Genomic DNA, 70,601 nt, shown 5'->3' with positions numbered 1-70,601 from the left:
TTTTCACAAGGCCTGTGTTCAAATGCAGTGCGTAAGCCCACCGGAGGTGCTTATTCTCACTTTCAGAAACCCCTTTCATTTACCTTTTTGCTGATCAACATGAGAAAGAACAAAACGAAGCAGTTCAAGTTAGCCTTCCACCAAATGCCCAAGAACATACCAAAGAGTTCAGAAGGTTCAATTAACAACAATCATGTACCGTGAGACTGAAAAACATGCAAAAATCAAGGCCAAGTTCCATTGTCCCCATGGAAAGAATGCAGCTGTGCACTTCACACGCACACTGTGTTCCTGGGTTATTTAAATTTTCTTTTGCACTGATAAGAAACCTCATAAAACCCTCACTTATAGCTGTCTTGGAACCTGTGGCATTCCTCCACTGCTTACGTTACATCAGAGATGGAGAAGTGATTTGGTATCATGGCTGATTCTCTGTTTACTCAGAGGTATTTTACTTTGTTGGCAGGCACCCAACTGATTGCACCTTTCAGAATTCCCTTCATTTTTAATTCACACTGTGATAACTTTCCTGAGCCAATCTGGACTGTTAATCCATATCTTGCTCTGCATTTCTTTCATGAATCTACAGTGCCTGTGTTCCAAACTCTCCAGCAATTTCAATCAAATTAATTACTCTAATTAGCATAAAAAATTCCCAGGTGCGACTAATTTGGGTTGCAAATTCACTCACAGGGCATTGATCTTCTAACAGTTTCTAAAAGTTCATCTTAGGTATCCATATAAATTAATCCAAATCTTTGAGGGAAAAAATGGTAATGCAGTTTCATTTCTGACAGCAAAAACATTAAAACTATGCTGCCAAAACTCCCACTGTTGCATACTGGTAATACATTGAGGGAGGTATAATCCAGCTGCATACTATGTTGACCAATTCACATCAAAGTGCTCTTCTAGCAGTCTAGCCTCATGGTTACAATGGAACTTTCACTCATTTCACAGTTTCCAGTGCGTACATTTACCAACCCCGCCTCGTTGTTACAGAAGTACTGAATCTAAGTCAACACTGCAGTTAGACTACAGCTATTATTCAGTGAAAAGGATGAAATGATTAACCCTCACAAGCAGACTTCGAACACTGCTGAATGCAACGCTGGATGCAGACATGCAATGGCAGTTACTAGTTGGTGTGCTGGAGCATCTCTGCTCTAACAGAGCTCGAAGCATTTTGACAGGTTGTTTTGTGATTTGATATCAGAAGAAAACTTTTTTTTTTGGTACTACAGCTATTTAGGAATGTATTTGTAATATAAATATTAATCCAAATATCATAAAAGATCTCTTTATAATGAACTCTCACAGTAAAACAAAATCCAAGACCACCACCTTCTGTTTCACAACTTACCGTGCAGCTTTTAAACCAGCTGCTTTAGAAGCAGTTATGCATTCAGTTATTTACAGCTGAAGGCAGCATCTACAGAGGATTCTGTAACCTCCAGCTGTTCACTTTTCTTGTTTACAGCTCAGTGCTTGTTTCCATGCATTTCCCTGCCCCATTCTCAGCATCATAACATTACCATTGGCAAATGGTAATTATCACTGGTTCACACACTTCCTTATTCAAACAAACCTACATGAAGGTTTTAACTCCTGGAGAGTGATTAAAAAAAAAACAAAATATGACCATTGAATTATGCTCTTACCTGGAATCATTACTAAGTATGAAAACTTATAATAGCTTTAAAAAGTAGTTTTTTTTTTTTTTTAAAGGCTGTTGTATACTCGTGTCTATAAACCCAGAATCCAAACTACACCCTGCTGCTTGAAGGACTCAAACACAGCAGGCTGTCTTCTTAATAGCATAAAGCAGGTTGCAAACATTCCTGTTTAGATTAACGTAGGTATGTTCTGCACAAACCTGCACAGCACACTTCACAGCTGGCTTTAGGGTTTCTCTATACAATTCTGTGGATTTTAATGAAGAGCACTATATGTGAAGGTATCTGTCCGGGGATACAGTAGCAAAGAGAGGCCCAGATATGCCTCAGCTTATTTGCTCTCAATAACTTGGTAACAAGGGCCATGGAGGCTTCAGGAGAAACATCAGGGCAAGCAGTATCGCCTGCCATCAACTCCCTTGCTGAACAGATCACCACTGTAGGTATCTGAGCAATGCACTGAATCAAAACCATCTGCATAGATCTGCATTTGTACCGGGCAAAGATCAAAGAAATGATGAATTACTCTCTACCACCACCGACATAATGGCAAATCTGAAATTTGCTGATTATTTGAAATCTCCTGAGTAAGAAAGTTCTGTCACTTCTGCCTTTAAGTGCTCCAGCAAATGAGATGGAGCAGGATGCAGGGCCTCCTGAGAAACTGAGCTGCAACAACCAGAGTGTCCTACTGCAGCCACTCAGCTGGCTACCACAGTGCACGCGCACTGCAAAAGCTGCATCGTTCAACATTCTGAAGCGTTATAATCAACTAAAGAAACTAGAAATCTACTATTTGCAACAAGATGAAATAATATTTCTACAGACTAAATCCAGTGCCAGATAGAAACAAAGGCTGTGACTTTCCAGTCTGAAGCACAAAGCGCATGAATCAGGAGATGGAAAGGAGATGAAAATTCTTTACAAATTCTGAGAAGATTTAAGCAAACGCTGAGGGAGCGGAAATTCTTTTTTTTTTAAAGATAGATGCAAGTAAAACCTTGAGTTCTGAAAGAATCCTATTCTTGCTATTTAGCTACAACAGACACCTGCTGCCTGCTTCCTAGGAAGCTTTGCCACTGTCCAGATAAGATGAAAGAACCAACACAACCATCCCAAGGCCACATCTCCAAAATGTAACTGTTTGCTACATCCCTGAAGCTCCTGCCTCCCTGAAAAATAAAACAAACTCTAAGGCGGCAGCTGAGAACTGCACCATTACTTCAGTACTGCCAGCACTCCCGTCTAAATCGTCTTTTTTGTGGGGCTGCTCTGAAGCCATCAAAAATAAAGCAGATAACTCTTTCAAAATCCTGGGCTACACAGGAGTCTGCAGAAGCTGAGATATTTAAGTAATCAATTCAGTAATAAATAAAAAAGCTGAATGTTTCTGTCTTCACAGCCTAGATTTTTCACAAGAAGAACTGACAAATATATATTTAAACAACAGGCCAAGACCTATGCTAACAAACACTAATGGTATCTTCCAATTTAAAGGGAATCAATCACCACGCTATTGGGATACAACATAAATAACTGTGAAGAAGCTTAGAAATGCCTCCTAAAACTGCAATTTCTCCATGAATTAGAGGAACCACAGTGTCAGAGTGATGAGGATGCAGCTCCCACAGTTATCATGTGAGCAGAGAGGGGCTCCTCCACTGCACTCCCCTCTTCTGTCCCATTCTCGCACCAATCCTATTGCTAGGCCAACACTTACCTGCTTCAATTCAGTGAATCCTGTTGAGAAATAAATAAAGAAAAAAGCCTAGGATCCCTGAAAACAACAAAACACTTTGGTGGCTTGTTTTGTTTTCATTTTTATGTGTTGTTTTTAAGATATTCCACAGCAAAATATTCTACATGTGAAGTACACTTCAGCATGAACACACTTCATATGCTACGCCCTTCACAGCTCACCTTTCCATGCATCAGAGGCAAAACAAAAAGCTTTTTGTCCCAATTGGGTTACAATGCCACATAATCACCTTTTTACCCAACAAAGCATTCTTCCAGATTCAAACCCCAGTCATCTGAGGAGGTGTGACTTCAATTTTAAGACACTCTGTATTTGCATCATAATGCACAAAGCTGATCTTACTGCTTTTATTTACAAGGCACGAACTAGCAAAAATATAAAATACCAAGTACAGAATTTGCTACTTTAAAAATCTGAAAAGAAATTCCAAAAAGAAAATAAATTCCTACTGTGGACAACTGGATCTGTATCCCAATAGATCCCACCCCTATTGTTAGTGCCTGCAGTCTCCCTGCCCTCCCAGCTCCTGCACTGTTTCCTTCTGTGGGTACCTTCCACACTCAGCATTACAGTTATTAGAGACTGCAGCCTCTAATAACACCAGCAAAACAGTCATGTTTTTATTCAGACGTTCATATCCCAGACAGAAAGGAAGATGAGATTTTCCTCACACATCATCCTTTGCATTAATAACTCCCGAATTGTCACTAATGCCATAGAAGCCTTGTAGTTCTGAGGGTCTCCTGGAGGGCGAGGGAGAATGCACCAACACGCTACACACATCCCACAGGACTCTATTTCAAACCTTTACACTTTGGAGAATGCCCAAATAAACCACCAGCAATATCAACAGGTCTCCACAGAGCCAATGCACGCGTCCAATCCAGATGTCAGAACAGGGGTTAAATAAATACTCTGATTCAACGGGTGCACAAAGAGAGGAACAAAGAGAAAACCTCCGTCTTGTGACAGCTTATTCATTGACGTGAGCCAGATCTGGTTCAGGCAAATGTTTAACAAGTGCAGCACTTCTATGGAAATTGCTCACTGTAATATACAGTGCATGCTGCACTTGCAAAAGACAAATATTTGCACTTATTTCACACAGATAAGTATTGTATTATTTCACAGTATTCCATAGGCAACCTTTACATTGTTATACAAACCTCACCTCATTGTGTGAACACTTAAGTAGCATTCAAAACCAATATTTTAATGCCTTTCTGGTAAACTCAATTTAACAAGCAGAAAGTCAAGTATGCCAAGTAATGCCCGCTGATTATAAGACTTCCTCTACAACCTCAGGTGATGGACACTTTAAGTTGGAGTTAGAAACGTCACACATCGCCATTAATCTCTAATTAAGACAGTGTGAAAAACTGAAAACACGTGGCAGCAATTTGGGTCGGACAGCTACAGAAACTTTTGTTCAGTGTTGGACGAGGTAGTCCAGTTTTTTTTTCCTAAACCTTTGGCATTTCCCTCATCACTCCTGTTCCCTTCCGACAGCTGGAACAAGAAGCGTCTTTGAAGACATCATGCCTGACAGCACACATGCTTCACCAACCACGGCACGTTTAGAAAAGAAACAGCCTTGCTGTCCTGAGACAACACACAAGTGAATGCCACGCTAACTTGCTATCTTCAATTTTCTTTTTCTTTTCCGCACTCCTTCACACAGCAAAGTTACTTTGCCTTCCTCATCCAGGAGCCGTCACCTTAACAGCCAAGGGAAGAAGCTCAACTTCAGGTAAAATCAGTGAAAATAAGCAAGTCACCACTTTCATGTAAGCTGGTGGTTGGGTTAAAGACCAAACTAAATATGTTATTGCCTTATGAACATTTTGTAATATATTAATCATTAATTTTTAATCCAGACTCTGAAATGATACAGTCACAGTAGCAGGAAATACAGCTACGTGCACACCTGAGAGAGCAAGCCATGGCATCACAGAATGGCCTGGGTTGAAAAGGACCACAATAATCATCTGGTTTCAACCCCTCACTGTGTGCAGGGTCACCAACCACCAGGCCAGGCTGCCCAGAGAAAGAGAAGAGTTCTATAGAGGTCCATAGGAAGAGAATTTCATCAGTGACACAACGGTAATTACTTCAGGCCCTGACAAGTAAGAAAACATGAAAACGGAGGAATCCTCACAAAGAACTCACTCCATCTAGCTGTGCTGCAAATAAATCAAGAGAAGAATTCATGGCACTGGCAGAGCAAAAATTACAGCATCAGAAAAGTACAAATGACCCACTTGGAGCAATAGATCTCAATCCAACCAAAGGGATTTAAAGGGAGCCTACAAACAGGAGGGGAATCAACTCTTGGAAAGGGTTGATAACTGCAGGACAAGGGGAAATGGTTTGAAGTTGAGGGAGGGAAGATTGAGGTTGGATATCAGGGAGAAATTCTTTACAGAGTGGTGAGGTGCTGGAACAGCTGCCCAGAGAGGCTGTGATGCCCCGTCCATCCCTGGAGGTGTCCAAGGCCAGGTTGGATGGGGCCCTGGGCAGCCTGGGCTGGTATGAAATGGGGAGGTTGGTGGCCCTGAGTGTGGCAGCGGGGTTGGAGATTCGTGATCCTTGAGGTCCCCTCCAATGCTGGCCGTTCTGTGATTCTGTGATATAAACGGGCATGAGACCTGCAGTGGAGAAATCACCATTTGGAGATCTGACTGCTCTGTCGAGCAAGAATAATGAGTATTAATATATAATTAAAAGATGGCAAGCGTTTGGGGATAGGAGCAGGTACCAGGGATGGATGCTGACCAAAAGCATGTTAAAAATTAACAATCCACTGTTTGTGTTTTCAGCTCTGCTCAGTCTTCCTTCACATCTTCCACTGTAGTGGAAGGAGCAAAGCTGCAGAAGGCAGCAAATGCTTCACGTCATTCTGAGGTAATCCTGCAGAGTGCACGAAGGGCCTCACGGACAGGAGGCCCATCACAACCACGTCAAACTTGATTCAGAGAAATCAAACAGCCTGTCTTATTTAAGTGAACGAACACGCTCCCTGTTACAAACTTACACTCCTCATGAATATTTCACTGCAAATCGCTTTCCATTTCATGATGTAATGAATAAATCAGAGTCGGAGTGTCAATTATGTCTTTATGCTGTCTTCCTTTATTCAGGGTCTCTTAAACCTGATCTGATTTTTCTTTCTCTTTGTATTAAAGGTCAAAGATTACCAGCTATCTTGCTAATGCTAGGAGAGAAAAAAATACACTCCCTGACAAAAACCTGCATCTACAAATCCAGGTAAGCAGAGAGGATAAAGATTTTACAGAGGTCAATATCAAAAACCTCCTCGAGAGTCCCAATAACCCGTCCAGCCTAACGCCTGAGATCTGCACAGTCCCAGAAAAGATGTCACTTAACATTCTCTGTGCTCAGTAAGAAACAGGGTTTCACACAGCAACACTTCAATGACCCACCTGAAGGAAACAGGCCTCTTCTGCTCAGCGACACCACCACTTAAACCCAGGCTCTGAACTTGAAAATCAGCAATCTACATGCATACATGTAAGCACTGCTGCTCATGACTGAAACAATAGGCATCTTCCAGGAGCAGTTTAGAATAGCTCAGGAAGGTGGGCGGAAGGCAGGCATTATCAGTTCCTAAACGGGAGGACTGTGATAAAATGTTTTTTAAAAGGGAATAGCATACTAACGTTCTGCCAGACCGTATTTTTTTTAAAGGAAAAAAGATTTGAATAACCAGTGTAACAACAGCTAGGATCATGTTACCTCAGAGGGGGGAAAAAACCCTTGATGTTTATCAGGAAGTTTGTTCAATGTCCCACTGTAGTAGAAGCAGAAATTCCAGGCATAACTTAAAAGGCGGTCGTAAGAAACAGGGCCTTGGTTACTTCAAAATGCTCTCTCCCAGTCTGTCGCATTATTTTCATTTCTATAAAGTGTAATTTGCAATTCTGATGAAGAAAGAGATCAATCCCTCAGCTGCAGCAACTCTGCCCGAAGAAGTAAAAGCTGAAAACCAACCACTTCCAGAACGCTCAGGTCCTTACTGCTTCATTTCTCATACAAAAGGGATGAAGAAAAACTACCACTCCCTCCTCAAAACAGAGGCACAGAATTAGCTCTGCTACCAGCCATACCACAGCCCAAGAATGCAAACCAGCTGACTGCCTAAAACCATTAAAAATGCTCAATTTGTGAGACAGTAAAAAGTAACCATCTAGCCAAACAATCCTCCCAAGCAAGGCTGTAATCCCAGCTTGTCTGCTTCCTCTTCTGAGGTGAGCGCTCACCTCAAAGCACACAAAGTACAGTTGCTGAAATCAACCCAGGCAAGTGCTCTCCTCCTAGTCATGCATGCACGTTCATGCTCTCCTTAGCTATGAGGGCACAAAGGAGTTCCTCCAGTTACACACAGAGCAGAACGACAGAAGTTATCACACTGAATGAACACAACTGGACAGCCAAACAGAAAGGCTGAACAACAAGCAGCATCAGTGGCAGCACACCCAGAACCTTCAGCGCTGCGCTCCACAAGGTTTCCCTCCTGCTTTAACCCCAGAGACATCTTTTCCCTGAACTTTAAGGAGAAACTGCATTGTTTTTGCTGCAACACAGAAAGCATTCTACCAGGAGTTAGCACGTTTACTGCTTTGTTTCGCTCACATTTACAAAAGATATTTGTTTAGATGCTGCCACTGATAATGATGATGCCATTAAGTTACCAAACTCCTGCACATGCTACAAAACAGATCAAGCATTTTTTTCAGTCTCAATTAACACCGTTTTCAAGCAGTCTTAATGCAAGTTTTTTTAGAAACAATGACAAAGGTCAGCTCTCCAAGAGAAGCACCAGGCTGCTCTAATACCTGCCTTCCTATCTGCTTATCAGCTCTGCAGTTCACTCTCACAAGCTATTTTGAAACATACAACCAAAGAAACAAAACAACTTTGTGCTTCAGGAAATGGCTCATCACACAAAAAAAACCCAACAAAAACACCTTTAACTCTACAACAGGAACAAAAACAGAGTGAAGAAAATGAGTGTATGTCCGTTAACTAATAAATTCATATGAATAATCTCTCAATCTCTCTTAAGACCCAAAATAACTGTTTAATCTGTAAGAAGCTTTCAAAGTTAGCACTCAGAAGTCTCAGTTATTTTCCACTGCAACATCACCTCTTATACATATGGCAACAGTTCTTTCTTAAATACATTCTTAAATACAAGAAAATTCACTTCAGATTAGAATGTTGCATATTGCTCTGATGATCACATGGAGGTGAAAATATTCAAAATAGTGATTAAAGCCGTCAGTCAAACCACAACTAAGAACGTATAGTAGACCAAGTTCAGATTCAAATGGTGCAGCTAAGAGTAATATAACTGTAATTAAATTAGAACTGCTTTGGACTTTCACTGTAAGAAGAAAGAAAAGAATTAAAATTTGTTCTTCAAACAAGATGTTTTAAAGGCAATAAAGCCCTGGGAGCTAATGTCAGATTGCAGCTGATGTTTCACTCTTATTATCCACGACTTGTTTCGGGTCAATTCAAGCAAGCAATAGCTGGACCTACTGCCAGCCAGTAGTCTCTCAATACTAACTGTCTTCTCAGGAATACCAGTTCACATTTCTCCTCCTTCTCTGCAAAAAGGATAAGGGAGCAGAGATTAACATAAAAAAAAAAAAAAAAAAAAAAATAAAAAGACACAGAAAAAAAATGTTTCAAAAAGAGAACTCTGCTTCTGATTTTTTCTATCCTACCCGAGCTATAAAGGTTAGCTTTTCTGGGGATGTTTTCTGAAGCTTCAAGGGTAAAGAATGCCACGCAAATGACAACAGATGGCCTGACTGCTACACTTGGTTTTCTCTCCCCACATAACACTTCGATACTAAGCTTGTTTATCAATTTAACATCACAAATGACACCTACCACAACAAGTTGAGCTCCTGGATGCCAGAGCTGATCTAATAAAGGCGTTCACACCCGTATTTACTACTGCCACACAAGGTCACAGACCCCTACCAGGAAGCAGGAGACTTAACAGCCAAAACTCGCCCGTGTTTCCAAAATAAAGCGGCGGCACCAGCAAGAGGGCACGCACACGTCCAAGCACACTCGTGCTGGGAAACGCCGCTTCACGGCACGGCTGTACCTGCGCGAAACAAAGCGGCGAACCCCGGCCGAGAGACGGGACGGAGCCGAACGCGATGGGAAGGGACCGCCGGCGGAACGGCCGCCGGGAAGCGGCGCCCGGGCCGGGAGCGATCCGGGGCCCCAAAAGGCGGAGCGGCCGGTCCCGGCTGCAGGGAGCGTGGGAAGGACGGCGGGGCCGAGCGGGAGGGAAGCGCGCAGCGCCGGAGGACGCGGGCGGGAGCCGGGCGGCCCCGCAGACGGGCCGGAGGTCCCGGGACCACCGCCGCGGGGCGCGGAGCGACGCCAACAGCCGTGCCCAGCCCCGGCTCGGCCCGGCGGGGCAGGGCTGCTCGGCGGAGCCGAAGCCCCCCGGGCGGCCTGGCCTACGCCCGCGGGGTCCCCGCGCCCCTCGCCTGTGCCGCCGCGCCCAGCCGGAGCCGAGGAGAACGGCGAAGCCGCCGCGCCGCCCCGCGGGGTCCGATCCCTGCCCATTCCCGAAGCCTCCGCCCCTCCCGCCGAGCCCGCTCCCCTCACCGGGCGCGGCGGCGTAGCAGCTCCTCCGTCCCTCGGCCAAGATGGCAGCCGGTCCGAGCCCAACCTGAGGCAGCGACTTTCCAAAGTCGGGCGCGATCTGCGCGCGCGCGGAGTCGCCGGAGCCACCGCGGCCGAGCGGCCACTACAAGTCCCGGCGTGCCCCGCGCGGGGAGCTGCGCGTGCGCACTGCGGCCGGGGGGGGGGGGTAGTCGCCGGGCAGGGCGGGTCGTGCCGCGCGCGGCCGCAAGAAGAGCTGCTGTCGGTGAGGCCGTGCTGGCGGCTCGCTGGTTGTGGCTTTGAGACGGGATTAAAGGGGTTTTTTTGTTCGTTTTTAATGCATCCACGACAAACACTTAAGATTTTGATATTAATCTTAATAAAGCCTTTTTTGTTGTTGTTTGAAGTGACTTCTTTTTCATTACCAAGGTGCCCATAACACAACCAAACATGTAGAAATAACAGCGCTTGGCCTCATTTGACAGTGGGGTATGAAGGTGCAGTTTCCAGGCTATGAAATCGGAGAAAAGACTCCTTAATTCTCAAAGTGTAGAAAGGCCCTGCTAATATTTTAGTGAAATGACTTCTTTAGAGGAGCGGATTTTAGTTTTCTTACAACTGTTGGGCTCTGAAGCCATCCCCAGGTCACACACATGTGCCCACAGGGCAGCTCGTGCACAGGAGCCACGTCAGCATTCCTGTAGGTGAGGTCAAGGCCAGCAGGCGGCTGGCCTTCAGCAGGATGGCACCCATATCAGCACCCACCATCCTGTTAGCATAAAATTCTGCCTTGTGCACCCCACCCAAAAGCAGTCATCTCTTCTCCATCATCACAGTACAGAAAGCTGCCCCGGGACAGTAAGGCTCAGGCTGCCTTTATCTGGAGTTCCACATCTGCTTAGCTGGGTTTCCTTTGTGGTGTGCTTCTTCTATCTCACAGCTGTTTATGACATTGTTTTTGCAGACTGCCTGTGGTATCCCAAAAGTGTAGGTGCCTTGTGACCCTTTACCCTGGCCATGGGAGCTAAGTTTGTAGTGTTAGGATGGCGTTTTCAGGAAGGAGTGCTGCCCCAAGCACACACAGTGTGACTCCTATCCAATGCAACAGACGTGCATGTATCACTGGGGGAGCGTGGCTATTTGCAATCTCTGTTTTTATCTTTTAGGCTTTCAAGGTAAAGGTTGCTAAAGCAGATTAATGACACTCAATATTGCTTTTCAGAGACACCCTCTAATTACTCCTGTTAAAATTTTTTTCCTCCATTTGTAACTTGCATTGGGAATAAAAATGTTATTCAGCATCAGCAACCCCAATCTTTTTTTTTTTCCAGCTTTTGATGCTTCAAGTCAAGTTCCACTGGTGTTACCTGTGAAATTCATAAGCAGAATGCATTCCAGGTGCACAGATTACTGATTATTTTATGCTTCCAGGACAAGATGAATGTCATGAAATCTTCCCATTCAAACTCTTTCATAATTTTCCCTGTTAAAAATCATAGCCTTTCTGTGAACTGCTATACCAACACTGAATAATGATTTAACACCAGAATGACGCAGCAAATGCAGATTAATTTAATTCAGTGTTAGAAGTGACCCCAGCACCTCTTCCAGCAAATTGTGTTCCAAGTACTTGCCCCCTGTGTCCTGCTGAATTGGAGTTACTCCCTTCCAGAGGCAGGACTGTCTTGGACCAGTTGCATTTATCTTTGTTGAGTTTCTTGAGATTTTATCCACCTTCATTTAGGACTTCACTAACACTGTACAATTCAACAACAAAAAGCCAGTTCTGGTACTGAAGGGTGACCATGGAAGCAATTCTGATGGTGTGAATACTTACCTGTTCTGGGCTAGACACAGCCCCAAGCAAATATCACACAATGACTGTTCGGTAGTCATCAGATGTCATCAACTTCCATTAGCTGCTAAGCTATTTTAAATCTTTAATAACGGCTTAACACTTCTGCCTGACTTAAGGTTTTGTGAAGCTGATGACTTGTAAGTGTACGAATATTTCATTTTCACAACATTTTTTTTACGACTGGATTTCAAAGTACTTTGTAAACAACTGTAAAGCAAGTCATCTTATAAACAAGTCTTCTAGAATTTGTGTTAGCTGGATAATTGCTGCAGAAAGTGATTTATAATTTAAGATCAAACTTATTTTGAAATTATCATCCTTAAAAAGATATTATTTTTGTGCTGTTTTATAATCAGTTGTTTTCACTCATGAACATAGAAGTATGGTGATAGAGCATGTATAATTCTAACTACCTTTAAAATCCGTATTGATTACTTTGACTGGGATTTAGAAAAATATCAGTAGGAAAATATCAATTAGTTCCTGCTAACTGGAGAAAGAATGAACAAAACCTTCAAGGTTGGCAAAGCACTGTTATTACTTCCAAGTAATCTAATTAAAAACAAAGACATGTGGCTATTTAATTAGTTTATCATTCAATTGCTCTCCAGTGCATAATCAGAGAACCAGGAGGAAGTGATTAGCTGTCTTGGGAAAGGAAATGACACAGTCAAGATATATGAACGTTTTAAAGGAAGGACGAGATACTGGGAAGATTGTTACTGTCTTCCCACACAGAAGGATGAATGTGAATTTTTCCTGGGACTGAAGAACATTATACCATAAATTTGCTGGGAATTTTTCGGGAAAAGATAGGGCATGGTGGTGCTGGGATGTGTGAAACTTAGAATCATTGAATGAATCATAGAATCATAGTTTCTATGATTCATAGTTTCATAGGTTTGGGTTGGAAGGGACTCTTAAGATCACCTCGTTCCAACCCACTGCTATAGGCAGGGACACCTCCCCATAGGCCAGGCTGCTCACAGCCCATCCAGCCTGACCTTGAACACCTCTGGGGGGGGGGCATCCACAACCTTGCTGGGCAACCTGTTCCAGTGTCTCATCACCTTCACAGTAAAGAATTTCTTCCTGATATCTAGTCTAAATCTGCCCTCTTTCAGTTTAGAGCCATTTCCCCTTGTCCTATTACAACATACCCTTATAAGAAGGTCCTCCCCAGCTTTCCTGCAGGCCCCTTCAGGTACTGGAAGGCTGCTATAAGGTCTCCCGAAGAAGAGCCTTCTCTTCTCCAGGCTAAAGAGGAGAGGTGCTCCAGCCCTCTGATCAGCTCCATGGCCCTCCTCTGGATCTGCTCGCACAGCTCCACGTCCTTCTTGTGTTGGGGGCCCCAGAACTGGACAGTGCTCCAGATGGTGTTTCATGAGAGCAGAGCAGAGAGGCAGAATCACCACAGCTTACTGTGTGTTCTTCGATTGGAAGCTTTGCCCTGCTCTTGTCCTCACAGAGGTCTTGCAAGCAGCCTGAAGTTCAGCTGGATCAGTGGTGAAATGGCACTGCAGGTTTACAGGATCCAGAGGCACCCCTTGGGTCCTTGCTACGGCCTTGTTTTCCAGACCCTATGTCTAGGAACACATGCTTTTACTCCGTTTCAGGAGTAGGATACCTGCTTCTGCCAGGCTCTTTAAGAAGAGTTTTTTAAACTTCGGGCCCAAAGTTTACTCCTGTCCCACCCTGATACCCGCCCTCATTTGTACAGTTGCTTATTATTTACAACAGAAAGACTGAATCATTCCCTGACTGTTTACCTCCTTGCAAATTGTTCTGGTATAAATTAGCTTGTGTTTCAGAGCAGAACAGATGCTGATAGAAAGCTATGTAATATCAAAGCTAACACAAAGGAAGAAGCTACAATTTAAATAACTGGGGTTTGAGCCAAAGCCAAATAAAGCCAATAAACTTTTTTTCCACTGTTCTATTCTCCATTTTTTAAATTTTTTTCACTTTCAGGACTGTATATCTTCTTTATATAGCCCCTTTTACCAGGACACCCGAATGCTCTCTACTAAAAATTACAAAACATCCCAAGCTATAAATTCCCTTGAGGAAGGCATCATGTGATGTGTCTCACTAAGTCTGTTTGTCCCTTGGAGCTGCGGCATTACACTTCTAAATAAGAAAATGTGAACAAAAGCTCTGGTCTTGGACTACAGGGAAACTAACAGGAAAAGATTTTAGCTATCTCCTGCTAGTAATAGTCTCACTCTTTCACTCTATTTATTTTACCCAGCCTTTTTTATATGCTCAGTAAGCATGAAGTAACTGGGCAGCTGAATTACAGACTTCAGGTGAGGAACAGGAAGGGCAGGAGGCTTGCTGTACCAGTCCCATCGCATGCCATTAACATACCACATGCAGTGTTTGGAATTTCCCAGACTGGTTTAAGGGGGAATTTACTTGGTTAAACTTGCTCTACGAGGCTTAGGGCTTAGTCCTCAGTTCTTGTTGTGCTCATGCTCGCTATGACTTGGAGGCAGGAGATGACGTTGCATTGTCTTACCACCAACCCAGAGTCCCAGGATCCTAGGGACTGAACCAGACTCTTATTTATCAGATTCCCCAGAGAAACAAAACCTGATATTTTTTCCCTTGTTGGGGGAATAGTGAAAATAATAGTTAAGAGGTAAAATTAGTTCAAATGTCTCTTCATACTAGTTCACTTTTGCTCCAGTTCATGCTTGCACTGGCTGTACAGATAGCATGTTCTCAAGTAAATAATTTCTAGGATCCTTGCAACATAGACATAGCCTTCTTTTAACCCTTGGACTACCCTTACTCCTCCAAACGGAACCAGCTTGATCATACCAATCTCTTATGCAAATGTTGGCAGTCCTCGTCTAAAGGGAAGTTGAAATGAAGGCTCCCTCTGCCCTCTGTTGGGCAGTTAATGACAGAAAGTGGTAGCACAAACACATTCAGAACCTGGTAAAGTGTGGTATGTCTCTACCAAGGAGCAGGGAAGAGAAAGTTAGCTGCAGTGAATCTGGAATTTCATGAATTTAACGCCACTGGGACAACTGGTATAGTCATTTACATTACAGTAATAGAAATGTTGCTGTAGTACAAGTCAAAGTTGAACTATATCCCGAGTTTTGTTATTCTGTATTGCTGCAAAGAGCAATAGTGTGAAACAGCATTGTGAAGGACTTTGTAAAAACGTATGAGGTCATACATGAGCTTCTGCTAGAGACAGACAGGCAGAGGTCACTTGCAGCCTGAGCTGTAACACGTTTGTGAGTACTATGGTATGTATCTATGCTGCCTGTAATGACACTGTACTAAAAGCCAACATTAGGCATCAACAAGAGCTCAAGACCACATGTAATCCACACTAAGCTAAATTAGCAGTGTGAGTCACATATGTAAGAAAGCTGCTGCAAACTCCAGCTGCTGGCTGGGGCCTTTGCAGCCCTTCTGTGGGCTCTGGCTAAGAGCAGAGTCTGCAGAGCCAAGCACTTTACTTGGAAGATGCCAGTGATGACATCACTATTACAACCTTCATTAGGCACCTTCTGATATTTACCACGATGGATCCAACACCTCCTTCTGCATCACTCAGTATGGGGATTCTTCGGTCCCTCATATCAAGCCCCATGCAGAGTAAAACATTAGTCTCCTAATTCAGGGTGCTCCCGAGTGCTGCCACAACAGAATCATTGCGCTTCACAGAAACAGATTTGTTTTTGCAGGGGTTGTGTAAGTTTGTGGGAAAGTATTTCCTGGTAAGGGAAATACATTTCTGCATTTCCTGGGTAGGAGTGAACCGAGTTACAGAATACAACACCAGGTGTTTTCACTGCCTGAGGGTACCACTTTGAGACAGCCAGGGTTTGATTTGTCACAGTATTTGGCACTGTTCCACGTTTTCCAAGGTCAGTGATGTACCCTGGACTTCAGCCCACATCGCCTGGCAGAACACTGGTCAAGGAATACGAAAGAGCATAGCCTGCTCATCATGTTCTCCACGGTGGCAGCTGCTTGGGTGCAGTGTACCCTGAAGGACACCCTCAGCCTCTGTGGTGTGCAGCACTGAGGTACCGTGTGACTTGCTGGCAGACACCCGGCACCCTGCAGAGGAGTGATGTGCTGCCTGGCCGCTGCTCTGGGTGAGGTGCTGTGGGCTGACCTGCAGGTTCCCCTGAATGGAAACCAAGCTTTCTCTTAGTTAACCATCAGACCATTCTTGTCACTGATCCCCATCTTCTGCCTGCTGTGACAAATGAGGTACAGCCCCACAGAAAAAAGCACCATTTTCTGTGCACTTCTAATTCACACTCTGAACAGTCTGAACACACTCTCCCAGTCCAATACAGGAGAATACTGTTGAGCAAATCATGGGCATTTTTAAAAAATAAAATATCCTACCTGATTACATCTTATAATGTAATACATCTTATAATGTAATGAGATTAAATCTTAAAATTACATCTCATAATATAATGAGATATAAATTGCCCTAAACTAGCAACTAACTCCTTTAGTACAGAGTATCTGTGTGAAGCTGTGTTACACAGAAGTTTAGACAGATGTTTTCTCCTAGTCTTAAAATCCACAATGTTTCCTAACCAAGCCAGTAAGTCCAATCTTTTTTTTTTTTTTAAATAGTTCTTCAAAATTGCATATGCTCTTTAAAAAAAGCGTGAGGCTTCTTTTTCTCTTTCTTTTTTTTTTTTCTTTCTTTTTTTTCCCTGAGTTTCACAGCTCTCAGTGACTTAGAGATAGCTAAATTCACAACCCACAACTTCCTTATCTGAAATATTACAGTAAGTGAAATGGTAACAGGATATATGGCATTTACAACATCCTGTCACTGTTTTGTGTACTCCACTTGAGTGGTTTTTTGCGCTATCTGTTCTCCCTACTTCATCCCGTTCCCTGTGATTTAGTGCCTATCCTGTGCCACCTGGTGGTCCAAAACCACCAGTGAGAGCAACACAAAAAAGAGCAGGGCGTACATGAATCGTCAAGGCTCTGACTACTTCTAAATTGATGTGGCATAATACACTGTTATGAGGTCTTTATCTCCTAAATCAGAGGGTTGGGGATAACAGGGCTGCTAGCTTATCTTTAAGCGCTCTCTGTGCACTTACAAAAATTCAGAGTACATTCACTGTCACTGCAGCACCTTCACGCTAGATGGAGCTCACCTGGCCACACGTCATACCATCAGCTCCTGCCGCCCACTTCTGGCTCTCATGTAAGCAGGTGGTGGTGTTGGTCCTTGCAGGGAAGTAAGACTTGAGCTGAATGGGAGCAAACGAAGTGATGTTTACGTTCTGGCCTTGCTGACGAATTTCAGAAGGCGTTTTCTGCATGGGGGTTGCTGCGGATTACAGCAGGTTACACTATAACTGGCAAACTGATGATCAGGTTTGCTGGGGGCTGACCATGCAATGCACCACAGGGCTGTTGGGAAGTTTCTCCATGTCAGCAGGGCGAGGTGTGCAGCAATGTGCAGCTGCTGCAGTGTGCTGACAGTGAAGTGCTTGGATGCGGCATTGGAGGGGGAGATGAGAACAGCCAGAGCATGAGCTGCTGTCCTGCTGATGTGAGCCAGTGTTTGAGTTGTGATGAAAAAACTGTTAGTGATGTAAATCCACGAAAGCACAACTGAATTAGGAGAAGCTGTCCCAGAGCTGTGGGCACACTTGTCCTTTGGGCACCTGCTGATGTACGGAACTGCTCGACACGGTGCCACGTGTACTGGTGCAGTCACAGAATCACCAAGCTTGGAAGAAACCTACAAGATCATCCAGTCCAACCATCCACCCATCACCAATAGCTCTCACTAAACCACATCCCTTAACACAACATTCAAATGTTCCTTGAACACCTCCAGGGTTGGTGACTCCATCGCCTCCCTGGGCAGCCCATTCCAGTGCCTGACCACTCTTTCAGAGAAGTAGTATTTCCTAACGTCCAGCCTAAATCTCCCCTGGTGCAGTTTGAAGCCATTCCCTCTAGTCTTATCACTGTTACACAAGCAGCACTGCAGATATCAAACACAGATAGCACTGCTTGCACATCCACTGGCTGCAGGACTACAGCCTTCTCTGTGGGCTGTTTGCTGTAGAACTGAAGTACAACCGCTTTTCAGACAGCAAATACTGAATCTCATTTACATGGAGCACTCTGAGTCGGGGTAAACTCTGCACTGATTCACATGGAGAATTCAAACTTTGCAAAATAATTCAGCGAGAATTCCTGGTGTGGGAATGGAATGCTGTTTCTGCACTTGATATCAGAAAGAGCAATTGGTTTGAAGAAGTAGAACATAATGCATTGTATTCTGTAACTTATCCTTAGAAATAGCTGATCTAAGAAGTAAAAATACTGTATATGTTAGCGGCATGTCTTAGAAACATTATTCCTGAATTATGTGATTAATTCTTTCTTGCAAAACTGCAATAGTTGTTAAATGTTCCAAACAATGCGGGGGTAGCGTTAGGGATTAGAAAACATGTTGTAGAGTTGTTCTGTTAGGATAAGAAACTCCCAGCAAAAGAAAAACAGATTTAGCAAACGTCAAAGAGGACAGGGCCTCTGCACAAGGCCGGACTGTCTCACCCCGTGAGAAGGTTGAGATGTGACAGGCACCAAGATCCTCCCCTCTGTCTTTCTCCCGAGCTTTCCAACACCGGGTAAACATGAGGAAGCCCTCACTGTGAAATATATCATCGATAAATGACGTACAACACGCCGGTTGCACAGTTTGCTCCAGATCACAACTGAAATTTCTGAAAAACGCTTTAGAACAGTACAGAGAGCAAAGCCAACGCGTGTTTGACCCTCGGGCAAGGCCGGGGCCGGGAACCCGCATTGGTCGCCGCCGGGGCAGGCATTTGGCACGGCTGCCACAGGCTTCCAGCAGGATCAGGCCGCAGCCGAGTCCAAGGTCCGGGCAGCTCACGTGCCGCTGAGCTCGCCGCATCGCCTTGTTGCGCTCCGCGAGGGGAGGCGAGGGCGCGCAGCTCCACAGCCGCGCCTCCAGGCCCGGCCCCGCCGTACGGCTCCACCGGGCTCCGCAGCGCTCCCACGCCAGCGCGGGGCCGGTCCGGGCTCTCCTCGTTCCCGGGCTGCACGCGCAGCCCCGCCTCGCGCACACGGCGGCTCCGCCTCCGCTTAAAGCGCTCCCGCGGCCGCCGCCGCCTCCTCTTCCCGCTCGATCTGCCGCCAGCATGTCGGACAGGCTGCCCTACAAAGTGGGTGAGTGCGCGCGGCCCGCCCGGCCCGGCCCCGCGGGGCTCCCGCCGCCCCTCGGCGAGCGGTGCAGACGCGGGGTGGTGAAGCCGGGCCGCTGCGTCGGGGTCCGCGCTGAGGCCGGGCCGCTGCGGGAGGCGGCCGCGTAGGGGTGGCCGGGGCTGCGGGCGCGCAGCGGGGATCCGCTGGATGCGTCCGGCCGGGAGGATCGGCTGAGGATCGGGACCGGGATGCGAGTGTGGAGTCACCTCCGAGCGGCGGGAGGGGCTGCACGAGTGCCGCGGGGAGCGCCGGAGCCGGGGCTGCAGCCGGCCGGAGGTGCGATGGGGAAAGATCGGAACGATCGCCTCTAAAGAGCCGTAGGGCTTTGGAGGATTAATAAACATAATAAGAAAATAGTGCACTCGTTTAAAAAATAAAAATAAAAAATTTGACAGGGATGTGAACCTAAAATACTAGGGGTTATTTTAAAGCACGCACTGGGAAGTCTGCGCGGCTTTTAAGAAGGGTGAGATTGAAGAGCATCCCCGCCCCCACTTCCCCCTTGTCAGCGGTGCTCCGGTGTTTGTCCGCCTCCTCGGCCTCTTCAGCCCCTGCTTGCTGTGACGCCCAGGCACGTGGGCTTAATGGGCATCGCTTGGAAATAAAGTGCAGTTAGCCTGTCTGCGTGAAACCGGGAGCTCTGACTTGGTGCATTCACCAGCTAGCTGAAAGCAAGCTATCTGACCGTGCTGTTAGTGAAATGATAATGTCCTGAGGCCTCTGAAAGAGCTCACCGGGTGCTGGGGCATTGGCACTGGCTGGTGCTGCGGAGCAGCATGCCTGGATGCTGGCTGTCCGCCTGCTGTAGGTGCAGCTGGGGTCAGACCTGCTGCAGGTGCAGCGTTCTCTTTCTTGCTCTATATGCTGTTGGAAATCTCCTGTTCAGCTTTTGGTGAACATTCTTAGTGAAAGATCCTTCTTGAAGAAATAAAGCAGATTGTGAGTAACGGTGCTTCAGAAGCTGTCTTTATGGAGACACAGTGGGAGCCTTGCAGCTGAGTCCTCATTGATGTCAGGGCTGGGCTCAGTGCCTGGAGACCTTGCAGGGAGTGTGCCGTGTGTGTTCCCACTTGCAGAAGCTGTGACTGTACAGGCACTCCCCCCAGGCATGCTACTCTTTCTGCTATGGAAGGAAACCTCTGGAACTGTCAGAGCCTTGGGCAGCGTTTGCAGAAATGGATTGGAACTTGGAACTTAATAAATTGGCTGCAGGGCTCCTGAGCAATAGATTAATGTGCCTGTACAGGAGCTTTGTTGTTTTGGGGCTGTTTGGTCTGAGCTTGCTTAAAAGCCTGTGCACCATAGTGCAAAAGCAGGGGGGTGAGAGGGATGGGGCCCATTTTTCCCCTGCTCTGCCTCCCAGCTGTTGCTTGGTGTTCAGTTCAGCTGTTGCAGCTGATGGCTATCCACAAGTGTGAGAAGGGCTACCAAGGTCTCAGCTATTTAAACTCTGACACCTGTCCTCCTTCTCTTGCAGCTGACATCAGTCTTGCTGACTGGGGTCGCAAGGCCATTGAGATTGCAGAGAATGAGATGCCAGGGCTGATGAAGATGCGGGAGATGTATGGTGCCTCGAAGCCCCTGAAAGGTGCGCGGATCGCCGGCTGCCTCCATATGACTGTGCAGACAGCAGTTCTCATAGAGACCCTTATAAAGCTGGGAGCTGAGGTAAAGTGACTCTAGGTTTCTCCTTCAGCATGCTCTTAGGTAATGCTCTGCCTGGGGCACTGCTTCAGTTTATGTAACTATCACAGGGGATCCTGGCAAATTTGTCTGCATTTTTAGAAGAGTCTGTGTTCCGGATGGATTATTTCTTCTTCCCTTAAGCAAAAACTTCATCAGCTGTAACGCACACCCCCTAGGATGTGGTATGTGTCCTTTCTCTGGACAAGCTGCAGCTTCAGAAGTGCCAGTTCTAGACTGGGTTGCTGGCTTCAGCAGCTCCGTCGACTTCATGCAGCTCCCTGAGCAGTGATGATAGGAGCTGCTCCCATGCATTGTGTTGTGCTTGCTTGGGCATGCAGTGTTGTTGCTGTTAATGCTGAGGCTCTAGTGACTGCCTGCAGCATGGATTAGCTTGTATTAAGAACTGCTCTGTGCCTTCAAATTCAGCGAAAAGTTATGAGACTTCTGAGAGCTGCTGGCCCTTCAGCTGTGCAGAAAACATTGCAGAAGCAGTGTGGCTCAATGATGGCAGGTGGGGACTCCACTGATTTCAAGCACACTGTGTGATTCTGGACCAATTACCACAGTCCATGTTAAAGACTCAGACACCTGTAAGCCCTTTACTGCATTGTGCCGTGTGCCTGACTTGCAGAATGGAGTCCAAACATCATGGCTGAGTGATCACTGCACAGGACATCTCAGCACAATCCAAATAGCTTGTGTACTGAGCGGGGAGCTCAGTGGATTATGTTAAGCATGATTGGTGATCTGAAATTCCTTTGTCCTGAAGTTTAGCTGTATGCACCCTGGCTGCCCAGAGATAGTCCTGTATGGGATCTGTTCCTGAGAGTATGTGCCTGGGAAGGATTACAAGTATTGAGCACTGTCATGCTTACCCGGAGGCAGTGGAAAAAGGGGAAGCTCTCTCCAACAGATAAAGCATTTCTTAAAAAAGTGAAAGCTGGGGGAATAGATCTAGTCAGGATGCAGGGGCAGCGTGTGCTGTTGCGTATGGAGATTGTCCTGGTCAGAACTGTTGTGCTAGTGCAGTGCTGAAGGAGAACTTTGATGTGGATTTAGCCCTGGCTTTGTTCCTACTATTATGTATGTAACTGTGTCCCTTCTCAGGATTTAAAAGCAAGCAGTTCTTGCTGAGTTTTATGAAGTTCTTTGCTGTTCCTGTTGGTTGCTGTATCCTAGCATAGCTGGCTTAGGCAGCAGTTGTGTGCTATCTTAAATATAGCTAAACTCCTTCAGTCTGAAAACAGCCCAAATTCAGTGTCGTATGGGACATATCCAAGTCATTCAGGGAGGTCCCTGCAGTGATTTGGTTCCTCTAAGGATAAGCTAGGGTTGTGCCTTGAAGATGTGTGCTGCATGCTTGGTGCTTGTTACCTTGGTGCTTGATTGTGAGCTCCTTTCTTGTTCTTATGCCTGCATGTTCAGACTGCTTTGAGTTTGGATTCAACCCTGATTCATCTGTTCTACCACAGTCTGGGTGCTTGGAAGGAAGGAAAGTAACTGCAATGAAACTGTACCCTCTGTATACTCTCCTGTCTCTTTGGGGGTGTGGATTGGGGGGTTGGAACCAGGTGATCTTTGAGATCCCTTCCAACCCAAGCTATACTATAATAGTGAGGACATAGCTCACTAGAAATCGTGGGATTCCTTCTGCCATGTTTCCATGATAGCAAATAGGTCATACTTTCTCAATTGCACCGTGGTTTCTAACAAAGCACTTCAGCTTGGCTATTGGCCTCATTGCCTTCTTGGAGAAGTCCTTCCTAATACCTCCAGGACAAGTCTGAGGTTTTCCCCTACCGCTTCCCAAGGTGACAACATTCCCAAGCTCTTCTCTGTAACCTAGTACAACTCCTTCCCCCATCATATCTAGTTTAAAACCCTGCTAACCAGCCCAGCCAGCTTGCTCCCTAGAATATTTGGTCAGCTCCTTAAGGTCTGTTGCAAATCAGCATGCAGATACCCACCTGCTGGTCAGCTCTGTAAGGAACAGAGTGAGAGCTCCAGTGCATGGTTCCTGGTCACAGAGCGGACCTGGGAGCCACTACTGTGAAGCTGCAGTGGGTGTGCAGGTCCCTATTAATGCAGCTCAGTGGTGTGCTGTTGCTTTTCTAGGAGCCCGAGCCTAGTTATGAAATCTGTGGGAAGTGCTTAGCTCAGCTGGAAAAGTTTCCATGACTGGAGAACAGAGTGGGAGCTGTTTGAGCATAATCTCATGAGAATGCCTATTGATAGCATGCAGCATTTCAGATGTGTTTCTGACATTCTTGAATGCCACTTGGTACTGCTGCAAGGCCATATCCTTTACTGGACACTCGTTATGTGGCTGTTCGGAAAATCTGAACTTCAATGATGCAGACTTTCTGAACCCATCACACTGTGCTTTTCCTGAAGATCTGTAGCTGGACGTACTCTTTGGGTGCCTGGCACAAGCTCTCATAAATAAAGAGGTGGCTGAATACGTGGCACAGCTGAAGCTCTGCTATCCTTTGAGGTGCCGTTATTCTCTCTGTTCTAGTCAAATACTTAGTTTCCCTACTAACTTTTACAGAGCTATTTAGAAAGGCGGGAATTTGCACTAATACACTTCTCTGCTCTTGTTCCCTTTTGTATCTAAATAGAGTTCCTGATATCTCAGAACTTTGTTCAGCAAATAAAACTTGAGTTGTTTTCCAGGTACAATGGTCAAGCTGCAACATTTTCTCCACTCAGGACCATGCTGCGGCCGCTATTGCAAAAGCTGGCATCCCTGGTAAGTTTTCTGTGTTCTAATTGGGCTTTGAATTGGGATATAGAGCCTATTCTAGCTAAATCAAACTGTACAAATCAAGCTTTTCTGAATAAACTTCAGGACAGAAGTAGCCTCTGAAAGCCAGTGTTTGTTACAAAACAGGATGTTTGGTCCAAACTGCATTGCATCGGACAGTTTAGCATGCCTGGCAATGGCTGATCTGGTGTTAGACTACAGAAGAGCTGGGTTGTATGTTACCAACCTTAAGCCTGTTTACTAAGATGATTAAATGGGCTGAGTAATTAGAGATTGGTGTGTAGGTGTGTACGGAAGGTATTTGGTGCTTTCCAGCAAGCTTGCTGCTAATAGTGTTTGGGGAAGGGAGCCCTGATGTTAGCAGAGGCAAAATCTGTTTTCTGACAGCCTGGTTCTTTCCTTTGGAGGTGTCTTTAGCTACTGATATAATTAGCTGTTGCAACAAGTCTTTCCCCAACTGTAGTCCATTTTAAAGTAACAGAAGAAGAATTCCTTCCCTAGCTCTTGTGGTATTACTGTCTGTGGGCATCACCTCCTGCCTGCCCCTAGCGTGCAATGTGAAAGAACCAGCAGCAACTGCCTGGATCTACGTGTTAGAGTATTGCATCCCTCACTGCTTTTAACACTCAAAACTAAACTGAAGAGCAGTCTGTGGGTGGAGCATCCATCTGACCTTTTGGCTTCCACCCTTGTTGTCTTTGCTTGGTGGAACTTGCACTTTTTGTTAATATTACACTTCATACAGAGAATCTAGAGACGTGGGAGGAATGCTGATCCTTTGTAGACAATGAGGGACACTGATACACACTTCTGAGGAAGGGGCAGCTGCAAGGATGGCTTCAGAGCTGAAGTTTTCTGTATAAACAGCAGAAACGTGGCAATTTATCAGGTGTCCAGTGTTAGAGTATGTAAGTTGTGTGCTCAGTATGTTTGAATAGCTGAGTATCGACAGGGCTTGAGCATAGCATGAAGCAGCTACAAATGCCTGGAAAGACAAAGGCACTGATAGATGTGTTAGTTGCTGAAGCATGCTGTTGGTAGTAGATGTGCTGATCTTGAGTTATGCCCTTATAAGAGCAGAGGGTGCACAGCAGCATGGATTTTAGCACTGTGCTGGAAACTAGAATATAAAGCTGCTGGAGAGTTTCTCGTCTGGGGCTTTGTTCGTGCCAAAGGCTGGTGCATTTTTCCTGCTGTACTGGAAATGCTGTAGTTGTGTTTTCATTTGTTTGTATCAATATGTCCTGCGGCTATATGTAATTCCTGGTACTGTGGTGAATTAAGGGAGTAAGTGGGGCGTTGTGGATGTGAGTCTGCTTTAGCTTGCTTTGATTTTTCTTTCTTAATGTGGAATAGTGAGGAGGGCAATGAAGTCTTAATTTTAATCAAATTCATGGCCTGGAACAGAAGGCAAAATGTTTTAACTTCTGCTCATTTTGAGATCTTGATATTCTTTCCAGTGAAAATGTCTCTTCTGGCTTGCAGGCACAAATAATCATCTACCTGTCAGCTCTGCTGCCGAGTGCTGCCAATGAAATCTTCATTTTGCTGCTTTGCTATTTGCTCAGTAAGAAACTGTTTGTTTGTTCCTATTTAGTATTTGCCTGGAAAGGAGAAACGGACGAGGAATATTTGTGGTGCATTGAGCAGACCCTGTACTTCAAGGACGGGCAGCCCCTCAACATGATTTTGGATGACGGTGGAGATCTTACCAACCTAGTTCATACCAAATATCCACAGCTCTTGAAAGGTAACTTGCAGTTTTTGTCAGGTACAGTTCTACCTGGGAGGCCTGTTTGGCACTTTTTCAGTGGGAATTCCCTGCTTTGGTAAAAGGGGTGCGGGAAGGTTGGGAAGGCATGTGCAAGCAGGCAATGGGCTGTGTCTGCAAAAACTGCTGACAGTGCAAGAGCAGCATCTCTTTTCTGCAGGAGCTGTTGTTTCTATCCTTCCTTTGTAGTACTTATACTACACTGACTGTTCTTCTGGCCTTCATTCACATTATCTGTTACCTGAATGACAAGTTGGGCTGCTGTCTGGCCAAGGCATTTCTGGAAATGGCTGGGTTTTAGAATTGCTTAATGTCTGCTTGCAATTAATATTTTCTAATGTTGTTGCTTCTTTGTTCCCTGTACTCTCAATGCACCTTTAGATCAACTCATGACGACCTGTAGTTTTTCTTGGAAAGGAATGGTTTTTCACAGTACATGAACTGCAAGTCATTACTCTTCCCATTTATCAGTAAAGATGCTGATAGTCAGGGTTGTGACTCTTGCTTTGATGTCTTACCTTTAGTATAAGCTAGTAAAACAGCATGGTGTGTCTAGCACGTGTTATTTGTACAAAGACTTATCTGAGGGCACTTTGGCATGACTTGCAGTAGCAGGCTGATCTGAGCTGGGCAACTGTAGCAGCTTCTTTGCTCTGCTGGATTTCATTATATGTGCTGCTGCAAGCCACAGAGGCCTATTGTTGCTGAAGGACATTTTTGATCTAGGATTTGGAGATAATTGAATAGGCATATGGGGGGGAAACTAAACTGATCACTGTTTGCTGTTCTGCTGTTCATTTTTGGCCCTTACAGGGGTTGCTTAGAAACCTGCTGGATCAGCTTTCCTGAGCTGCACTGCCTTAACAGGTTAGAATCAGAAGTAGTCAGCACACAGGGCTGTGTGAAGGAAGGAGGCTGGGCCGTACAGCCCATCTGTGTGCTTGTATGGGTAGGGTGGCAAGGAAAAGAAGAAATTGCAACTGTGTGACATGCTCTGCTTTCTCTTTGACCCTCATCCTCATGTCATTAGATCTCCAGCAGTGAACTGCAATGCAGTGGAAATTGGTGTCTTCTTACCAGAGGTCTCTTTCTTCTGGGCTGCCTCTGTGTGAAGTTCATGACCAATGAAGCCACAGTTAATTGTGTCTCCTTGGAATTGTGACAGGCCCCAAAATGCATTTTTTCATACTTGAGTTCTGTTTAACGGGGTTGTTCCCCTGTCAAGCACATGCAGTTAACAGCTCAATTTGTGTCTATTTGTGTTTGTTCTTGAGGGTGCTTGTGCTGAACTTTTCACACCTGCAGCCTTGTTATCTGCTCTTCAAAGTCCTCTCACTTGTCTTGCACTCCTGTTGTGCAAGCAATTAGTATGATATGTTTCAGCAGGACAGTGTCTGTCTCCTGTATTGGCATCCGTCTCTGGTCTGCCATCCCATTTCACAGGAGTGGCCCTTCACCTGGGTTTTTGAAGGACCTAGATGGAATGTCATACCTGTCAACATTTCCCTTGCTAAAATGTGTGCTATCTGCACTGACTGGAGTTGAGAAGCCTTCTTGCAGCATTCCACCACCTGTGGAAGGTGACAGAACTCGCTATGGTTTATCAGCCAGTCTCGTGCTTCTTAGAAGAAGAAAAACTTCCAGAATGGGACTCTGTGAGGAGAGCTTTGATTGCATTGATCTGCACTTAGCTGTTTGTTGCAAAGGCTGATTCAAAGAGAATGTGCAGCATCCTTTTTTTTTGTGCCTTGAGGATAATAGTGGCCAATAAATTTTAAAGTCAGGTGGTGATATTTGAAAGTCACTGAAAATGAATGAATGTCACAGTCCAACGATCCCTTTGTGGGTAAAGACAGGACAACAGCAGTGTTAGAGCATGCACAGCATTTAGAAGGGCTGAATTGTGAGTGCAGGAGATGTGGCAGCATACTGTTGTTCTCCCCCAGAAATGTGGGGAAAGCTGAGAAGTGAGCAGAACATTAGTGCATGGAGCTGAGCTGTGCATGGCTATGAACAGCAGTGTGCGCCATTTGCTATTTGAAGGTTGGGCAAGTTTCCTGACCTGATTTCACAGGGAGCTGTTTTCCATGCTGCATCCCTATCTAATCTATATGGAAGTTGGTTCAGTCCTAGTGTGCAATGAATAATTGTAAGTAGGGCTCTGTAGTTCATTCAAGTCTACTTGAAATAGGAGATGCATTAAACTGCTGCAAGTTTCCCCTCATCCCTAAGCACCACTGCTGTTAGAGGGCAGAATGGCCTTAGTACTACTGCCATGATTTGCTAGGCAAAATGCCCTTAAAACCAACGTAAATGAAAGAAGGGAAGGGAAAGACTTCAGAACCAAACAAAGTCACCTGAACTCATGCAAAGATAATTTCTGGCATCTCTGCTGAAGCCTGCTGTTCAGAGAGGGCTTGGAAGGCTGTATTGTTGGTGATCCGTTGGGGCAGACTTGCTCATTGATCAGGTAGGTAAAGCAGGTTCAGCAAGAATTCTTCATGTTGCTTCAGCTTTTTTCCACGCTTTAGGCCTTTCTCTGTTCTCGACTCACTTATTGCTCAGAGAATTGCACTGGAAAAACGCTTTGGGAAAGGTGCTGTATTTCACCACGCACCAGATCATGTTCTTTAGCTTGTCCTGCCCCCTACCAGCGAGCTCTCAGCGTGCCAGACCTCAACTTAACCGTCTCAGCAGGTGACCGAGCGAGCAGCGTGGCACTCGAGTGCAGTCCGTGCTGGCAGCTCGCTGCAGGCGGTGCGGCCGCATCGCGGGACGCGTCTCCCCGCCGATTCGCCGCGCGGCAGCCGGAGGTGGCGGTAATGTCCGTGGCGCGCCGCAGGGGGGCGCCAGAGCTCCGCAGCGGCCGCGCTGCCCGGGCCGGGCCGCGTGCCCCAGGTGCGCCGCCCTTCCTGAGGCGCGTTTCAATCCCCAGAGCCAAAAGCCCGTGTAAGTGATGGTGGGTTGCTGGTGCTGTGCCCTTCCCTCGGCTGCTGGTCAGGGTGCTGTGCTGGGAGCCCGGCTGCTGCTCTGTGCTGTGGGACAGGTCCATGTCGTATGGATCTCTACGCAGAGATGTTGCTCGTGGTGGTGGTTTCAGCTTGGGTGAGCAGATTTGCTCTATTTTCCCCTGGTGCTTCATACAGTGACAGATTAGCTGACTTGTAGCATGCCTGCAGATGGAAGAACAGACTTAGTCACTTTAACCTGTGCAGGATATGCAGCTCAACTGCGTAGGTGATTTTCAGATTTATTGATTGTCACAAATTGCCTCCGCTTTTTTTGTGCAGGTAAGCTTTGAGCATCACCCTGAATGCTTACAGTATAGCAATTAGAGAATTTGCATGCAGTGAGATATTGTTGAGATGGTAGGGGAAAGAAATATCCGGAATTCATACTGTATTTAGTAAGAAGGGTAAGCAGGGACACGTTTACAAATTTGGCTTTTGGGTGTTATTTGAAGTGAGGTTACTTTGTGACAGTTATTGTCATATCAAGGTCTGGTTCCCTTATGCGATGTTTGTATTTTTAAGCAGTCCTTTGTTACTGGCTTCCACCTCTGGGACTGTTTTCAAACAAGGACCTATTTGAAATGAGACTTTGTGAATGTGCTCATAATATACCCTTGAAATGGAATTTTCATGCAGTTAATGACTAGATTTGGAGCATGTGGAGCATGTTTAATGGGAGCTGCAGCTGATTATTGACAGCAGGATTGAGAAGAACAATCCAAAACCAAATTTGAATTTTTCTTAGTTGTTTCAAATGCTTTAGACTTGAGTGCGGTCATCTCTCGTCTCCTTTCCTGTGTAGAACAGACTTTAGAAAGTGTGAACATCCAACTCTTTTTGCAGTTGGCTCAGTTGGTGAGAAAATAGATTAGAGCTGTCTTTCCTGACTGTCTGGTCTAGAATTGGTCCCTTCTATATTTCCAAAGATTTCTTTGTCCGGCTGCTTTGACAGCTGCGTGGGGGAAAACTTGCTTGAAGCTTCAGTGCCATTTGAGGATCCAAATGAGGGTTCTCACTTCATCCCTGCTTCCTGCAAAGATTTTTGTAACTTAAACCTCTGGAAGATGCTATTGCACGTCGGACGTGTTGGTTTGCAGTGACATTAAATCCAACCAAACATAAATCATTCTGCTTTGCCCGTAGGAATTAGAGGTATTTCAGAAGAGACAACCACTGGAGTTCACAACCTGTACAAAATGAAAGCCAATGGGACTCTGAAGGTGCCCGCTATCAATGTTAACGACTCTGTCACCAAGGTACTGCTGTTAAAGCACTTATGCTATGCTGTGCTAACAGGTTTGGTGCTAGGATGTTGTTATTCCCCTGCAAGTATTCTTTCCCTTGCTGAGCTACTCTAGATGTGGAACTGAACGGTTTTTCAGCATATCCCTGAAGTGAGTCCACGATGTCTCTGGTGTGATGTGTCATAAATATCCCATTTTTAGAATGTTCAAGGCTTAATTGTCTGCAAGGATGTGTGTTATATTATTAAAATGCAAAAGAAGTGAAGACGTCTCTGGAATTATAGCTGTGTTAGCAGACAGGTAGTTCCTCTGTCAAGAAACAGATCGTCACTGTGTGACTTAAAGCCACAGGCAGATAACAGCTGGAAAAGAAAGTGAATGAATTGCACGAGCTTTTGGCAGGGCAAAGTATTTCTGCAAGCAACAGTTGCTAAGGATAGAGCAGAAAGCGTTTATATCCCTTGTTTAGTTGTATTTCTGCTTCCCATGACAAGTCCTGATGAATTGAGGGAAGAATGGTATTGAGAGAGTGTTGATGATTTTGAATGCAGATGAATTATAGAGGGGTTTTCAGGTGTGCATGAAGCTTATTGTATCCAGGTGTTTTGAAAACTAGTCAGTAAGTATACATTTGAGTTCCTGTATTCAGTTCTAAACAGTTTTCATAGTGAAGCCTTGTGATAATAATTCCTGCCTGTAGTGTGGCTGTGAAAAGTAGCACTTTAAGGCACAACTGTTCCAGTACTTCTTGGCTTACTCTGAGACTAACCTCAGTCTCCTATGTTTTTCTGTCAGGAATGGCATTTCTCAATGGTTTGGTCTGCTTTCTTTGCAGCTTGTTGTTTGAAGACTATCTTGTTTCTGTTCACAAAGATGTCTGACATCTTTATTCCATAGCTAATGGGCTGGAAACCAGTTGATTTTGGACGTCCTCTACATCCTTTTCACCCATGTCTTTGCCTCTTGCATAATAACTACTAATACTGTTCAGTACGTTTAGAAATTCAGATGTTTCTAAAAAAAGCCTCTGAAATGAGCTTTTGAATTGAACTAACTTTATTCTAGTGCCAAACAAGTGCTTATTTTCAAGTACTGTTGAGGATTTGTGCAATGAAAGATTTGTATGAACTGCAGTCACAGACGTCCAGGAAGACATGCAACTGAACGACAGGTTTTTGCTCCTTCAGTTTGATATTTTGACTCTATGCCAACTTCCTATGGTATTGGTAGGAGCAAGAGACTGCCTTTATTTTCATTTATTTCATTTATGAAATGTTTCTCACCAGGGACATGCTGAAGCCTGTATGTGGCATAACTATGTAGATTGAAAAAGGATAAATGGAAAACATCAAGCCAAATTATCATCTTCTCATCCCTCAGTGTAGTTAATGCTTAGCTGACTGTCTGCCTCCTGATTATGTATGCACACACAAATCCATTTTGCTTCTCTAAGGAGTTTTTGCTCGAGTGAATTTTCTTCTGTTTCTCCTTCAGAGCAAATTTGATAACCTTTATGGCTGCCGAGAGTCCCTCATTGATGGTATCAAGCGTGCTACAGATGTCATGATTGCTGGGAAAGTAGCAGTGGTGGCAGGTTATGGTGATGTGGGCAAAGGCTGTGCTCAGGCCCTGCGGAACTTTGGAGCAAGAGTCATCATCACTGAAATTGATCCCATCAATGCACTGCAGGCAGCTATGGAAGGTGAGAACAGAAGGTATAGAAATGACTGTGTCTGATGGGAGCCTTTCTGTGTTGATGGAGAGCAATAAATGATAGTTGAGAAAGTTTCAGTGGGTTTCAGCCTCTGTGTTGTAGAAGTGACACTCCTCTTGTTTAACTGAGCACACAATGAACTCTTTCCTTACAACTTCTATTGTTGTAGGCCTTGAAGATATGTTTGGAGGCACAGATAAAAAGACTCTAGTGGGAAAGCACTATTTCATAATGCTGTAAGTCTGGTTGTGAGGGGTTAATTATCTTCAAGTTGGGCAAGTCTACGAGGTTAAGACTCACTAGAATATTTCCACAGTAAAACAGCAGACCTTGTCTTCATTAGATGCTTTTGTAGATTACTGCCACTCTGCCTTTCCAGTGTGAAGCTGTGCTTGCAGCTCATTCTCAAAGCTGTACTCCAACTCTTCTGTGGCTGCTTCATTTAGCTCTGGTTCTACCAGTTTATCCCATTTCTTTTCATACATGATTAGAATCTGCAGGTATTGTGGATACATTTTCTTTGGCAAGCAAACTCTGAATCCAATCTAAGAGCTGTGGCAGACATTACACCCTTGTTTGCAGGATGTTGGTTGCATGAGATTCTCACACTGGAAGTAGGTGAGGGATACAGATATTTTGTGCTGCCTTGGTATTTAGTGTAAGGAGAGTGCATCCGCTAACATGCATTCTCCATAGATTAAGCATTGGCACTGCCTTCTATTACTCATAATTTTTCTTTATGCTTTACTCAGTTTTGCAGTCCATTTTTGAACAACATCTGGTGATTGGGGAGGGAGATAATTTTTTTTTCTCTCATTTTCAGGTTATGAAGTTACTACAATGGAGGAGGCTTGCAAGGAAGGCAATATCTTTGTTACAACCACTGGCTGCACTGACATTGTTCAGGGCAGGTATGATTTAGTCATTTGCTTCAGTGACAACACACTGCTACAGTTCGATTTTTACATAGTCGTAACTTGTCAGCAACATGGTGAGGGATAGCATTAATTTAATGAGAAACTGAAGCTTCAGTTTTTGAACTCTGTTGATTGTTGCCACGTTGCAATTATTCCTGTCCTGCAGTGCCTAATGCTGGAGAAACAAGAAACATAGATGGACAGAGAGACTTCAAGAAAATGGGAGGGCGGGCCTGAATTCTGTAATTAATTGTTAATTCTATTATTCTGAATTCTATTGATAAATGTGAACAGAAGGGGAGGTGGGTAAAGATTGAAAGTGATTCCATCTGTGAATACACACAACAATCTTGAAACTAATCTGTTCTCAATAAACAGCCCTGCAGGTTTTTTACTGTCACTTCTCAGATCTCAGTTGATAGTCCCTCTGCTCTACACAAACTCATTCCTGTTTTTGCCATTAGGATGACATATGTTGTAGTATGAGGTCAGATTAAGAGGGAGGAGATGAAGCCATTAGTATCCAGGAATGTGAAACTGCTGGGAACATTAAAGTAATGGAGAAAGAGATCATTTCTGTGTAGGAAGGAACAGAATAACTGCCAATATTTCAGTAGTGACCAACTAAAAAAGTTAATTCAACTTTCTATACTGGGACAACAATTTATCTTCAATAGCCTCTTCCATCCTTGGGAAGAGTCCTTTTCTAGGAGCTTGAAACTTTTCCCAGCAGGTTTTACATGTGTAGATGATTACTACACCCATGCATCATGTCTGTGAAAATCAACTGCAGATCTTCATTTCTCCTTGAGCAGAGCTGTGGACCAAAGCATCTCCTGGATTTGGAAAAGGAATGTTTCTTTTGTGCATTGACTTTTGATTTTTTTTTAATTTTTTTTTTGTCTCTTCCCTCAGGCACTTTGAGCAGATGAAGGATGATGCCATAGTTTGTAATATTGGTCATTTTGATGTGGAAGTTGATGCAAAGTGGCTGAATCAAAATGCAGTAGAGGTGGTGAATGTTAAACCTCAGGTGAGACAGCCCGTGTAGAAGGCATCCTGATAGAGCAGAGTGATTGCAAGTCACTGTCTGCTGCCAGAATGGAAAGTGTTTCTTTTCAGATGCTTCTACTCTTTACATTCTAGCTTTTATATTGTTGGTTTTTTTGGGAGCCAGGTTTGTTCTGGACTAACCTTAATGCAAATTCTGCTCTGCTGTTGCCCTGTTAGTCTGTAACAAGCTGCATGTAATATTCTTGCACTGATATTAAAACAACTGGTTCCAACAAGTGCCCAGAACTTACAGCACAGTCTCTGAGAAGAGATGCCTAGTATGGATACATCTGTGTACTCTTTCCTTCTGGGCAAACAGGAACCTATTCCTTAGTGATGGTCTCATAGTTGATTGCATCAAATTCGTTCCTTACGGGAGGTCGACCTTGATGTTTGGCAAAGTATGAAAATGTGCTTTTTGATAGCCACCATCTGAAAGTAATGCCATAATTCAGTTTAAAAAACAAGCTGAATGATGAATACAGAACAGACCATTAGAGATCATATAAAACTTCTTAGGAACAGAGCATGTGGATTCTCTAATGGTTGATCTCAGTTTCCTCCAAGGAAGTTACTTGCTCGTGTAGCTGTGCTGCACCGGAACGGTCTTAGGTCTAATGCAGAGTGCTAGTGTTAGAATGAATCTCAAGGAGATGTCTTCTGGGGTTCTGCCAAGGCTTGAAAAACTCGCACCTTTGTTTTCAGAGCATTTTTTGTTCTGAAATTAAAGCCTCGGGGAAGCCTATGTGGAGCTTTGCCAAATTCAGGCTTCTCTTCCAGACTCGGTGGCTTCATTTTAGAAACTTGTGGAGACCAGAAGTCTGTGTGTAGGCAGAGAAGGAAGGATGCTCAGCTTGCACACCCACCATGTATTTACTTCAAACTATGGCAGTAGGCACACGGAAAAGTATGTATCCTTAAACAGAGAAACAACACAAAATTAAAGCTTGTTTGAAACACAGCCGTTGAGGAGGAACATCTCTTTCTAACTTGGTATAGAACTTCTGATTACCTTTTGAAGAGGTAACTTTGGCTCACAGTGGGATTCTCAGACAGGTTTTTTACTTTTTCCTTTAGCTATACCTAGGTGTATGTCTTAGTAGATCTGTCTGCCCTTCCAGATTTCGTGACCCTCCTGTGGCTTTTGGCCACCCACATCAGACTCTTGCTAACCCGTTGTGAGAGTCTTTTCAGTGTCATGTTTGTTGCTGTGGCACTAAATGTGAAGTATGAAGTTATACTTTCAGATTTTCACTATGTTTGTGCCTGCTCTTGCCTATGACCTTAATGTAAGGCTGACTTCACTCTAGCTTCTGTCCTAGAAGAGCCTGTAGCTAGCTGCTTGCTTTTGGATAGCTCAGGTTTTAAAAGGTTTTAAAATTGGGACTGTTTATAAACGTTGTCAAAGGCTGAAATGGATATTAGTGTAGTGACATACAAACTACCTGCCCATGACTATTGAGTGTGGCTCTTAAAATCCATGTGAAAAATTGAATATCAGTGTTTGAGAAAGCAGCAGTCCCTTTTCTTGTCAGGAGCCAGGTGCCCTGAACAGTGAGATGCAGTGTAGTGCAAGGCATGAAAACTATTAAAAGTGTCCGGTTCAAAACAAATGTTTTATTTTTAAAAGATTGGAGTTAGGGTTAAAGTAGCCCATATGGTCTAATGCTGAAGACTTACTTCCTTCCTGTCCTGAATATATCTGTTGTGTTCTGTAAACCATTGCTATTGCGAGCGGGAGGTTCAGAGTGACCCAAAATAAAGGACCTGTTAACACAGGATGTCATCCAGGGGGCTGTAGGTGACACAAGAATATGTACAAACTTCAGCTAAATTTTTAAACGTATATTTTAAAACAACAACAACAAAAAAACCAACCATCCCTGAATGGACCACCTCTGTCTCAGCTTGATCTTGAGATAGATGAAGCTGAGAGGATTTATTGGGAAATTTGGCTTTTGTTGTATTTTTCCTTATCTATTTGCTACTTACTGCTGGAGATAGGATATGACTTTGGGTTTAGGAACAAGGAAGTATCCTGCAGCTTCAATCCCTCACAACCAGCTTGGAAATTCATCTGCACTGGAACTAGAATTGGTGGATCCTGGTGGATGGCAACCAAGACCACGGGAAGGATATTGGATCCAGATAGTCTTTATGGTCCCTTCCAACCTAAGCCTTTCTATGATTCTACAGTTCTGTGACAAAAGTGCTCCTTTAATGAATCTGTACACAACTGAGAAATCTGCCCTGGCCTAAGTGATTGACTGAGAAATGTCCAAACACATGCGTAGAATCAGAGAATGACAGAATGCCTTAGGTTGCAAAGAACGTTAAAGATCATCAAGCTCACACCCTCCAGCTATGGACTGGCTGCCTCCACCCCCCAGCCTGGGCTGCCCAGGGCCCAGCCGTGATCTCAGACACCTCCAGGAATGGGGCACCCACAGTTTTTGGCAGCAGTGCTGGGTAAAGAATTTCTCCCTCACATCCAACCTAAATATCCTCTTTTTTAGTTTAAAGCCATTCTCCCTTGTCCTATCTCTATCAGACCATATAAAAAGTCACTCCCCCTCCTGCTTATAAGCTCCCTTCAGGTAATGGAATGCTGCATTGAGGTCTCTCCTGACCCTTCTCCAAGCTAAGCAAGCCCAACTACCTCAGTCTTTCTTCATAGCAGAGGTGCTTCAGCCCTCTGACCGTATTCATGACCTTCTTCTGGACCCACTCCAACAGCTCTGCATTCTTCTTGTGCTGGGGTCCCAGGCCTGGATGCACTAAGAGGGACAAAGCCCAGCTTTTCATCCACCAAAAAAAAAAAATTTCCCCCTCACCCTCCACTAGTAATGCAATTTAGTTTCCTGCATTTGGGGAAATCACAGGGGTCAGCACACCTGGAGTGCACGTAAATGAGCCTTGCCCTGGGAAAGCCGTCTTCCTGATCATGGTGTCCTCCCTGCTAGATTAATGTCTTGTCCCTGGTCTAAAAGTGGGGCCTCAAGTACAGGACAGACCTGTGTTAAAGATGTGATACCTTATGCTAACCTTTAGAATTTTTTCACTCCAAGTGAGGAGTCACACATTTTTTATAATACCAAGTACCAACTTGAATTTTTACTAATACTTGGCAGCTTTTTCTATATCCTGTAGCAAGGAGGGGAATATAAAGCAAGAGCTAAAATCTGTGATCAAAACCTCCTATGAAGACATCTGTCTCTTGATCCTGAGGATTATTGCCAGAGCTGAGTGTCTGGTTGCTAGATGTCAGCTAGAGGTAAAGCATAATTGCAAAACAGTGTCCAATGTTGTAATTTTCAGTATCATATGGTCCCTATTTGCAAGTGATGAGCTGGCAGAAGAAATCTTTAATACTTGGGAAAGGAAAATGTCTTAATGTGCCATTCTGAATCATCTGGTGCTTTCCAACAAGGAGAAAATAGGCTTATTCCTGAAAAGCTGGCAGGTTGTTTTGAATATCTGCTTGCAGTTCTGGTACTAGGTTAATGTGTAGCATGAACTCAGCTCTTGAAGGGAAGGAAGGGGCAGGCTGGGAATGATGAGCTTTGGCTCTGCAAATAAGTCACTTATGTATATATCATGCATGGTCTGGAGGGAAGTGCAAAGCAACCAAAAAGGCCAGGGTAAGCTAAGTGCAGATAGGGAGGGAGAAGAGGCATTTGTATAAACATGGAGATGAACTTAACAGTTGGATAGCTGGAACTCGAATTCTCTAGCAGCTTACTGAGCTTGTAAATCACCTGGTTTGTCTGTCCGTAGTTTAGGCTTGTTTTCAAGTACTGACTTAGCCCATTTCTATTCTGCATTTCTTTCCATACAAAGACATGAACTTGCATTATTCCACATTACCCTGTGCACTGAATCGATCGTGTCCGCAGATGGCCAAAGGTATGAGGTTCCATGCACCATCCAGAAGCTGTCCAGGGATTTGTTGGGTCAGTGTATAGATACAGTGTCTTAAACTACCACATTCAAACCTTTAGTTGCAGCAGTGTTCCAGTTGAGTGAAAATTAATTGTAGCAGTAAACAGTGTTTACTATCAGCCATGTTGTTGTAGGGTTTTTTTCTTTAGCATTCTGATTTGTCTGCTTTCTTCTTTGTTTCGTTTCTCCCTCCCATAGTCTTCTGATGGTGCATGTGGTATTTTTTGGGTGAACTGAGAGCTGTCACTAGTGGTCCACACTGGAGAATTAGCATCCATAAGAAATATACTGCAGCTGCTCAGTGAAAGAAAATTCTTGCTAACCTTACCTTGCTGTACAGCACTTGGGTAGGAAAAACAAAGAGTTTTATTTGGAGCTTCTGTTTGAGATGGTTACTGTCTACATGCTTGCTAAAGACAGTAATCTGTATTATACAAACCCCAGAAATAGAGTATTGGGATTGAATCACAGCTGGGGAAGATAAGTAGAGGCCCAGCTCTTGTCTAAAAGTGAACTATGTGTTCAAGTAAAATGCTCATTGCTAGTTCAAATTATTGCATTTGTACTTCTAAACTGAATAGAGATTTTTTTGTTTTTGAAGGCAGAATTATTAAAAACAAAACTGAGTTCAGCATGGCTTTTAACCTATAGGTTGAAGCTTTAAGAACAAAATTAAGTGGCTTGCATTTTGCTTCATATTCCCTTTTGAGACAAAGTATAAATACAGCTGCAGGAAAGGAACCCTTTTAAGCCTTGCACAGTGTCTATGCTACCACAGCAAAGTTTGTCTAAAACATTGTTCACCTTTAACAAAGTTTACTGTTACCTTTTCAGCCTTTTAAAAGCTTTAGTCTGCTTCCACATGCTTGACATAATAGATGAACAGTAAATACCAGGGAACAATGAACATTCTTACAACTTACAGTCCAGATTGTCATTTCATTTTAGGCTTTAGTATTTAACTAAAATATAAAAAAAAATATAAAAATTATATATAAAATACATAATTCCTCTCTATAGGGTGAAGGCAAGGGAGAGAAGAGCTAGCAACTGGCAGAAAGCTAGCATAGGCATTGCAGGATTCCAGTCTGGCCCAGAAAGTTGAGGCACACATGAAGTGACATTCTCCTGAACTCTGAGGTTCTTCTGTAACTGAGCACCGTCTCCTTAACCCTTGTTTGTCTGTCCTTTTGTCCCCAGCACAGCCTGGAAATCAGCTTGAATGGAAGAATGAATCTTTCTCCCTGAAAGCAAAGAGTGTGAACCAGAGTCTAGGACAGCCATTTAATTTACCAGTTCTTTTCAGCTATGCATGTAACCTGACTTGCTTGATAGGTGGATAGATCTCCTTGAGTTTTGACTTTGGGACTTGTCTGGCGCTCACTTAGGTCTGGTGTCATTGTGGGAGGTGAGCTGTCAAACCACAAGTGTTTTCAGGTTTCCTGGAAGGTGGTGCCAAAGATTTGGTAGATGTCTACAGCAGCCTGTCCCTGGAAGACAAACTGTTCATGCCTTAACTGTAAATCAAGGCATTACTGAGGTGGGAGAATTCACTGGGGAGTAATTTCAGAAGGCTGAGCAAAATCTGGCCCTTACCTGTGTATCAGGTGCAAATGTTCTGGGCTGTTGCAAACAGAGGTGCTGCTTCTCCTCTCCACACCAGCAGTTATAATCAAGCATATATGAATTTCATCTTATTGCAGGCAGCATGTTCCCTGCCACAGTCACCTGAGATGGTATGCATGTGAAAGAGCCAGAAGAACAGGATAACTGATTAAATATGAAGCAGATGATGATAAGATCTATGTAGTGTGAAGTCCAGAGTAGTTACGAGCCTTATCGAACTCTGGCTGGGAACGGTGAGGAGCATCTTGATTGTAAGGAAAGTTTGCATCGTAAACCCACTGCTGAATTGCTGATGTGGGAAGGGAGCCCACCGTGTTTTGCATGACTTCTATGGAGATATTCAAGACCTGTCTGGATGCCGACCTGTGTGACTTATTGTAGGGTACTGCTATAGATGGGGATTGGATTCAGTGTCCTCTTGAGGTCCCTTCCAGCCCCTGTGATTCTGAGACTTAAAATGCTGTTTTTGCCCTCACCTTTCACTGCTCTTTTCCCAGGTGGATCGCTATAAATTGAGGAACGGTCGTCATATTATACTGCTAGCAGAAGGCAGGCTGGTCAATTTGGGCTGTGCCATGGGTCACCCTAGCTTCGTCATGAGCAACTCCTTCACCAACCAGGTGCTGGCACAGATTGAGCTGTGGACAAATAGTGACAAATACTCTGTTGGAGTCCATTTCCTGCCAAAGAAGGTGAGTTAGAATAGCAGAAAAGCACAAACTTGTAGGGCTTTGGTCACACAATCTGAAGTGAGCTTTTTTCTTTCTTTTTTGTGATTAGGACAGAGTGAAGAAGTAGAACTTGTTTGTGACAGGAATGTCCTGCTGTTTTTTTTGTTTTGTTTTGTTTTTTTCTTCCCTCTTGACTTGCAGCTCTTTACTAAGGTGCTGGGAAAGCCTTTGCTGTCTGAGAATAGTCAGGAAGCTCCTTCCTGAAGAGTTGGAGTTGGAGTGAAACCAGAAATCTTCACTGTGGTTGAGAGAATCTGGGTCCCATTTGCACCTGAGCAAAGCTTATCATAGTCTGGTCCTAATAGCTTCAGAAAATATTAATGACATAAATTCCCTTGTGTTTCCCTTTAATCTTATCTATGGATTCTTTGTTCTTGGAGAAATCTGGGTCGTGTCATAACTTGCAAATTCCTTTACAAAACTAACCTGGTTTTAATTTTGCAAAACAAGCATGTGAATTTGAGTTGGTCATTGAGAAGGATGCTGGAGTGAAATCCCACTGCTTTGAAATAGAACCAGGTGTGAGACTAAATGTGAAAATACTTTTCATCTGGGAAGTATAAAGTGTATGTTTGGGCTTCCTTGTGAAATGTTTGCTGAAGAACTTAAGCTTCCAGAACTGCCATTGATGATCAAGCAGAGCGTATCTGCAGCTGATCAGCCAGCTCTCTGACACACAGTCATCTTCAGAGAAAAATTTTTGTTGACAATTCCCAGGAAAAAGAGCAAGCCCGATGTTGCTGGCTTCATTCTCTTCCAGAACAACAGTTTTTAGTAATCATACTTGAACTGAAAGTGAGAAATAACACCCGGATCTGTTACGTAGAAATGGAGTTGTGTTTGTGCAGTGTATGGCAGTGAGGTGTTCAGGTTCACATACTGTGGCAAAATGATCTTCACCCACTGGGCTCCGCAGATAATTTCAGTGAATAAAGCTGTCTTCTTGTCAGAACCAACAGAAGATGGATAGAAGAGCTTTCTTTCCTTACTTTTGGCTAGTACCTCTCCTTGTTCTGCATAGTAGCTTTGAGATCTAAATTCAAATTTAAGAACTGGTGACGAGCTGTTACAAACATGCCTGCTTTTCTGCAATACGTTTTCCTGGAAATTGAAGCAAGTTATTGCATCCGTGTTCTTGCTGTCAAATCTATCCTTCCTTATGTTCAACATCTTGATTCGAAGTGTGCAGTAGGTAAGAATGTCAGTTTGCCTTTCTCTAAATCTTGAAGTCCATAAACTGAAGCAACTGTGAAACAGCTTCTTTCTGCTGCAGTTTGGAAACCTGATTTGTGAGATAGTGATGACTCAGTAACAGCTCCTTTTCAAGTAAGTCTAATCTGTCTCAGTTGTGCTGGAAGCACACCTGTCAGATCTCAATATATCATTACAGTTCAGCCTGATATGTATTTGATTTTTAATGTTTTTCTTCTGACATGGTCTACTGAGCTTAAATACTTATTTCCCATTCTAGACACAGTCCTTTCAGCTGAGTTTTCTTTCTTGGTTTTCTTGATTCTTATGTAGTATCCTATAGCTTTCACGGTTTGCTTCCACATTCTTCAACCACTTAATCTGTTGTTTTTAATGGTTTGGATTGTACATCTTTGCCCTCACTGGTTCTCTGTAGATGTTCAGAGTAACACCAAACTGCCAACAGGTTGAGCTGCACTGAATTATTCAGCACAAGTATAACTTTAATATGCTTAATATGCTTGTTATGATGGAGTTACTTCAGAGTAGTTTCTTGTTAGAACACTTCTGCTTAGGATGTGCTGACACATGCACATGCAGAGGATGCATGGTTGGTTGTTTTGTTGATATGGTGATCAAATATATTGCAACAGTTACATACATAGAGGAGATATCACCATTTTTTTTCTCTGCTGCTGCAGTTCAGACTTATCTTGCATCTGTGTTTCCTTAGCAGCGATCATTCATATCTTGCAGGAATTGCAAATGATATGATAACTTATTTTTCTGTTATATGCAGCTTGTCCCTTCCAGTGCTGTCCTATCTGCTTGAATGTCTTTCACGGCTCTGCCTTGCTGTTTGACATGGCAGCTAGTTTGCCATGTTGCTATCTGTTTTCTTAAATATCCTCTAACTTTCTGCTCATTTTTCTGACCCTTGAGTTTGCATGTCTGCCTGACATCCCTGGAATGAAGAAAAGATCAGGAAGTGAGATATAAAGTATTTTATTATTCATGAAGGCCATGACAATAGATAATAGTGTTGTCGATGAATTAGTGGTTCTGGAATGAATATTCTTAACATACATACCTCAGAGAAAGTATACCTGGAAGGGGGAGATGTGTTACTTTATTTGTACATATTAGAACTTCTATAAAGCATTATGATAGTCTAGTATGTCCATGTCCAGGTGTTCTCATAGCAGAAACATGACTGGGGCTTTTCCCTTCTACCAAACTGGACATTCTTATTTTTGAATAGTTTGATATCTGTTCTTTACCTGTGGATGGATGTGAATGCGTAAATGGGATTGACATGGGCTTGAGGATGTATTTGTCTGTCTCTTGCTTCTGAGGAAGTCAAATTAAGTTGGGACTTTTCCATCTGGGGATGATTCTGTGCTCAGGGTAGTGGTTCTGCGCTCAGGCAGTTGGTGCATGTTGACAGGAAAAGAGTTGTATCAGTCTGTTAAGTTCTCCTTGGAGCTGCTACTGGTTTTCAGGCATCATTTCTTATTGTCAGCCATGATTTCTTGAACTGAAGCTTCTACTGATCTTTTTCAATGCTTTGTTTTCTAGCTGGATGAAGCTGTGGCTGCTGCACACCTGGACAAACTGTGTGTGAAGTTGACAAAACTGAGTGAGAAGCAGGCCAAATACCTGGGCTTGTCAAAGGATGGGCCCTTCAAGCCAGACCACTACCGATACTGAGCAGGTGGCAGTACTCAAAGACCAAAGTGCAGGGATGCAACCTTCCAAAGCTCTAGTGTGTGCTGGGTTTCTGAGAACAAGCCCTTTGCCATCATCCTCTCAGTGCTGCAGAACTTGTGCCCTTACCAATGGAGCTTCAGGGCCTTTTTAGTCTTTTTTTTTTTTTTTTTTAAAGAAAGAGGATCACCCTGGCTCATGGAATTAGGATTGGTACTTAGCTAAATTCACAGCAAAAAGGATCCTGTGCACCTTTAATTGGCCCCTAATGTCCCAGTAAGAGCTGGACAAAAGAGAATACTAGATTAAACATCCGCTCTTGTCAAACATGTGGCCAGCTGTTTGAGCAGGCTAATCAGTGAAGTGCAGAACTGTTTCTTCAAAGAGATGCTTTCTGCCATGCTCTGTTGGAATTAGCTGAATTCTGTTTCAAGGCTGGTGGTGCCAGGCTTCTCTCCATGAAGGTGCACTAACTGAAATAACTGGGGGAACTAAGGAGGAGTATTTCTGCAGGTTGCTTGTTCTGCCTCCTGTAGGATCAATGTAATCTCCTATGCAGAGATGAGAGCTGGCATTCTCTCTGGATTAATCTACTCCAGTGATTTTAATTAGAACCAAGACCCTTCTATGCTGCTTCCATAGCAACAGTGGAAGGGGTGTGAGGCAAAGGTGACTTACTTCAGCAGTCTTCTAGTGTTGGTGAATGTCTGAGAAGCCACTGAGGGGATGATTAGGGTTAGGGGTCTTGATTGGGCCTAGGATAACACCAGCAGCACGCTTTTACCCAAGGTTCTTTTTCAGAGTTGTCATGTCTGCTGTATCTTTTCTGTCACTGACTCAGAGTGCTTTTATTAAAGATGTGACTGTGGCCTGACTTGTGTATTAAGATGCTTTAGGCTTTGCCATGGATCTGTTTGGTCCTGTGTATTCACTGAGTCAAACCTTTTTGTGTATCCACTTGCGGTTTCTTGGCTGTGGCAGCTAAGTGGTGTACTTAAATGAGAAATGCTGTTCCTGAAGTTATTTAGTTACAATTGAAGGGCTGTGAGTGTTACAAGATGGGGTGAGGGGAGGAGGGAATGAGGGACAAAAAAACCCAAACAAACAAAGGAAACAAACCCTAACACCTCTGCCTATCCAAATTCATCTCCACGTGTTATGAAATACCTCCATTTCCACTACCTTCTTCAGTCAGTATTATACAGCAGGCTGAAGGTAAGAAAATGAAAAATTTGGTAGAATGTATTAAAAGAAATGCCACCAAAAACCAGCAGCTGAAATGCTCTGAGATTCATGTTTGAGCAACAGGTGTCAGTAAGCAATTAAAACAGGTGGTGTGGAGTATGAGCTCTGGATAAGGCAAAAAAAAGAAATGAGTAACCAAATGTTGCTTGGTGTGCAGCTTGTTTTATTGCTTGCTGTTCTGCAAATAATCTGTTGTCAGCCTCTGAAGAGCATCAGTTTTGAGTGTGGGTCTCATGAAGGTAGCCACAACGAATGAATCCATATTCACTACGAGTTAACTTTTAAATATGCATTTATACAGAGTTCCACCCCAGTGTGTGCACCTGCGTCTCAGTGTGGATGGGGTCACCCTACATCACACTCAGCTCTGTGTGTCAGAATAAAGACGACATATCAAGTCAGTAAAATAATTGCAGTAGGGAAACAAGAGCTGGATATTGTCCTTTTTGTTGCCTTTCAGATTCCTTGTTAGTCTCTTCAAAGCTGGGCAGTGTCTTCCCTAAGCCCGTCTCTTGGCTGAAAGCCTGCGGTTCTGAAGTCTAGGGTTGTAATTATGTTTTGGATGTGACTGCCTCTCCATATGTCCATGGACTCATCAAATAGTTTAGCCCTTCCTACCTGTCTGGTGGACCATCCCTCACCTCAGAGTAGAGCTAGTGAGGTCAGGTTGCTGACCAGCTTGCATGGGTGAGTTTCAGTCTTCTCTGGGGTTTGAGATTACCCAACCTCCTTAGTCTTGTCAACCAGTATTCAACTACTCTTGAACTTTTTTTCTGTACATCTAACTAGAATTTCCTGTGTTGCGATTTATGCTCACTGCTCCTTGTTTTATTCCTCTGCACCTGGGAATGGTCTCACTCCATCTTTGCTATGTGTTCCTGTAGTAGCCAAAGGCAGCAGTGACTCTCCCTCTGCCTTCTCCATGTGCAAACCCAGGTCTTAGTTTCCTTGTGCATCCTAATCTTCAGTCCCCTGAGCATCTCAGTTGCTCTCAGGTGCGCTGATGCTGTCTTTATACTGGGGAGCTAAAGCTGGGTGCAGATGCCCTTAGAGTGCTAAAAAGGGGAAAAGGCACTTTTCCTTTTACCTGTGGATCTGCTTTTGCTGGTACAGCTCTGGATAAAGCTGCTGCAGTCTCTGCAGGCATCACTCTCCTTACCCCTCTCACCAGTTTATTTCCTTAAGTAACAGATCCAGCAGAACATTCACTCTAGTTGGATCACCGACCACTGGTGCTGATACACTATGCTTGCTGCTCTCTAAACCTCTTGGGTTTAGGAGAGCTGCCTTTCCAGGCTGCCTTACTGAGGTAGTTGGCATGAAGTCTCCCTGGGAGCCGGAGTTTGCTATCGAGAGAGTTCTTCCAGCTATCAAAAGAAGCTGCCAGCTACTGGATATTATTGTTGGCTGGTCTTTTTCAAGTGCCCACCACGATGTCTCCTGTGTTGTTCTGTCCTCTTGATCCATACATTTCTGACTCAATTCTCTAAGAATTGCAGTCTCTCAGAAGACAACAGAGCTAGCTGGCACACGGAGTTCATATGAAGCATATTCTACTCCAGGTGTCCAATGCACAGGGTTTTATGATGGTGTGCCTTCTTGTCCAAGTGTGTATGTGTATATAAATACACATATATTGGATATATACATTTTTAGGAAGATCTGTCAGAGAGTGTTTTGGGTGGGGACTAGCAGCCAGTTCTGTGCTGATGTTGCTTTGTTGTCATTTCACATGTTGGATGTCAGGACTCATTTCTCATTGCTGTTTGCTAGCTATGGATTGCCTACAGAAATTGTTTAGCACATAGAGAAATTTATTTGCATGTGTGTGTATGTGTGTGTGTTTTGTTTTCCACAGAAAGACTTGAAATCTCGCATTTCCTGGTTTTGGAGTCCTGAGGAAGTCTGATACACATTATTGGGTTCAGGGGCTGCAGCTGCTGACTTTCAGAAAATGTCTCAAGGGAGAGTTTGTGTGCAAAGCTCTAAACCTGGAAAGCCCAGTGCAGACTCCTGACATTCAGCTTCTGTTGAAACTTCAGAGACTGAGCCTGTGAAACTGTGATTCCATGGATGGGTCGGGGAGGTGTCCATGCACTGGCAGCTTGCCCAGATCTGCAATATCTGCTTTGCAGAGCTGTGTTCCAGTGCACTGGAGCATTGCTGCCAAGAGGGAAGAGAACAGACCAGTGGCTTCCTACTGCAGCGCTTTCATTGACAGATCCCAAGCAGTTTTGCTTTACTATTGAAAATACAGTAGTCTGAGCAAGTTGACAATGTGGGAATTTGACTCAAACACGGTTTGAATGGATAAAATATAAAAATCATATCTGGAATGTTTTCTGCTAGATCTTCTATTTTATTGGTTGAAGAAGACTAGATCAAACACAGACCCTAATAAAACCACTGTGGGATTTCTCTTCCTCCCTCCTACCTCCTGTAGCGCTGCTGTGGTTTACTGCTGCCTGGAGAAGAAATGCAATGCCCAGTTCCCGTTGACGGTATGATGTGTGAATCAGCAGCATTATTGCAAGGGGGTATTTCATATTTCTGCCCAGCTGTCACTGTGTGCTGTGTGGCTTTCAGATAGAGTTCAGCAGCTTCCCTTCCTAAAGGCAGTCTTGTTCTCCCTTGCTGTGATGCAAGCATCATCATTGGCCAAACGTAGACAGTGCTCTGATTTGAATTCTTCTTCAGGGGCAGTTTTGCATATTGTTCACAGTAAAATATGCAAATTTCACTTCAGCTTTAGCAGCATTCCAGAATAGATGGAAGGCTTTGAAACATGACCTGTGGTGTAGTAGCTGCTTTCCTTTTATTTGTTGTTGTTATTTCTTAAGGAAAAACACTGTCTCGTGTCCCGAACCCCTGCTGCTTTCTCAGAAGGTGCCTGATCCATAGTGAAGGAAATGGCACAGCCTTATTGCTGGGTTGCTTCCTGTTGTCAAGAGCACGTCTGCTACTGCTGAGTTGTCCTAAATCACCTGCAATTTTTAAAAGCACCTTTCTTGTTCTTTCTTATTTATTTTAATCTACGTACAATGAACTTGATATTCAGTCTGGTCTGAAGCTGAGCGTTTTGGTTGTCCCCCTCTGCTCTGCTCTTGTGAGGCCCCATCTGCAGTGCTGTGTGCAGGTCTGGAGCCCCAGTACGAGAAAGTCAGAGAGCTGTTGGAGAGGGTCCAGAGGAGCCACAGAGATGAGCAGGGGACTGGAGCAGCTCCCTACAAAGACAGGCTGAGGGAGCTGGGCTTGTTCAGCATGGAGAAAAGAAGGCTGCGGGGTGACCTCATTGTAGCCTTCAGTACCTAAAGGGAGCCTACAAACAGGAGGGGAATCAACTCTTTGAAAGGGTTGATAACAGCAGGACAAGGAGAAGTGGTTTCAAGTTGAGGGAGGGAAGGTTGAGGTTGGATGTCAGGGGGAAGTTCTTTACAGAGAGAGTGGTGAGGTGCTGGAACAGCTGCCCAGAGAGGCTGTGGATGCCCCGTCCATCCCTGGAGGTGTTCAAGGCCAGGTTGGATGGGGCCCTGGGCAGCCTGGGCTGGTATGAAATGGGGAGGTTGGTGGCCCTGCGTGTGGCAGGGGGTTGAAATTCATGGTCCTTGAGGTCCCTTCCAACCCTGGCCATTCTGTGATTCTCTTAATACAGATGTCAGTCCCATCACAATTCCCTTACCATGGTTTGAGTTGGATGCAACGACTAACAAACATAAGCACTGATAAGAGCGCAGCAGCTGCAGGTAATGAGGCTCACATTCCATTCCCCAGTACTGAAGCCCCATGCATGGAATTCCACGTCTGGCCTCCTGGGTCATTTGACTATGATGGACTACACCCAATCTCATTTTTGTGACTGCACAGCAGATGTCACAGAAGTAGGGTGAAATGTGAGCCACGGGCTGCCTGGGTCTGGATCCCAAGAGAAGTGGGACACGAATCACTGCGCTGCGTTGCAGTTGGAAATGACCTTCACATGTGCAGGGGGGAGGTGAGGAACAAAGGCGAGCTTTGTGTTCAGCTGGTGAACCAGGCCTGGTAGATGGGTGAGCAGGGTGATGCACTCAGCCATACGCCTGTAAGTGCTCTCTGACAGGGGGAATGAGGAGCTCGACTGTGGCATTCACTGGGCTCAGTGCTCGCCCAGCTGGCTGAGTGCTGTGTGCCTTGGAGAGCTCAGCCTTGTTGGCAGGCTCATCTTAAAAGGCAAAAAGAAAAGAAGTGAGGTTCCTAGCTGTGCATACAGGAGGTCTGGTTTGGGAAAGTGTGTACAGTATGTCAGAGGAATGCGGAGATCATGAGGAAGATCTAAAAATAAATTTAAATATGGGGTATGGTGTGTGCTGTCTTTTATAAAATAAGAATTCACTCAGATTTACAGCTTCCCCACCTACCCTGAATGCTGGAAGCCATGGGCTGAGAAGTGGGGAAATGCCCATGGCCCCTAGTTAATTGCTGTTCCTCAGGTTTAGTTCTTCCTGCGTGCTGCTGAAGTGGTTCAGGAATTAAAAAAGAACCCAAACAAGCAGGAAGAAAGTAGCACTAATATAAACCTAATTACCACTCTGGGAGAAGTTCTCTGTTCTACCCTATATCCAATGTTCCTTTGTTTCTTAACGCCTCCAGCTCCTCCCACCAGCCCACTGCATGGGCCTTGTGCAGCACTTGTGGCAGCTGCTCCTGCAGTGACCGAACCTGCTGGTAAAATGGGGCTGATGGTGAAGGATTGTACTCCTAGCTTTTAGACAGGTCTCTGATTTGGCCAGGAAGAGCAATAATTCAGATTTATTTTCAGTTAATCATTTCCTTTCATTATCTATGCTATCCTTCCAAGAAGGGCGAGCGGTGTAGTATTTATTCCTCCAACACTGAGTTAGAAGTAATGAGAGAGAACCGTCCGTATCTTTTTACTTTATCTCAACCAGATATTTTTTTATTACCAGATTTTATTTATCTCAATCAGATGACGTTGGTTTCCATGATTTATTACAGCAGCTGATTTGCAGTACAGCTTGGGTAGATCCTGTTCTTTGTTTTTGATGTGGCTTCATGTCCTGTGAAATGGAGATGGATGGAGGGGAACAGCCTTAGGAAATAAGGATGGTCTCTGACTAAGAAGGAAGGGGCACGTGGAAGTCCCACTGATGGCTGCATGACTCGTGGCTGTGCCCATTCTCATGACAGTGGTTCTTGAAAATGATCTGAAGATTCTCATGGGCCAGATGTGGTTTCTTTTTTGTCTTTGGTGCTTTTTTGTTCAGATCAGTCGGATGTCGTACATGTATGCTGTAAAGCCCTGGTAGCTTCTTCCATCACGTAGTTTGCCCCGGACGACTTGGCACAGCTGTAAGAAGTGCCAACTACGATGACCTGCTTTTCCCTTTTTTGAAATCACTAATTCTTCAACAAAAAGTCAAAATAAAGAAGGACAAATATTTCCAGGAGTAAAGAATGCTTCCAGAGTGAAACCAAAATGTATTGTCAGCTTTGCAGCGTTCCTTTGAGCAGGGTGGGGACTGCTGCTCCATTGGCTCCCTGTCCTTGTCTTACAGGTGGTTAAACTTGTGAGGGTATTTAGAAAATCTGTACCTAAGTTTTTAAACTTTGCTCTGTTCTGTAGAGGGGAGAGACACTTCTCAGCAAACCTGCTGCTTTTCTGCAGTGCTTCTGTTATGATTTCGTAATTGGAAAATAATTTCTGTAACAGAATATCAGGCAGGCTTTAGGTTCATATCCATGTTGTCTCTTCCCTTGGGCAGTTGTCCCACTGCACACACTGGGAGCACCTTTTGAAACACCTAAAGCAGCAGTGAGGCTGACGCCTAGAGCTTTGTTTCAAGTTGGTGCTCACTGTAGGTATGTGCTTCACGTTAGCTTGATTCCCAGTCAGAACAGCCACCTGCTGGTCCGGTTCTTCCTCCTTTCCAAAATTGTTCCCTATATGTGTTTGTTTTTTTAAATAGCAGAATTCAAATTCTTCTTGACCTGTCCTGGCAGTGAAGCCTTTGGCTGAAATAGTGTCTAACCCCCACCATGATACCGTTGTGAAGGTGAACAGTGACAGCTTTGGCCAAATGTACTTAGAAAGAAGCGTTAGTGAAGAAGGGAGATGAACAAGTTGAAGGGATTAAGGGAAAGCAAAGCATCTGCTGTGCTCATTTAGTGCTTCCCATATGGGAAGCATTCATGAAATAGCATTAGACTTTAAAGAATTTGTATTATTTTCAACTGCCAAGCTTGCTATGGAACACAAAGAAGAGGGATGCTGTGTGTTCTCAGGGCTGACTTCTGCCCATTACTGCTGGAAGTGTTGTGTTGCTGCTGTTGTCCTGCTTGAGACAGCTGTGCAGATTGATGGCAAACCCATGTGAGGTCATGAATAATATTTGGTTGAGGAGCCTACAAAAATAGGAAGGATAAAAGAACAGTTATTGGCTAGACCCACCAGATGCTAAAGAGAGCGATTCTAAGTATTTATTAAAGCTTGCTGAAGATGATTAAAGCTGTAGAAGTCAATTAAAGCCAATAGAAGATTTCCACTGATTTGAAGGGGCCAGAAGTGTCCTGTGGGGACAAGCACACCTGGTGGGAGATGTCCCTGCCCACAGAAGGGGTTGGAACTGAGAGCTGCTTAAGGACCTTTCCAACCCAAACTGTTGTATGATATTTTTGTCTTTTCCTGACTTTATCTGTATTAACACAGTTCACATGTGGCATTTATTTATATACAGCCATTTTAGGGCTCCCATGTCTAAGGTCAGGATTTCATCATCTCAAGATTTCCTGGGCAGAAATACACATGCACAAGTCATGCAGCAATCACTTTTTTTTTTTTTTTTTTTTTTTCTTTTTCATTTTATTCAGAAATCTTGCAGAAATGACTAAAACCTCATTTTTCTTTTGGGAGAAGTAGGACTTGGCCATATGTTGGCCATCTGTATATCATCTGAGAAGCCCGTGAATAAAATCTTTGTATTACCTCAGAAAGTAATCTGCAGGCAGCACAAATTTAGGAAGGGCACTTTGATTAATTGCTCTTTAAGAAGCTCAGTGTGTCCATCTGGCCTTGTGCTGCTGTTCCAGATGGGGACGGTCTCCTCTAGGCCACGTGTCACATCTGCCAGCCTGGAGTGGTACCCCTGTGTGTCTAAAATGGTACCGGGCACCGATGCTGCTGAGCTGCTCCTTTTGTGGAAGTCTGTTACTGAGGGGAAAGAAGGCAAGGGGATACATTTTCACATCTCTCTGAGCTCCTTCCGGTTGTAAGGACTCACAGAGGCTCGTGATGTCCCCGTGTGGACACCCAGACTGTGGTGCTGCCCCAAAATGGAGGGTGAGAGCATGCACAGTGTACCCAGGGAGATGAGCTGCTCTGCCTGGTGTCCGAGCTCCAGGAAGCAGCGGGGAGACTGAGAAGCATCTGGGAGCCTGAAAAGGTGATGGATGGATCAGGGGAGCCACGCTCTGCCACTGCTGCAGCAGGTCCGGCATCTGGGCTGCACCAAGGTAATGGCAGCAGCCTGGGGAGCCTGAGGGCTGGAAGCCAGTTTCTGCAGAGCAGTGAGAGGAGCGCTTGTCTGCCCGCTCAGCTTCCACTGCCGGGCAGGTATGAGGCTCTGGCAGATGGGGGTTGTGAAAAGAGGAAGAGGCATTCATGCAGGTTCTCCCTCCAAGGTGTGACCTTGTAGCAATAAGTGCAGCATCAAAACCAATGCTGCGAAGAAGTGAAGGCGCGTTGTTCTCATAGGTGACTCCCTCCCTCCTCTGGGGAATGAGGGCTCCCATCTGCAGGCCAGACCTCATCAAGGCTCGGGTCAAGGATATTACCAGGAAGCTTTTGAGCATAAGACAGCCTTCAGACTGTTATCCATTCCTCTTTCAAGTGGGTACCAATGATGTAGCTGCAGGAAGCCTGAGGTCTATCAAAAGAGATTTCAAGGCCCTGGGGAGACAGCTAAAGGACTCTGGAGCACAGACAGTGTTTTCCCCCACTAATAAGGAGAGACAGGGAAAGAAACAGGCGAGCTCAGGTCATCGGTGCCTGGCTTCAAGACAACTCAAGAACTCTGAATTGTATAACCATGGAAAAGGCTTTGGGCTGAAAGGTCTGCAGGGACCCTCCTGTCTCAATGGGGGAAATGCTGCTTGACCCGTAACCTGGCAAGACAGATGGGGAGGGCTTTAAACTAGGATTGACTGGGGAAGGGAATACCATTAAGAACACTGAGGTTACATTAAGGGATGGCACAGTGCTGTTAGAGAATGACGAGGCAAATGGGAGAATCTGTGCTGATCCAGAGTGGCTGCAGTTTCAGGAGCTTCTATACCAACATTTTGTCCTGGTTTTAGCTGGGCTAGGCTTAATTTCCCTTGTAGTTATTGTATGATCTGGATTTAGGAAAAAACAGTGTTGATAACACAGTGTTGTTTTAGTTTTTGCTGAATGATGCTGTACAGAGCCAAGAAAGTTTCCGTTCCTTGTACTGTCCTGCCAGTGAGGGGGCTGGGGCGGTGCAAGGAGCTGGGAGGGGGCAGAACCAGGACAGCTGACATGAACTGGCCAAAGGGACATTCCATGCCACAAGGTGTCATTCAGAACGATAAAACTGGGGACATTTACTGGGGATATGGCCACTGCCACGGCTGAGTGGGCATTGGTCAGTGGTGGATGAAGGGAAGGCAGCAGATGTCACTATTCTAGATTTTGGTAAGGCCTTTGATACAGTTCTTTATGGCACCCTTCTGGATGGATTGTCCTACTGTGAAACAGACGAGTTCATACTGTGCTGGGTGATGAACTGACTCGATGCAAGAGCTCGAGAGGTAAATGGGGCTACATCTGGCTGTGTACAGTTACCAGAGGTGTTCTCTGGGGCTCAACTCTAGAGCCAGTCCTGTCCAACATTTCTATCAACTAACTGGACACAGGCATGCATCCACAGCACGTCTGACGATGGCACAGATCTGAGAGATGGTGCTGATCCCTGGAGGGACAAGAGGCCTTGTAGGAGGATCTGGATTGATGCGAGCATTGGGAAACCATCAGTGGCCCAAAGTTCAGTACAGCTGGTGGGATGCCCATCGTGTAAGACGTGGGACCGTCTCATCCATATTGTTAGAAAAGAAAACAGGGGCAGTGGAAAGGGCAATTTGCATCTCATGCAAGGGTCAGTTATATCTTGTAAACTACTAAACAAAATGCGAACAAGTCAAAGATTGTCTCTGTTTGCAAAGAAGTAGCTGTTGAACGTGCAATTTTAGTTTTGGAAATTGTGATAGATCTGCTCCAGCTACTATAGTGGCAATTTGATTTTGCAGTGCTGTAACCATAGCAATTGTGTATCCTTTACTCTCATCTGGAGATCTTTGTGTGGGGGAAGTTGTCCAGGAGGGTGGATGTTCGAAGTTAAGTGGTAGAAAAAAGCAGAAATTCTTATGTGTTTGTTAGCAGAGTTTTTAAAAAATTTTACACCTGATTCTACAAATCCTAAGTGTCTGAGTTAAATAGGGCTTGGGATGTGAACAAATCCGGAATTTGTCTGTTTAATGTTCACAGAGTCAATTCTGGACATAGAGTGGTCTAATTCAGCTTGAAAGGCTTTGATGAAAAATCTCACGATTTAGTATTGTTTTGCATTGTCTTTAGATGTTATTTAATGCCTGCACTCACACATAATGCGATTGTAAGGCTGAGGTCTCTCACAAATAGTCACTCTCACAGTACTCCGAGAAGCATGTTCCATGGGGCTAACATGATGTAATTTTTGCAACATAAAATATAGCTTCTACAGGGTCAGCTTTGGGCATGGCACATGCAAGTACTTCTTGGCTCCTTACTTTGATCGCAGCCACCATAGCGTTCTCTTTCGCCTAATTTATCATGAAGTCAGCCTTATTTCTCTGTCTAAAAGGTATTTGTTAAAGCTCTCATCATGCTCAGCTGGTGCAGTGTCACAGATACTGCTGACTCATTTACAGACAACTTGGAAAAGGTTTTATTGAGAAGATCCTACAGACTAACGTGAGAAGTTGTTTGTTTTCCTTTTGGGGTCTCCCAACACTTTCACAGCTTCACCAGCTAATTACTGAGGTATTGGAGCTGGTACTCATGGAGATGTTAATTCTAGCATTTGTTTTAGCCACCCAGATCAACTTGGATTTTCTGGTCTTTGAAGTTGACAGTAAGAAATCAAGTTGGACCTTGAGATGGGAAAACGCCATATCTGTTTTAAATTCCCACAAGAGAGGCAATATTTGGAATAGCTAATAATGATTTATTTGTACTCAGTTGTAATCAAGATAACATTTCCATTGGTCTCCAGGAGTGAGATTTCTCTGTGTCTCAGAGCATTACTGGGTCTGTTCCTAAACTTATATTTCAGTGAGTTATTTGTGAAGACGTTTTGCTATGTGACAAAATTAAACGCTCTGCGTTTGTCATGCGTATGTGTTACCATCTCTGTGCTGATGACATCTCCCTCAGGGCACTCTCACATATAAAACCAACTCTTTAGCATAAATACTTGTTCAAATTAAATGCAGGAAGCAAATGGTAGATGTATGTATGTATCTTACTGATTTCTGTATCCTACCCTCCCTGCAATGTGATCTTTAGCCAGAAAAGTAGGCTAGTAATGATTTCAGAGTACCTGATTGTATGTATTATTTGGTGTGATAGATGAATGGCAAAGAAAGCATCATCTCTTCTCAATGAATTCCAACAAACAAAAGGAAGGTTTATTAATAAACCGAATCTGTCAAAACACACTATGCATAAATGCTGTATTATAAAGGAAGTGCTGTATGTTTCACAACAAATCTCATTATTCTTATGTGGAATAGTCTTTCTTCTTCTTTCATGCCCTGGATAAGCTGGGTCAGCTTCTATGTCTCTCACTCCTCAGTACTGCCCAATTCCTCAGCAGACAGCCAAGCAGACGTGAGAGTTATTGCTGAGAGAACAGCACACGCTGTTGGACTTTTGCCCCCCTTTCTTTCCATTTCCTCCACTGCTTCCATTCATCCTGTTAGAGCACAGTTTCTGTGGCCTCTTGTGATTAGACAAGCACTTGTTTCCACGGTAGAAATTGTGTTATTATGGATATCATTTTAATATCAACTGAGGTCACCTTCTTATGAAAACTTTGGAACAGCTTGTCAAGAAAGTACGGCTTCCCTAGGAAAAGAAGGGGTCAAATTCTGTTCCCAAACCCACCACCATGTTGTATTTCTTCTCATGCTCTTTGTGCCACAGCTCATGGATTCCTGAGCCAGGATATCTGATTAAAAGAAGTAGTAACACACATTTAAAAGAATTCAAACTTGCATCATCCATGACAGCTGGATGAGGAACAGAGTGACATCCTGCCATCATTCAGGCTCTTAGATTAAACTCTCTGTCAACTGTATATCTCTCTAAGAAGGTGAACAGACATTTCTGTCAACATCCAGCCTATATTTAAAGCTCTGGGCTTTGAACTGATGTTTGAAGGCTTGAGCCACTTTAGGGACTATTTATCGTCTATATTGTCTTTGCCCTCCTGATTTTGTAGCCCTCAGCTGCTCTTAGAAATAAATCAGCTGAGAAATTTCCTTCAAATTGGAACTGCAGAGCATTAGAAAATTCAGGGAACCTCAGGTGACTAACCATAATGGTGGAGGAAGGGAAAAGACTAAAATCAAGAGGCCCATGGGAGGAAAAAGAGTGCATACACTCTGGGAAAGAGAGGAATATGGCAGATGCAGAGCAGAAAAGGTGGAAAGCAGGAGAGCTGGAGTCTGGCAGATGAATAGTCTTCATGTTGGGCACTGCTAGGTCTGCTCCCTCCTTGCTCTGCTATGACCTTTCTCTTGGTAGCTCAGCCAGGGAAGGCTCTCTGCTATGTCATCTGGGATAACTCAGTATTAAGGCACAGAGCTTCCACAAGAAGAGGAAGATGTTTGTTTCGAGCCAAACTTTGCTGCTATGGCCTTCAGCTAGAGTAACCTACAAAGATTTTAGTCCTAATTTTTGTGGAATGTATGAGAGGGGAGTTAACCAGGAAACCTGCATTTTCAGCTTTCCATATTGGATCTGTTGGAAGCCTGTGCTGTGCTGTCCTTGAGGGCAAACCTAAGCTCTGGTCTCACATGAGATTGAGAAGTCCTTTTTCAGTGTGGCTGATTGTAGGCAGGTTTTGCAGTGCTGGTTAGATATATCGAAATGTTTTGTTAATAAAACCCTTCTCAAAGAAAGAACAAAAAACCCAGTTACCAGCCAAAAAAGAAAAACAAGCAAACAAACAAAAAACAAGTTACAACCCTAAAAATTCCCAAACACCGAGTACCCAGAATTCTCCTTAGATGCAAGTTAGTTTTGCCAAGAATGCCTGTTCAAAGTCTATCTTCCTGGTTGTCAGCTTCCTAAAAAACCCATTTTGCTTATGACAGCATCAACCCCATGAAGAAAATAATTGTCCATTGAAGAGAAACAAATCCAACCTACCAGCTTCAAAGCTCTCTACTTCGATTGCTACATGCATTAGGCAGTTTGACATATACACTCGAGAAGCTAATGAAAGACAGCAGCCTTAATATGTTCCTGATTTGGTTTAGCACTTTGGGTTTAACAGTAGACACTGGCAGATCGTCTGAAAAATTCGGCATTTGCACAAGGCACAGTAGCTACAGCAGGAATTCAAGTGTGGTTTGCAGGTTTTGAAGTTTGGCACGCAGTCAGCAGCAGGTGTGGGCCTTGGTTTTGGAGGTTTCTTCGGTTCAGCATTTTTCTGGAACAAAAACATGAAAATTCATACAAATGCAGAACAATTATGGGTCAGGATAAGGGACGGATGCAAAGAAAGTGAACTGTGGGAACTTCTGGCTTGAGATGGCAGTGAGACCCAAATTAAGTAGCAGCATGGAGTTGATGTGGTGGGACTGGGCTATGGGAACTGCTAGATTACCTATGGAGCAGAATGGCACACTGCCTATGGATGTGCAGCGTAGGCAACAGACACTCCCTATTATGAGTGCCTAAAAATGTGACTGAATAGACCTTGCAAATACACCATGCAGAAGAATGCAGCAGCAGCAAAGAAAGCAGCGCAAGAATCTTTAAGGATGACATTATTACAGGTTCAACAAGGTAATGAATTACTCTTGGGTGCCCAGCTTGTTTGTCAAGCTGCTTTTGGAGCTCAGCGATCATCTGTGCATCAGATTTGCATCTGGGAATCCTTAACTGCAGACACAGGTGAGTGAGCTGAAAAAGGTCTTGCCTACCTGACGGGTGCTGCTTCCCTGTGATTTGGAAAGAGGGGAAAGCTGGGGCTGGTCAGCACATTCCTGGCACCTGGGCAAGGCTTCCGGAGCCTTCCACAGATGCCCCAGACAATCTTTTAGAATTCATAAGTTTACCAGAAGTCTCATTTGTAAGGCAAAAATGGATGTGGTCTGTAAGTGCTTTAGACGTCAAGCTCAAGTACTTTGAGTTTGACTGCGAGAACAACCTGCTGAGAACTGCAGTGGGAACAGCAGCACCTCCTGTGGCCTTTAACAACCTGAGTCATGCTGGGGGCTTAGGAAGTGTTTCAGAGAAGGCTGACCATTCAAAACACTAGAAAGGAAAAGAAAGAAACTCTAAATGTTGCTGGTTGTAGCGATGACTGGCTTGGCTTCAAAGAAGCTGCCACGTCAAACCAAAAAATAAAGTAAAAATGCTATTTTCTACTCTCTCAGAGAGTCTTGAAAATACCAATCTGAACCAAACGATGGGATAAAATTCCTAGGTAATGTTTTCAACTGAACACCAAATTATTTGGATCCTTCTACTTCAATGTTTTGGCACATGCAGTTAAAAGTGAGCAGAGTGAGTTTGTGCCTCTTAGCTGCAGGGCTTGGACAGCTGACCCACGTGCTGTGATTGGGAATGGCATCTTTTTTTGGCCAATACCTGAATAGTGTTGCAAATACTTCGAGCATCTCAAGTCTAAGCTAGGTTTTCTGTAAGAGGATTGTAAAATAGAGCAAAACAGAAACTACAAAACCAAAACCCAATGACCTGTAACTAATGTAGAATCATGCTTTTTTCCCCATCATTTATGTTTTTCATCTTTTCATTTTACAATACTAAGCTTCAAACTTTATGTAAGTTAAGTCATGGAATGACTGTAAAAACTCTCTAGATAAGTGCACTGGGGTGAAGTATAGCAATAATAAATCATTCTGTTTTGACAATATTTTCTGAACGGCTGCCTACCTTGGAAGATTTCTTATTCTCTGCCTCTTTTCTGCTGACTTTCTGGGATCTTTTAGTTAAATCTTCAAAAAGAAAAGCAAAACATAACATTAAATCAGTCTTACAGCAAATATTATTTAACAGATATGCTTGATAATATTTTTATGCAAGATAACCTGCATTGCTGTCATCACTGCAGGCATCCAAAAAAAAAAACAAAAAACAAACAAACAAAAAAAAAAACCATCAAAAAACCAAGGGCTCTGTGTCAGTAAATTCTCTTGGAGTATTTATGCATATTAATTGTATTAAAAAAAAAAAAAAAACAAACAGGAAAAAAACAGTGAGAATTCCATATTTTCTTCTGTAAAAGTGGTGTTACCTACACAAATTTGACAGGAATTATTGTTCTGGTTTCATCAGCAAAAAGCTCTTTGCTGTTTTGGCATAAAACACCTTGAATTCTTCACTTTCTTGTTCCTTTTTTACTTACCATCTCTTTTTGTGAAATGCTAAGGCAAAGGTGTTTCATCAACCCACCTGTAGCTTTTAAATGTTTGTGTGTGTTGCTGGAGTTGATTCTTCAATTTGGTAAATTTTAGAGAGGAGATTTCAGACTTCGTGTGATGGAAGTTTGTAAAGTTTCTTCTTTTATTTTAAGGTCAAAACAGTAACATTGTGAAATTTCTCACATTATCCTTTGAGGAATATCAGCTTTATTATTATATCACCTTTAATAGGAATTACTGTTTGATGTTACCTCCATAATTAAGACTTGCCTTGGGATCTAACACAGCAGGAGTTTTCTGCTAAAGAGTGAACGCTGCCCTTCTCATCTATCACAATATTTTTGTACATTGTGAGCTTTGGATTAAGTGTAAGATCCATGATTGATTGACATGAAAAGATTTGCATACGCCTACTTATGAATGGTGGCTCCCTGCTTGTTCCAGAATTTGCTACCCAAACCTTTTTGAACACTCAATAATTACCAGAATTTGCAGAATTAAGCAATTAAGAATGCACTGCTTGGCAGTTTCATTTATTATTTTAGCATCATTACAGAGCTATGGTTACACATCCATCATCAAGTGACACTGGGTGGAAAAACTGTATTTCAGGCATAAGGAATTTCAGGCCACTCAAGAAGAGCACGGCTTGCACCCACTGGTGTGGGTTGGTCGGTTCCAGTTTCATCTGGCACATTGTGTTGGCTTTATTATGCTGCCCCTTGAAATTTTGTGCTGATAGCTGAAATACCTCACTGACATCCCATTCTGAGACAATCGGGTTTTCTATGTCTGCAACTGTTCTGGAATGCTTTGCTTATAAAATTGTTTTGGTAATGTTCAGTTAAAGATGGAGCGATATAATTAAACTGAGATTTAAACACTGGCGTAACACAACGCCAACACAACATAACTATGCAGTAGTTATTCTAGAGATTTTGGTAAAGATAATGTTACCCAGTGGGCAGACAAGAGGGAAACATAAAAATACATTTTTTAAATAGGTGAACACTGTAGTTGCCTCTTCCTTTTGTATTTAGATGATGCCTCCTTCTCCCAACCGGCCTATGATTTCATATTCCTCATCTTTTATTTACTGTGTTTTCAACTGCTGTCTAACTGACCAGCTGCTTACAAGCCTTTGAAGTTATTCTTTCATTTTGGGTGTTAAATGCTCGTTGTTTTTGCATGCATATAGGAGAAGGATGAACACTGTTTGCTTACATTTACCACGTTAGTTTACTGTGAATTTCTTTTCTTACTTTGGATAATTGTTTCTTTTCTCTACTGGCTCTAAAATGGGAAAGTGGCAAAACTGGGCTTTTCCACAGCATGGTGGGATAATGTGGATCTTGCAGAGAACGAAGCTGTGCAGAAAGGGAGGAGAGCTTTTTGTGAGGCATTTCAGAGCCATCCAAAGCAAAAAGGCCTGATAGCATTAGGAGATTTTTCCTGTCTTGAGTGTCTGTTGGCAAAATAATATGGCATGGTAACCTATCTGCTGTGCTCAAGGCATGTCCACGTTTTTCCAAGGAGACACAGAAGTTAACCAAAGGGAATGCATTTTATAATTCTGATTCTAGTTGTAAAGGAAAAAAAAAATATTGGAAGTGTGGGGAGTGTAGGATTAGAAGCAACACAGAATGGTGTGGCACGAGTTTAACAAATGTGTCATTAAACCAACTTGATTAACACAGGGATAAGGAGATTTGGATTTCATTGGAGAGACTTGTGTGGGACAGCTGGCTCACCTAAAAGAAATATTGCCCTTGAGTAAAAGGGCAGAGGAAATAAAAGGTGAGAAACTCATTTGATTGGAGAACAAGTCCTAGAAGCCTGCAGAAGGGAGATGAACAGTAGAAGTTTCTCAAGAGAGAACTGAAAGCTGACTTAAATTGCATTGAAAGCAACAAGGTTGAGATTATGAAAACATATCTGTGGAGGAAAATGTTAAGCACTGTCTGACAAAATTCACCACAGGACAAATGGGCACCTGTCAGCAATGGTAGGGGCATAGCCTGTCCTGCCTTGGATACATTGATGACTTCTACCTCCCTTGCAGTCCTCTCCTCTCTGGATTAAACACTTGGCACAGGTAAACTGATGTTATATTGATATCTCAGCAGAGAAATCAACAGATTTCTACAAGAGTTGATAAAAAAAAAAAAAAAAAAATTGCTCATATTCACTTCTTCTATTTGCACTGGAGTTTCAAAGGAAGATTGATGCCCATATCAGTGAAATAACCTTGCTCTTGAATATAGAAGGACATACGGTATGATAGGAACCTCAGTGCAAACTGCAAATCTAAAGGCAGCTTTTCTGTTGTTGTTCTTTTTACACTAAATTGTGGCTTGCCACACTGCCATGCTTGAATCCCATGGCTGCACTGCCACTGCAGTTCTGCGTAACACTAAGGCATCTGTGTGAAATGCAATGTTATGGTGAGCTATCTAAATAGTCCATATAGATCAACAGCTGCATTTTCTTCAAGTCCTGTTAATTTGGCATCAAATGGCAAATTTTACTAACCTACGATGGAGATGGGTGGGAGATCTGGGAGGTTCATTTTGTTGTTCTTTGACAGGTTGCATTCTGTCTTCTCCTCGATTACCAGGTGAGAACTGGCAGCTCTGAGCAAACTGTAGCAGAGCAATAGGCTTAGGAAGAGGTTCTTACTTTCCATCCTGGGGAGAAAAAATCCCACTGTTCATGAAAACCAAACCACAGTCAAAACCTGTGTGCATAAGAGAGGTACCTGTGTGGTAGAAGACAAGGAGATGAGTCTCAGCAATTCTGTCATGTTGAGCAGTTTTATCAACAGATCTTTGACAATTATTTGTTCCTACTACGTTGACCTTGATACCTGGATACCTAGGATTGCAGTTGTCTTAGTGGGGGGACAAAAAAGATCTCTCAAAAATAATCCTCTAGAGAATCTTTTTTTTCTTGTGAGCCTTTTCTCAAAAGTTCCCCCCCTTCTTCCCTCTCACTGAGGAAAAAAAAAAAGAAGGTGTGAAGAGTTCTCCCCACTGACTTTAACAGTATTGCTTACTGAACAACCAAGGGAGAAATTTCTGCATTCACTTTTGGCTGGCCCCGTCACGTGGTGGTATTTTTCCCAGAAAGTTCTGTTTACAGATTTGTGCCATAAAATCTATAATAATAATAATAATAACAGCAATAAAAACAAATTATGTTTCCTATTACTTTTCTCTGTCTACAAACAAGTCATGAAGAAATTATCTTATTTTATTATATCCTGGATGTGGCTGCTGTGCTTGCATATTGGTTCATAGCCATAATTCAAACAAATTATTTAAGCCTCAGGGCTGAAAGGCACTTGCATGCCAAAGGATTTAGTATATACTTAGTAATTTTTCAGATCAGCAATGTCTATAGGATTTGAGCATACTTAAAGAGAAGCCTGCCCTTTGTTGAATCTGGCCATGTACCTTGGATGAAAGCCACTGGCCCTGGATAACCTCTGAGTGGCTCTGTGCAGCAACACGGAGCACACAAACCCAATTACCATTTTGCTCTCATTTTCTTCTAGATTTATAATGCTGTTGAAGTTCAAAGTTAATGATTATTTCCATGTGCAGTAGTTTTATGATGTGTCAGAGTTATGGAACATTCCTTGTGGACGTTCTGCCAATCTTCAGATTTATGTGTAGCTTTTTGTCAGTGAAAAGCTACTAGCAGTATTAAAAAAAAGCAGTGAAACCAAATAGTTCAACAGATTGTGACAGTTTAATTAGTGGAGACAGAAGATGAAGAGCTTCTGCTTTCGAAGTAGGGCATTTCCACTCCGCTCGTACAGCATCACCTCGAGCACTGTGAGGAGTTTTGGGCACCATAAGAAGTACATAAAGAATTACTGTCCAAAGAAGGGATACAGAGATGAGCAGGAGGGATGTACTGGGAACTGAATGCTGCTGTGTCTGTATCTCCAGTGGTATGCAGCTGGTAGAGCTCAAAGCTGTATGGAAATTGAGACCCAAGCTGTGTTAAAGTAGTGGCTGTAGATAGATGTATCCTTTAAATGATTTGATGAACATTTTGTGATAGGCAATGGGAGGAGTCTTTAATTTGATTACAGATATGGTCTGGTATTAAATGTGGAGGTTGGTGGCTGTGCACGTTGCAGGGGGGTTGGAGATTCATGATCTTTGAGGTCCCTTCCAACCCTGGCCATTCTGTGATTCTGCGATATCCGTAGGTTGCTCTGAAATTAATGCCTTCTATTTACTCATGGAAATTTCAACAAATACAAAGAGCACAATAACACTGTTCGATAGAGCAAACTCTCAGCTACAAAGCAGTATTTTTCAACACAGTCACAACCATTAGCTCTGCATCTCTGTTAGTGATGAACAGCAGCCTGCGCACTGAGCTCCTCAAAACCCGCACCGAGGCCACCATCACCACTGCTGAAATGACCAGATCACTGCGCTCACCACCACTGCTTGATTTCCATAAACGTCCAGAAGATGTTGATGAGTATCACTGGGTGCTGTTTTGTCAGCATGGAGGAATTCAATGACGCACCTTTGCTCCGCTCACACTGCCATGTCAGACACCACTTTGTCAGGCTGCCTCTCTGCTGCCATCTGTTGCATGGTGACAAAATGGAACAGGATGCTGATGGGAAGGTTCAACCCCTACTGCCATCCCACCAATACCAGCCTCTGACATTGTGGGCCAACATCATAAGTTAGGAGGCATTACTTTCAGAGCAGCCCATGTATTTTGATCACAGAATCTACCAGATAACCCTGCTTGGGTGTTACATCTAACAGCACAGTCTGCTAGATGAATGCAAGCAGAGCTAACAGAAAGACAAAGCGAGTGGAAAGTGGAGTCAGAAGTGAAAATGAGACAAAGGTACTGGTAGGCTTGATACTCTTTTCCATCATGTTGCAAAACTCCTGCATGTATTTCCCTTTTTTTTTTTTTTCCTTTTCTTCTTTTTTTTTTGGCATTACAAGAGAGTTTTTATTTTCCAATTTTGCTCATTAGTTTCCTAATTCTCCTTCTGGGACTCATTAGAGACTTCTTAAGGTAATCTATTTTCCTTAATTTTAGCAAGCTGCACATCTGCTTTTCTACGAACACTTTGTTTTAAAGGAATTAATTTTCCTAGCAGATTCCTAACAATTAAAAAATATATTATTGCAGGGTTGCCATTTACTGATTTAATTAGACTAGAATGTACTACGATATGTTTAATGTGATTTTGTTTAGTTTACATGGAGTCAGTCTTGCAAGCAGAGAAGTAATCACTGAACGTCAGCCACAGTTCAGCAAATCATGTAAGTAAACAGTTAACGTGTGAAGTGCCCTTTACTTTCCAAGGGAATGACAGAAGTACACAAAAAAACAAAAACAGAGCAAACAGTTAAAAGCTTAAAACAAATGAATTTATTGAGCGCCATCAGAGAGATTGCAGTGCCCTTTTCTATGCCATTCCCTCTGTATTTAGATTATACTATTGAATACGTAAGGAATATATTTGATACTCACCCCAACTGTTAAGTCCCATTAGCACTCTTTTCAAATATAAGTCAGCAAATGGCGTAGGATGCGAAAGAGCTTTCGTTTTTTTCTAATCCATTTTATCTGGTGAGTTCGAATTAAGTCTTCATGAAAGAATTTGATTTCCTCAGTTGCACTCTGTAAACTCAGCACTTCTGAGAGGAGCTCGTTTCCTGCCACAACTGATTCCACTCTACTCTGAGATTTATCCTCATCCAACAGCAGAGTGAGCAGCTGGAGACTTTGATTGGCTTAAACACTGGAAGGGACTAGTTTAAATTTTCTTGTGATGTCTGACAGACTCAGACCAACTCATAAATAAACTGGGATCACTCTAAATAGCTTGTTGAAAACTGTTGCTTAGAAAAACGAAATGTTAGAATGGGTGAACAAAGGAATATGAAGTACTGAAAACTGCGTCACCTCACTCAGAACTCAAAAATCTTCACCTGTGCTCTGCTCTGCTGCTCTTTCCATTTTGAATGGAATGAGGGAATGCAAGGAAAAAAAAACAAACAACAACCAACCAACCAAACCAAATCCAAACCACAAGAACTAGCAGATTCCTTGAAAAATTTCAAGATTTTAAGATGGAGAATCTTTGAAGTATTTAGGGAAAAAATTGAATGTAAAGTTCAACAAAATGACTGCATTGCTCCCCCTGAGGTTTTGGTTGGTCATTACACTACACAGCGCTGTCCCGTCTCAGCCATCAGGTTTCAGTAGAAGAGCTGCAGTGAGGATGTGTTGGAGGGCAGGGGACGAATCCACCTGAGACAAATGGGAACCGCCAGTGCTGCAGGCAGGCATCTGCTGCGAATGCACTGCAGTACTAAGAGCAGATTTACTTGCAACTGACTACACAGAATGCAACTGTTGTACTCCTTCAAGACTTCAGAGGGCACTGTCAACACCGAAAACTCGTCAGTTAATTAAGTGCAAGCAATACCTGCTATTTATCCTCAAACTACGAAAGAATTTGGAATAAACCGACACAGAGCTTTCTTTAGATCAAACCTGAATCACAGTGTGTTTGAGCTATTTCATTTAATGTTGCGAGAATGGGCTGTGAAAGTCTTAATCTACCTCTCTTAGTATTTCCAAGGTTCTGGTAAGGACAAAATTTCTGTTCCAATGAGTTTCCCTTTTTCACTGGAAAGCTCCAAGCAGGAAAAAAAAAAAAAAAAGAAATTGTAACACATCTACCTTCATTTTGCAATTGAAATATAGGAAAAGTTTCTCTAGCTTAGGAACAGCTGCTTAATGAAAATGTGGGCACGCAGTGTGCTCATGTGCTTAACATATATCGAATTCTTGTTACTTTAGAGCGGTTTCTAGCCTTTGTGTGTTTGGAGGTGAGACTGTAGAAGAGTGAGACTGAAAATTACAGCACACTTCTATTCCTCTCTTGTGTTCTGGTCTTTGAGCTTTTAGGGATCATGTGTCACACTTTCCAATTGCAGCAGCCAAGGTCAAATACTTGAGCAAAACAGCATAAAACCAAGAAAGACTTAATAACATTGCTCCAGGAACAGAGATATAAGGCTGCATGTTTTTCTCAGAGTTCTGATCTATTCTACTTTGCTTTGGGTACAACGTGGTAGTTGTGATGCACTGGTCAAACTGGAGGAGGACCGATACGAGTCGTTTTATATCCTGTGCTCCAGACTGAGGTTAAGGGATTCCCTGGGTTGACAGGAAAGTTCACTGTCTAAAAGCCTTTTAATCTTCATCACTTTCATTGACTCTGTTTGGTCTTGATTCTATTTAGGTGTCCAGCTGCTGAGAAATGCTTAATTAGATACGGTGTAAGTAAAAGTAAAGTTAGAGAAATGGTAAAGGAAACACACTGTGGCAAATATTCTTAATGTCTTATCTTGAACGAAATGACAACTGTTGGGAAAAGCTGTCAAGAAATTAGAAGTCTGAAACTGCCTTAACAAATGCCATTTAATCTCCCACTCCAACAGAGAAATCTGTATTTCAAGGACTTCAAAGGACTTTGAAATTCCTAAAGATAAAACAAACACACATACAAAACCCATACGAACATATTAAAAAAAAAAAATAAATCAAAAACCCAGCCAGCCGGTGACAGAAACTGACTAAAAGAAACAGAAAGTTTTACATGCTTGGGAAAGCAAGTTTTTGGGCATTCCAAAGGAGTGGAATTGCTTCTATTTTCCAGAGAATGAAATCACCTCTAGATTGCTCATTGTTCCAGCCAAGTTTCGGACACACTTTCAACACTTTCACACACAACAAGGCAAAGTATCAACAATAAAACGACAGTGGAGTTGGAGATCATCTCTAGTTTACAATTACTGTGTGATTAATGATAATTCCAGACTTAATAGGCCCTTAATGTGCGGGTTTGTCATTGCTGACACTGAGAATGATGATGTTAAGACAGAAAAAGCTTGGATGAAGATCTAAATTGAATCTAATTTTAAAAGCTGATAATTAGAAGAAGGCTTTTTTCCTCATTAAACTACAAATTAGTAACTTAGAATTTCCCAGATGAAGTCTCCAAGATCTATAGTAACTATCTGTGCATACAGGATAGATGTGAAATTTCCAGACAGCAATGAATATAAGGGAAAGAACAGAGCAACTAACTATAGCAGCTGTGTTGTAAAACTAATAATTAAGGAGAAGCAAGAAAGTTAACAACAGAAGATTACAAAAGCAGAATATTTCATGATCCCATGAAAAATTATATCTCAGCACAGAGGTGCCACTAAGAGCAAGTAAGTAGAGATGTTTGACAGAGTCCCATTTTCAGAAACAAAAGAGAAAGCATAGCAAAATAAAACTGGACTTCAAGAAAGCAGATTTCTGTGAGTTAAGAAATGAGAGGTAAAATTCCACAAGAAAAAAGTCCATAGTAAAGAACAAAACAAAAAGTGACAACCAAACAAACCCAAAATAAACAAAAATTAACAAAAGCAAAGCAAATGAAAACAGCAACACTAATTTTAACAAAACAAACAAATAAACTCAACCAACCAATGGAAGAAAAAGAAACAAAAGCAGAGTTCTAGAGGTTAATTTGTGGTTAGAAAGGTAGAAGAAAACTGAATCAAATGACTGAGGAGAAATATATGACGACCTGTTAGGAAAAAAACAAAAAAACCCCAAACCTTAGAAAAACTGACACAAGTTTGGGCCCCTTGCTATCTTTGAAATAATGGATTCCAAAGCTTTTGCGCTTGATTTTTTTTGCAATTTAAATTTATTTTTTTATCCTGGCAGACAGTTGGTGTGATTTTAGCCCTCTACCTCTTGAAACCAGAGAAACTAAAGCAGGAATTTCTTGAAGTGAGTCTAATACACTTACCAGCATTAGTTGACCTCTTCATAGGTTCAAAACTAGGTAGATGCCTTTGACTGGGAAACTGTTCTATATGTCCCCCCTTAATTTCTATATAGAAATTAAACCTTTTGATTTTCAGCCTGAATTTAGTGGTCGGTATGTATGTATGGCCCATTACCCTCCAGTGTTTAATTATTTCTTCTTCCTTTCTTTCTCAGCTACTGGAGAAAACTATGCAGTCCTTTGTCTTTATTTTATTACATCGCCTGCATTTTAATCTCTGTGGTGCTATGGAATTCTATTCCTTATGTCAACTTTGATGAGTCGTTTGCCAGTGAGTCATAAAGTAATTTAAGCTGTAAAGGACTTACAGAGGTCTGTGGCCCTACCTCCTGCTCAAACCAGTGCCAGTGTAGATTAAATTGACTGACAACTCCTCCACTTGAGACCTGAATATCTCTAAGGATGGAGTTCTCCAAATCTCTCATTGGATTGACTCCATGGGAAAATTCATTTTATTGCCTCCATTTAGCAGGAATGTTCCAAATTGTTCCTGTTGCCCCTTGCTACGTAGTTTATCAGCTGTTCTTCCCAAGCTGATATGACCAGCAAATCTGCTGAGAGTGCACCCTCTCTTATTAAATAAATCATTAATAGAGATGCTAAGCAGTTCTGGCCTCAGTTTTGACTCTTGAGAGGCTCCAGTAGTAACTGGCCACCAGCTGAACTTCATACCAGTGAGCATGATCCTTCAAGTATATGCTCTAGATGATTTTCCACGTCACTTACTGTCTGCTCATCCAGTCCTTACTTTACTGGCTTGGCCTGCTGATAAACTGTGGGAAATTGTGTAGAAGTCCTATTTGAATTCAGTGTATACAGTAGTATGCTGCCCTTTCCGTTTATGCACACATGCAGGCAGTCACACCTCCTGTCACTAAGGAAGAGAGTCAGCTTGGTCAGGCATGATTTGCCTTTATATATCCATCCTTGCTGCTCTTAATTACTTGGATTCAAGGAACATTTTCTCTACTGCCTTCCCAGGGACTGAGATCAGCCCCATTGACCTGTACTTCCCTGGATCATCTTCTCACCCTTTTTGAGGATGAGTGTGATGCTTTCCTGTTTTCTAGGCATAAAGAATCCTCCCCCAGTTGCCACAACCTTTTAAAGATGTCAGCAGGCAGCCTGATGCCCTGGGATGTACCCCGCCTCATCTCTCAGACGTCCAGCTGATCTAAGTGCTCTTTCACTGCATCTTTCTCTGCAGTGGGTAGTGATGCACTGATGCATTCCTGCAGGATTTGCCTCTAGGCTCAGGCAGCTGGGAGGCCAAAAGGCAGACCTGACCAGTGAAAGCTGAGGAAGACATTAAGTACCTCAAATTTTTATATATCCCTGCAACACAGAGAACTTGAGCTGCTCTTGATGAGGCCAAGGCCTTGCCTGGAAGTGCTGGGGCTGGCTCTGCAACTTCACAAATCCCAGACCCCAGCAAACAATGAACCTTTGCAGATATCAAGTCAGGCTGGCCAATAGGGTCCCCTATCTCTTGGCAGGTGTCTCCAGTGACTGTTTCTCACCACTTTCTCTTGATGTGGACACTGGGCTGGGCCACAGACCAGCTACAGTCTGCTACAACCCTCCTTCAGCATCCTCACTGGTGATGCAGCACTTAAACCAGTGTGCACTTCCCAGAGGTACCAGGCACACACCACAGCTATTTTCTGCCTAATTATCAATACCCATTACAGCAAAATTACTTTTTTTTTGGCCCTTTATATTAAAGACTGTTTTGATGCAGAAGAGCTTGGGGTTGGGAATGATGGAGTGGAGTGTCTGTGGGTAAGGATCAGGGGGAAGGCCTGTAGGGGAGACATCGTAGTTGGGGTCTGTTATAGACCGCCTAGTCAGGACAAAGAGTTGGATGAGGCATTCTATGAGCAGCTCACAGAAGTCATGCGATCGCCAGCACCTGTTCTGATGGAAGACTTCAACTTCCCTGACATATGTTGGAAATATAGCGCAGAGGAAGCAGTCCAGGAGGTTTCTAGACTGCATGGAAGATTGCTTCCTTATGCAACTGGTAGGAGAGCCTACCAGGGGCGGTGCCCTGCTGGATCTGGTCTTCGCTAACAGAGAAGGACTGGTGGGAGAAGTGAAGGTTGGGGACTGTCTTGGACAGAGTGACCACAGAATTGTAGAATTCTCCATTCTCGAGGATGTCAAAAGAGTGGCCAGCAGAACTACCTTCTTGAACTTCCAGAGGGCAGACTTTGATCTGTTCAGGGAGCTTGTAGCGCGGGTCCCTTGGGAGTTGCTTCTCAAGGGTAAAGGGGCACAGGAAGCCTGGACGCTCCTCAAGACCGAAATCTTGAAGGCACAAGAACAGGCTGTGCTGAGTGCTGTAAGGCGAGCCGCAGGGGAAGGCGTCCGGTGTGGATGAGCCGGGAACTACTGTTGAGACTCAAGAAGAAAAAGAGAGTCTACATCCTCTGGAAGAAGGGACAGGCTGCTCGGGGAGATTACAAAGAAGTAGCTAAGGTATGCAGGGAAGAAGTTAGGAGGGCGAAAGCCGAACTTGAGCTCAGGTTGGCCTCTGCAGTAAAAGACAACAAAAAATCCTTTTATAAATATATCAATGGGAAAAGAAGAATCAAAGATAATTCTCATCCTATACTTGATGCAGCAGGGAACGTGGTCACTGAGGACAAGGAGAAGGCTGAGATCCTCAATGCCTTCTTTACATCTGCCTTTAATAGCCAGACCAGTTATCCTCTGGGCTTTTTATGCTCCGATCTGGAAGTCTGGGACACAGCACAGAATATGCCCCCAGCAATTCCAGTGGAGACAGTCAGAGAGCTCCTCCTCTGTCTGGACTGTCACAAGTCCATGGGACCGGATGGGCTGCACCCTCGGGTGCTGAGGGAGCTGGTGGGGGTGATTGCCGAGCCCCTCTCGGCCATCTATCAACTCTCCTGGTTAACTGGTGAGGTCCCAGAGGATTGGAGGCTTGCTGATGTGACTCCCATCTTCAAGAAGGGCCGCAGGGAGGATCCGGGGAACTATAGGCCTGTCAGCCTGACATCAGTACCAGGGAAGGTTATGGAGCAAATCATCTTGGATGAGATAGCACAGCATGTACGCAGTGTCCAGGGGATCAGACCCAGCCAGCACGGGTTGGTGAAAGGCAGGTTGTGCT

The 70,601-nt window shown here is 43.6% G+C and overlaps 4 protein-coding genes, 1 long non-coding RNA gene and 1 other non-coding gene across 6 annotated transcripts in view; 3 read left to right on the top strand and 3 right to left on the bottom strand.

Moving 5' to 3' along the window:
* The window catches only part of ITCH (itchy E3 ubiquitin protein ligase), a 60,889-nt gene extending 50,726 nt beyond the window's left edge, over positions 1-10,163 (bottom strand). The window contains exon 1 of the mRNA XM_042883625.1: positions 10,096-10,163. The gene's annotated coding sequence lies outside the window, so the exon portion shown is untranslated. The remainder of the gene's footprint in view (positions 1-10,095) is intronic.
* On the top strand, positions 9,636-10,395 carry LOC122186719 (translation initiation factor IF-2-like). The gene is given in 2 exon segments (XM_042883612.1): positions 9,636-9,848; positions 9,850-10,395. Coding segments are annotated over 2 exon segments (759 nt in total).
* An 8,702-nt stretch (positions 10,396-19,097) lies between these two features.
* Positions 19,098-43,447, top strand: AHCY (adenosylhomocysteinase). The gene is made up of 10 exons (XM_042883628.1): positions 19,098-19,177; positions 20,691-20,881; positions 23,576-23,651; positions 25,264-25,416; positions 29,592-29,704; positions 31,187-31,394; positions 32,230-32,317; positions 33,239-33,356; positions 39,442-39,636; positions 42,445-43,447. The coding sequence occupies exons 1-10, from the start codon at positions 19,150-19,152 to the stop codon at positions 42,574-42,576; spliced, it is 1,302 nt and encodes a 433-aa protein (XP_042739562.1). The 5' UTR covers positions 19,098-19,149; the 3' UTR covers positions 42,577-43,447.
* LOC122186796 lies at positions 36,185-36,347 on the bottom strand. The gene has a single exon (XR_006181187.1). It is a non-coding gene; the product is annotated as a U1 spliceosomal RNA (small nuclear RNA).
* A 924-nt stretch (positions 43,448-44,371) lies between the features above and the next one.
* LOC122186729 lies at positions 44,372-46,154 on the top strand. Its single transcript, XR_006181177.1, has 2 exons — positions 44,372-44,505; positions 45,677-46,154. It is a non-coding gene; the product is annotated as an uncharacterized LOC122186729 (long non-coding RNA).
* Positions 46,155-56,125: 9,971 nt separating this feature from the next.
* LOC122186751 (agouti signaling protein) lies at positions 56,126-64,305 on the bottom strand. Its single transcript, XM_042883652.1, has 4 exons — positions 64,072-64,305; positions 61,078-61,303; positions 58,058-58,119; positions 56,126-56,585 (listed from the first exon to the last, which is right to left on the bottom strand). The coding sequence occupies exons 2-4, from the start codon at positions 61,229-61,231 to the stop codon at positions 56,409-56,411; spliced, it is 393 nt and encodes a 130-aa protein (XP_042739586.1). The 5' UTR covers positions 61,232-61,303; positions 64,072-64,305; the 3' UTR covers positions 56,126-56,408.
* Between the last annotated feature and the right edge of the window lie 6,296 nt (positions 64,306-70,601).

The sequence above is a fragment of the Lagopus leucura genome, unplaced genomic scaffold (genome assembly GCF_019238085.1).
Source record: "Lagopus leucura isolate 7727_CA_CO unplaced genomic scaffold, USGS_WTPT01 Super-Scaffold_100039, whole genome shotgun sequence".
NCBI lineage: Eukaryota > Metazoa > Chordata > Aves > Galliformes > Phasianidae > Lagopus > Lagopus leucura.
This window is presented reverse-complemented; position numbering and strand designations above follow the sequence as displayed.

What these genes read in the sequence shown, in the direction of transcription:
- AHCY (XM_042883628.1), top strand. Translation starts at nt 19,150, where the DNA reads ATGTCGGACAGGCTGCCCTACAAAGTGG. An exon ending in TGCAAAAGCTGGCATCCCTG is followed by an intron (nt 23,652 to 25,263) that starts GTAAGTTTTCTG and finishes GTTCCTATTTAG; the next exon opens with TATTTGCCTGGAAAGGAGAA. An exon ending in ACTGCAGGCAGCTATGGAAG is followed by an intron (nt 31,395 to 32,229) that starts GTGAGAACAGAA and finishes TCTCATTTTCAG; the next exon opens with GTTATGAAGTTACTACAATG.
- LOC122186751 (XM_042883652.1), bottom strand. Translation starts at nt 61,231, where the DNA reads ATGGAAAGTAAGAACCTCTTCCTAAGCCTATTGCTCTGCTACAGTTTG. An exon ending in CCCACCCATCTCCATCGTAG is followed by an intron (nt 58,120 to 61,077) that starts GTTAGTAAAATT and finishes TTCTTTTTGAAG; the next exon opens with ATTTAACTAAAAGATCCCAG. An exon ending in AGAATAAGAAATCTTCCAAG is followed by an intron (nt 56,586 to 58,057) that starts GTAGGCAGCCGT and finishes TTTTTGTTCCAG; the next exon opens with AAAAATGCTGAACCGAAGAA.